Source organism: Danaus plexippus, chromosome 14, assembly GCF_018135715.1.
Source record: "Danaus plexippus chromosome 14, MEX_DaPlex, whole genome shotgun sequence".
NCBI lineage: Eukaryota > Metazoa > Arthropoda > Insecta > Lepidoptera > Nymphalidae > Danaus > Danaus plexippus.
Genome location: NC_083546.1, coordinates 8,192,225 through 8,264,313, shown reverse-complemented (window position 1 = coordinate 8,264,313; position 72,089 = coordinate 8,192,225). Strand labels below are relative to the sequence as shown.

At 32.6% G+C, this 72,089-nt stretch overlaps 2 protein-coding genes and 3 non-coding genes across 6 annotated transcripts in view; 2 read left to right on the top strand and 3 right to left on the bottom strand.

Moving 5' to 3' along the window:
- Positions 1-2,288, top strand: part of LOC116769388 (uncharacterized) — a 113,354-nt gene extending 111,066 nt beyond the window's left edge. For both annotated transcript variants that reach the window (XM_032660457.2, XM_032660456.2), the window contains 3 exons: positions 1-196; positions 333-445; positions 531-2,288. The exon at positions 1-196 is cut by the window's left edge and continues 9 nt beyond it. In XM_032660457.2, coding sequence (XP_032516348.2) covers positions 1-196; positions 333-445; positions 531-1,034 — 813 coding nt within the window. In that variant the 3' untranslated portion in view covers positions 1,035-2,288. The remainder of the gene's footprint in view (positions 197-332; positions 446-530) is intronic.
- Positions 2,289-28,249: 25,961 nt separating this feature from the next.
- On the top strand, positions 28,250-28,368 carry LOC116769876 (5S ribosomal RNA). Its single transcript, XR_009752873.1, has one exon. It is a non-coding gene; the product is annotated as a 5S ribosomal RNA (ribosomal RNA).
- Positions 28,369-29,995: 1,627 nt separating this feature from the next.
- Positions 29,996-30,102, bottom strand: LOC116769877 (U6 spliceosomal RNA). The gene has a single exon (XR_004353491.1). It is a non-coding gene; the product is annotated as a U6 spliceosomal RNA (small nuclear RNA).
- Positions 30,103-31,244: 1,142 nt separating this feature from the next.
- On the bottom strand, positions 31,245-31,363 carry LOC116769875 (5S ribosomal RNA). The gene has a single exon (XR_004353490.1). It is a non-coding gene; the product is annotated as a 5S ribosomal RNA (ribosomal RNA).
- Positions 31,364-36,783: 5,420 nt separating this feature from the next.
- Positions 36,784-39,007, bottom strand: LOC116769521 (homeobox protein Hox-C5-like). Its single transcript, XM_032660642.2, has one exon. It carries the CDS (start codon positions 37,799-37,801, stop codon positions 36,926-36,928), a length of 876 nt encoding a protein of 291 aa, XP_032516533.2. The 5' UTR covers positions 37,802-39,007; the 3' UTR covers positions 36,784-36,925.
- Between the last annotated feature and the right edge of the window lie 33,082 nt (positions 39,008-72,089).

The following is a 72,089-nucleotide window of genomic DNA, read 5'->3' as shown; positions in this document are numbered from 1 at the left end:
TCCCCTGCCCTGAGCGGCGTATCATCAGCTCGAGTGCGTGACAACCCTAGCCGCAACCAGCACGCGACTGCCTCCAACCCTGGTTCTAAAGCCAGCAAGGACTGTCGTAACCGCCGTCTCCTCCGCTCTGACCTCAGCCTCGCCTCACACGCTGAAATGGAAATAGACTACTACGACTATGAGGTCAACAATGCTGGTACGACCTTTGATTAATTATTATTCATGAATGATGATAACAAAGAAAAGATATATTTTGAAACTACTCCTAGTGATTTTCTTATTTGTTTCAATGATTCAACTGTGCTTGAGAACTGAAAATCACGTTATTTTAGGTTCCGTTCCAGGCTCTTATTTAGGAATGGATCCAGCATTCCTAGTTTGGATTCCACCTTTAGATGAAGGAGACATAATTAAGGAGATTGACGACAATATGCCTATATATGAGGTACTTTTTGGTTACAGTTTAAAGTATCTTACAAATAATATTTTCCCATTTGTTTTCAGACTTACCATATGGTTTTCTTTTGCAGGAAATTCTACCTAAGGAATTGCACCCGGATCCGGGAAGCAATACGGAATCACCAGATGAAGGACCTGCATTAAGTACTTTGAAGAGTAACTCAGACAATAGATCGAACAAATCAAACGAATCAGCAAAATCGGTCCGAAAACACGAAAGAGGCAACATCATTCACCCCTTAAACTTCAGCATAAGCGATCTGCAAAATGCACCAAAACTCGCTAAAATTAATAAAAAGAAAAAAGATGATGTTTTCATTCCAATGAGAGATCTCACTCTCACTATGTCACCGGTGAAAGTTCACAGAAGAGAAAAAAAATCTGAATACGATAATTCATCGACGCTCAAAAGAGTCAATGACTCCAGAGAAAAAGACGACACTCTGAAACGAACAACGAACTTCAATGACAACAAGTTTGCGGATGAAAATTCTGATTCATCCAACGAAATACAGTTCGCGGACGAGTCTCCAGACAGCAACAGATTGGCTGACAAATACGGAGTAAGAGCATAACGCATTAGAAACGTAATAAACACAACCCTCACCCTCGATATTAGTTTCAAAACCAATAATATAAATTCAATATCACTAATCATCTCACTCAACCACCAAACGAAAACGTTAAAACGTTATCTTAGGAGTATCTTAATATTTTCTGCGATTCTCATCACGACCTTCTCACAACTATAAATGCGTGTAACAATTAGTGTTTCAATCTAAGGACCAAAGATGTTAAAACTGTCTTCATCCATATCAAAATCATATTCATTCTATATTTGTAAAGACATTTAAAACACAAACGAAATACGAGTATATGATCTTTCTAGAAGAATGTATAATAGAATAGTCGATCAATATTAGGTACATCTCGTATCTTCATAGACGTGTCCGTTTGCACTGAAACAAAATTATCATTTCATTTCAAAATTAGAAGACTGAAGTGTTCGGGCAGTGCAATATGAGTTGCTGTATTAATTATTTATTATATATTATAAAGATAAAGTGCTAAGTTGAACGCTTAACGTCTACTTATTTAGACGCGACTTCTTAACTTGGGAGTTGTATTTCCTTGGATTCGGTTACCTTAACTCGATCTTTCCTCCTCGGATCTGTTACAGACAGTCCGATGTTGCTGTAGTTGTTACCGATGTCTCATCCCATTTCAGTGAATAGGATATAATAAATAATGCAAATCTGCTTTTAAAATATTTCTTCGTGAACCCAGAAGTTACATTGGAATTCCTATTGGAACAGCGGGCTCAAAATGCTTGTGACTTATGAGTTAAAAGCATTTTACTACAATGATTTTATTATAATAAACTAATATTCTACAAATAAATCTAACTTCCATGTTATTGATGGAACCTTTATGGCAACCCCAACATGTTCAAATCACGCCTCTCTCTGAAAGGATTCCAATCGAGCGATTAATTAACTAAAATCGATAAATTTTATAAGCAATAACTTTGTATGTATACAAAATATATGTCCGTAGATATTTATTTCACTTGTAAAACCTCAGTTTAAGTTCTAGTCATTTAAGAGTAAGTATTTAAATGTTATTATAATAGAAATATTAAAATATTTATTAACAAAAAAATCCTTATGTTATAACCTGCATTATTTCTTTGTACAATACATATTCTAGAATTAAGTAAATTATGAAGTATTTTTTTCGTTTAAAATGTATGTTAATGTTATATTTTTCTTAATTTTGATACTTTTTTTAGGTAATATTTCTTTACAGTGGACAGACATATACAATTGTATAGAGTAATATGATAATTTATGTTTTTTTAGGAGATTTTCTGAATACAATGTCAATAAAGTGTTTTTATTTTGTATTTGAAAACATCGTTTTTATTTTTCCATAAAAAATTCGTTTATTCTTTATCTAATTTTTTCATAAAAAACTAGATTTATGAAGGAGTCAAGGGGCATGTTTCGGTACAAACAGTGACCCCTCGCACTTCACAGACAGTCAGACAGTCTGATACTGTCGAGTACGTCACATCGAACGTTTCAATTAGTCTTCTTATACTGTACTCGTGGTGTAACGAGAGTTCGCTCCTTCAGAGTTCACGGTGAGCATTACACGAGCGACGGAATTATAAGGAAAGTATATTACATAAGTTTAATATGTTGAACGCTCGGTATTCACAAACTAATCTGTTTACGTGAGAGCACTGAAATTAACTTAAATTGCTATAGTTGGAAGGTTGTTTCAAATTTACATTAAAGCCTTTTACTCAGTGTATGAATTTTACTAATAAGCACACTTATAATGTAGATTTTTTTACTATCTCAGTCTCTATGAAAAAATCTCTCAACACGAAAGTGAAAGTTCGTCTTAACAACCACACCTTTGTGTATAATCTATTTAAACTACACTAATACAGTTTTAAAGCGACTCTCGTACTAAAGATGCGTAACCGAAGCGATTCGCACACAATTAATGACTAACTTCCTAATAAAAAATATAATTTGGGGTTTTTCACGAAAGGAGGAAATGTTTTTACTAGTCAAACATTATAACCTATAATCATTTACCTGTTTGTTGACAATCATTACCTATCAGGAACTGTATTTTCTTATAATACTGTATATTATTAAAATAAATTAAAGGCCGTCAGCGCCGAGTGTCCCGCCGTGACCCGCCGTGTCCCGCCGTGCCTCGCCGGACGTTATATTCGACCCTTTGCATTAATAAATGAAAATATTATTTTTTGTTATTGTTGACCTAAAATGGATTTCAAAGTTGTTGTTGGTTTTTATTGAATATTTAATTGAATTTAGTAAAAATTCATAGCCACGCATTTCAATGTTTTGATTACATTTTTTTGCATTTTTTGTGTGATCTATTAACACGTAATAAATCAGATTATTCGGGTAAAATATTCGAGTAACAAAAGGATTGATTGTGAACGTTGAGTTTGTAGTGTGTAATTAGTATGAAAGGTTCAAAACGGTCTGTGAAGGTAAACGCTAAGGAAGTGATTAACAAGGCGAACGGGAAGACACTGCTCTTAAAGAGTCTTTATATTTTGTTGACTGGCTCCTTACTACCGGTTATATAGAGGTATGTATGTATGTAGTATGTGAATATTTTTGGAATCGAGTTTTAATCTATCTATAAAGAATGTTTTATAAAATGACACGAGTCTTATCAAAGCATATAGATATTATAAATAAATATAAGGTGTTCTATAACGCTAAGTACATATTATTGAATTAATTGTCAGAGATAATGAAAACAGCTCTGGACTCAACCGCTCGCTGAGCGACACGCTTTGTTGTGTAAGTATTTGTTTCAGCCGTGATTGACTTTCCTCTAAGTTCCTACTGACATTGAACTATGAAATGAAACATTGTTCATAATTTTCTTTTTTATGGTCATAGTCATATTAGTAGCAGTTAATAAATATTTTTTGTTTGTAATATACTTTCGTATATATTTAAGTATTTTTGTTAATTGAAAGATACAATTTAGTATTGGACGCCATTCGAAGGATCTGTTGGAAATGAAAAAATAAAAATTAAGGCACATCAGTCTATAATGACTTACTTTAATAATATGACGAGAAGAGCTGTGATGGAGCGTTTAATATGTACATACACCTGACACACCAATAACCAGAAACAAACCGGAACGTCTGCGGATTACAGCCAGTATTGTAAATGTTTTGAAAGTTGTAATTGTTTTGTTTAACTAACGGATCACTTGAAAATGTGTAACGTGTTACAAACTTAGAGCACTTAAAGTCAGTAACTGGCAGTAACAGCATCGACGAACGAGAAGTAATTGGAGAGAATATGATGCTTTATAAAGTTTTAATGAATACTGTATAAGATGTTGGAGATTATTTGAGCGACTTCTAATGAAGATAAGTACTATGTAGTACTAGGTAGTAATGGGTAGTACTGGGTAGTACTAGGTAGTACTAGGTAGTACTGGGTAGTACTAGGTAGTAATGGGTAGTATTGGGTAGTACTGGGTAGTAGGGTCATCGTTAACATGTTATATGTACGCACACATTCTTTATTTGTAAACTTAACCGATGTTTGAACTCATCGAAATTTTTCGTGAAACCAAAAATACTTTTTCCATTCATTTATTATATTTTCTGTTTTTATTTGCAAAGTATGTTATAAATATTAAAAGTAAGCGCGACTCTTGATAATGTTACGGGAAAAGTTTTAAAACTAAAATACACGAATGATTCATATTAGTTTGAATGTTTGCTTTGATCCTCGATTGTAATGTGTTCAGAGATTTCAACATCCGCAGATCCGGATTCGAAAAACTAAAGGTTCAATCCGGGGAGGCGGATGTTTGCGGTTGTGGTTTTCCGTTCATTTAATAAATATTTTATTAAGAAGCACAGAAATAATAGAATTTGGAGTTAAATTCAAGAAGAATGTTTCATTTAAAACAAATTTGATAAATGATCCCAAGCTACCCACAAACACGATTACTGAAAACTGAAAAGCAAACAAGACGTCGAGTGAGATGTGATATAATGAAATCTCGTAACAAATCCGAAAAAGATAATAATTTTGTCTTTATTATTATCTTTTTTATAATAATAAAGAATATATTAATTTCCGTACATTTGGAATTAATATTTTGATGTAACTGTACATCAGTTATTATAAATCCAATCTGCATAAATTTCGTTTTGTTTTCAAGTGACCTTTTAAACAACTAGCAGGGACCTACGCCCTTTCCGCGACACTTTTTTGGTTTATTTTGTACTCAGACTCCGAACATAACGAGATATGAAGTCAGTCTAAATATCGCTTTTTACTGGTTTAGTCTATTTATGTTGTGTTTTTATCGGTATTAAAAATAAAATAGCTAACAATCAGACAAAATACTTGGACGAGTGAAGTTTACTAACACGGTAAATGCTTGGTAATGAAATTCATAATATTAACAAAACCAAAGCAAACGAAACGAGAAGAATCTTGTTAACTATGCGTTTAGCCTCTTGGTTGGTTTGAAAAGAAAACCAAACTCATTTCCAATACTCTTCGTTACTTGTTTACGGTTGCAGATTTAAACATTCATCTGCATTGATGCAGTTATCTCTATTAATGGAGATAGACAATAATTACGGATAATATTATTCGTCAGATCCCATCAATCATTACTATATACTTTAAACTTGTCTTTTTAAAGAAAATATAAATATTATTCAGTCATTCATTGAATGAGTTCCTCTGTTAAGTGTTAGTACCTGGTTTAGTGACTCTTGCACTTGAATCATCTAAACTATTTCAAATGTTATTTTAGGAACAGTGAAATCTTGAACGTTAAAGTACTTAAAGAACGTTACGAGAACTCTTATATGCACATAGCTTCTGTATAATGAAGTTCCTTAACATACGTGAGCTTTGATATTCCGACTTTCATTTAACATTCTTAGCCCGATAGTTTCAATCACTTTATTATTTGAAAACAATGTAGTACACAAAATATTTACTCCACCAAATGCTATGTTACACTCTGAGGTCATGTTTAAGTTCATGTTCAAGATATTAATTTAAAGGAAAGTTATGAAAACTTGGTTCTACAGAATAGATGTATGTACATTTACAAGATACAAAACCTTCTCTCTCTCTCTTTCTCTCTGATTTCACATCTTTGTAATTATATAAAATAAAAAAAATAAATAGAAGAAAAAAATAAATCTTTGAATAAATACAAAAACTAAACCCTCACTAGCAACATAACTACTAGACAGAAGGTGAATATAAACCTCCGAAAATGATGTTTACAAAAACAATATAACAGTGAAGAGGGAACAAAAAGTTAATGGTAAATAAGTGTGGATATACGGTACACATATGATATTTATTAAATTTTCATGGACTAATGCGTGTTGGTGAGTATCGTCATGTTTTAATTGAATATTAAACTACAGATGTATTAAGAACTATTAAGAAACACTATTGATATCTGATTAATGATTACTGTTTGTATTTAGAAGGCTAAGTGAAATACAAACAAAGGGAAGTTTGTGTGCAAATGATTAACGCTGTGTAAACAGTGATTTGATTATCATCCGAATCATATTATTAAGACATCAAATAGTCAAAATAAATCTACTCCCAATATACTGCAGAACAAATATTCCTAGCTTTAATTTAGTCTATGATAAGCCTTTTCTTTCTTGAAACATTTCTACGTCTATCTTACTATACAATTCTAATAAATTACAATTTAAATTTTTTTTGGTTCAGTTTTAAACACGTGTTCTGTTTTTATTTAGCTGAATTTACGACTATTTTTCCGACGTCTTCTGTACCACATGTTTATTTTCTATGACCAGTACAGGGTCGTCGGTAAAAAGCATGCATTAGAATACATTTTCCTGCGTATCTGATGTTAATGCATCGCTGCAGTTGAAGAGTCAAACCTTGAACCGGATTGTTATAATAATTACATAATTTGTACTGAACACAATATTTGTTGTTGGTTAGTACAAATCTTTAAAAACTGCTGGTTTACATTGTTATAGGAAACCTTTCATCTACATTCTCCTTTTACTGTAATAACTCCGTGAATAATAAAGGCAGCAACACCATTCTTTTAACCTTCTGTGACTTCTGAAGGTACTTGTAACGATATTATATCCGGTTTAACAGCTCTTTCATTATTCAATACTTATGTTTGTTCACACGCTTTCCAGTAATCAACTCCAGTCATTCAGTTGGTTCATCAGTCTCATTTCTTATTCTAGTGTCAAAACCTTTATCAATCTTTATCAACTTTTATTCATCTCATAGGTCTACAATCCCTCACACTCTTAACTCTCGCCTTCGCATTTCGGTACGGAATTTATAATCCTGGGGTGTTTTTAAAAATCAGCAAAGCTAGAATGTCTGCTATACGCTTACATTTCTTGTATGCCTCCCGTCTAGTAACTTTTTAAGGTTTCTTCTCTATTACCCACAGTCTACTATTCCCTCAATATGTCTACCCTCTATCTTTCTCTCTATCTGTCTACTCACACTCTACCATTCCCTGAATCTGTCTTCTGTTTTAAAGCCTTTTGTTTTTCTTCAGTCCTCAGTGCCGATGTTATGACATCTAAAGTAGGCTTTTTCGGTTTGATATTATCCGCATTATAAGACGTCTATTTCTATTCTTTTGAAAAAGTCTATAGCTCCAATAAATTTTAAAGACGTTTTCAAAAATATTTTTAAAATAAAACTATTTTATTTTTATTTTACTAAGAATAGCATTTTAGAAAAAAATAAAAAAAACAGTCCTTCAATAACGGATTTACATTACAATTATAATGAGAAATTTTATATTAACATTGTGGAATTTGAAATGTTTTTAAGAGTGACGAACATAGCAAAAAAGTTTAAAAGTATGGAACGAAACTTAAATACAATAATTTTTATGAAGGTAGTTTGGAAAAGATCACAACACAGCAGTAACGACACTGCGTATATTGAACATAGTGTTTTTTAATTACAGACAAACTTCCATCTGCACTAACTTATTGCACATTAACAACTCGTCAAACGTGATACTATTATTTCCAACATTTCCCGATCCTAGCTGTCGGTTATGAAAAGTTCTTTCGTCTTCTTGTGTAACGTTTATGTTTTTTTATGAAACTGTAATTTTCATAATGAAAAACATGTGTTAAGCAAGTTCCTGGCTCTTGTTAAGAAATTAAGTGGCTTTATACATTTTGCCTGTTAGTTACAAATAGTGCTTTAACTACTTTGTTTTGTATAATTTGTTATTTTAGTTAGTTTGTCTCAGCAGCTCTTCCCGAAACATCTATTAAGTAACCCCAATTAGGTTTACCAAAGCATTGTAAATAACGGAACATACTTTGCGTGGAATGCGTGAAAGGCTTTATTCGAGGCCATAGACCTGCAAGAGGTGACATCTTGATCTGTATATGGTTAACCATAGTGAGAGCTCTAATCATTGATTATACATAGAAGTCTTCACGTCAACTTGTTATCCATAACAAGTCCTAAATATTTTTCTTGGTTTGACTTTTGTAAATTTATTATATAATGATCATTAGAAATTGAAACATTTAATTTTAGCTAAAACATCATATAGGACGTCTTTTTGATATCCACAGTAAGAAACTTTGAAAGAAATCATTCCTCAAGTATATTTAGATCATTTGTTCATCATCATTCCTTTACTATTTATTCTGTTTTCATGGCCAAAGTAAAACAAATGGTTGTCATTCGAACAAAAATACAAGATATTCTATGATATTTCTATTAAAAATAATAAGAGACCCTAATAATTACTATTTTTTATTATCTATACATACAAATTAATAGAATTGGAGTGTCTGTTTGTAAAATTGAGATAACCAGTTTTTACTACATGTATATGTATACTATATGTATACGGTACATACACCAAAATAACATTTTTTACAATTTTTGTCTGTCTGTTTTTTCCGGCTAATCTCTGAAATAGCTAGACCGATTTTTAAGGGACTTTTATTGGCAGGTACCTGATGTAATAAGGAGTAACTTAGGGTACTTTTTATCAAGATCCCGAATCCCCATCCCGAAATAATAACGCGCGAGTGGGAGGCAGGGCGCATACGGAGCTTAAGTTTTTTCATTGTTTCTTATTGTTTTTCTTACCCAGACGAAGTCGCGAGTAACAGCTAGTTTTAAATAAAACACAAAAAATATAAGGAGATAGTTTCCTGATATCCTCCTGACATTGTACTTACATACTTTTAATTTTATCTCTGTTATCTGTTCATGTTTACTTAAGCTTTTAAGTGCACATCATTTCTTTTAGACTTATTTTATCAATTCCTCAGCTAAAGTAGAAATCCAAGTCATCTTGTTGGTTTGAATGACTCCAATACTAAGTTATTGATACTAAGTTACTGAGTTATTACTGTTAATTAAGTATAATTCATGTGTTTCTATTTCTTCACTAATGAAGTTAAATCCCTTTTTAAATACACTTTCTATTAATTTTCCTTAGAAGACATGTAACGAAAGAAATTCCCTACTCATATTACGGTGATAATTTCTTAAAGGGAGTTGAATGTTTGAGATGATTACAAATACGTATTATACAATACTTTTGCCTTATTGAATAAATAGGGCAAATAATTTTCTATTTTTTAAGAGACACGAACCTGAGATATATAACGACAACAATTTATATATATTTTTCATGTATTAAAGAGTTTTCAGAATTTGACATGTGGTTTATATCGCGTGATATAAACATAGATGAGCTCATAAACAAGCTCCCTAAAGCTTGCTCTGCTCTTATTAAGAACGTGAAATGTGTCCCTCCGCCGACAATTATCCTTCTCAGACAGACTCACATTTTGAAGTAGCGTCTGTACATATTTGTAAAGTCCTTATATTTTAGACTCGAAGGCCGATATTACTAATTAACAAGTTGGAACCTTGCTACCGATAAAATAAATCAAACTAAGTTTTATTTTAATGAGATCTAAGACTTTCGCGAGTTTTATTCATTTAAATAAAACTAATACATTTTCGGATATACTACCCGTAACTGTGATCGCGGTAGCTGAAAAGTAACCGAAATGTCGGGATTATGTAGTTTTAAAATAATAAAATCTGCGTAGTATATCCGAAATATATTAGTTTCATTTAAATAAGTTTTATTTTCATTGGATACTTAGAGAAATGTATATACCTAAGACGTGAAAGATAAGATATAGATAAGATAAGATAAATGTACATATATATTATATACCTAAGTCATATATAACTCATGTTATAACATCAAACAATTATATAATCAGTTCGTCTTAAACCAGAAATGTCAATAATTTTTATAAACAGATTTATATAGAAAGATGGTTACGGACAGTTAATTTATGTAATCCAGAGGGATATACAATGTGACTGTGACACAAGAATATAAATATGACATCAAGAGATTATGAAAAGTCCTGTGTTGACGCATCTGATCTGAAAAAATGCATACCAAGCCTTCCTTGTGATATCTTGCAAAAGTTTTAGAAGGAATAGCAAAAAAAATATTAATGTAATACATCCTGGTCCGAAAAGAATGCCAATGCTTGACAGTTTTAATGATCCTGTCCTCTCTACTGAACGTGGCTAGGGACCACTGCGACGAAACTGACTTTTAAACAAAAAAAAAACAATGAAATCGTTACATTCGTTGGAGGGCTAAAATACCACAGACAGGCATACACATACACACAGACATCGATGTCAAACTTATTACACCCCTGTTTTAGTTTCCGGAGTTAAAAATAAGAAAAATCAACACCGAACTCTCTGAGGAGCGTCCTTACATTGAGTAATTTCCTGTAAAATGTTTCTAGTCTGCGTCATAGTCAAAGTTTAACCCTAACAGACATGAAGGTAATGTGCTGTGTTCAATGACGTAAAGTAAGAAAAGCTGTAAGATCATCTCGATTTTCTTGTTATCCAGGGACATAAAAGATGGATGTTTGGTAAGATAAGTATATAAACATTTTATATTCAATAAGATCTAATTACATTACCAGAACACCTCTCATAATACCAGATGTCCAAGGCAAATGATGATACCACAATCTAGTAGACCGTTGTATCCTTCTTAAAGCACATATTTTAAATATTCATTTAGAAGTAACAGAATGTTAATAAAACTATACAGTGTATTTATAACTCTCAAAATAAATAGCTCTTACTCTTCGACCTTTTTTCCAAATTAAAAATTAATTAACAATTTTTTCTTCGACATTTCAAAATAAAACTAAAGGAATATTAACGAATTTGTGTCCGAAAAAAATTCTGCTTAAATTAAAATATATTGTTCTTAGCTTTTGATGTAAAGCGAATTCGATTGAAGGGACCTTTAAATAACCTCTTACTAATAATACAAATTTAGTTTTACTAATTAATATCTTAGAATATTAAACGAAACTCTTGTACAGAAATATGTGTTTTATTCTTGAGGTGTTACAAACTAATATTCAATATAATATGCAAGAAAATCGCTTAAAGTTTTATGTTGAATTATTTATTTGTCGAAGCTTTCTCTATTAAGAAACGACTAAGTTATAACAAAAGGCGTTAAACTATCGACAGTTTTGAAATCGAAAATTATTTATTAAATGAATTCACTATTTGCATTAAAAAAATATTTTTTATAAAAACCTCATTTATTATAAAACGCGAAGTGTCATCTGCACTCAACATATTAGTAATTTTTCAGTGTAACATATTAATTTAAAAGCCGTCACATACTCTAATAAGTCATTACTCATCTCACGTCATTTATAACATTCTGGAGCAGGTCACCGAGAGTGAGACTCCGAGAGCTGATTGCATCTTTAGCCACTCTTCAACGCTCATTAGAGTCCTAACACAAACTCGTTGAAAGCTAAATGGACGCTACACTGTTACATATCTTGCATTTTTATAAATCTTAACATATTTCTTAATAATATAATTCTTAATAAAATAAATTCATGTATATTTACTTACTTAATAAGCGGGAGATTTATTCAGTTAAGATCGTTGTTATCTGGTATATTATTTAATCATATCATTAAATAAACATAATATATTCTGTCATGACATTAGTAAATAAATGTTCTTTTAAAAGAAAGAAGATTTAAAGATAAAAAAGAGTAAGAAATTTAATCCGGATCCAATAAACGTGTTGAGACAGGATCGTACAAACGTAATCCTCAAAGTTTTCAACATCACAAACTACAGTTAGGAGAGTCTCAGTATCTGTGAACACGTCTCTCTAGATCCTGCGAATTAGGATGTGGTCTAAGGTTTCTGTTTATCAAACAGCCGCCATAGTAAGGTAACGCTTTGATAGGCTCGTGTATAAACGTGTAGCTTAAAGTAAGATAAAGAAGTTGAATGATCTTCATATAAACTTAATTTTATTTACACCGAGTCTGGACGCCCCTGTCTCTATTCACGGCATTTGTTAATAGAACTCTCAACGAAATCTCTTTTCTCCTTTTCTTTAATCGTCTGTTAGCTTACTCGTTGAATTACATTACAAATGAACAGTTTTAGTTACGTTGTCATTAAAGTAAGTCATTAAGAAGATGATATTATTATTTTATAGTCCCAACTTCACAAAAAGATAATATATTTATAAGATACAACATAAAGAACAAACGACGGAGCGTATCCTATGATCAAAAATACGTCTTAAAAGTTAAAATATACAAAAAAGACAAAACACGAGGAAGATCAAAGCTTGGACAGTAAAGTTTATAATTGGACAGAATTGGATGTTTAGACACAATATAATGGACAGCGGTTACACAAACTTATGACTCGGAATTCCACTGACTTGTATACAGACATAAATAATATATTATAATATCCTGTAACTTGTTTAGAATTATTTTTTTATATTACAAATTTAATAAACAGATTTACTTTATGAATAATCAATATTTTAATTATATAGTCGCTTTAATTAGTTAATTATTATGGATAGGTAGATGTTTCAAACGTCACAAGACCCTTTTAGATTCTCTTTGTAGTCTGTCTGTATTTCGGTTTGTCAAAAACAATAATCTGAATTGAAATTAACGTTAACATTTAAGAGGCTCTAATTCTGAGAACTACGGAAAAGTCAACTTCAAAATCAACGTTTGATATCGCTTGGAAGTTTACTGAAGATAGAAAAAAGGATGCTAACATTAAAAATCTATAACTATAGTTGTGACACGAGCTTCTTAACGGTCGACACATGAGGGGTGTGTCGTATCTATGGACAGCAGTATTCCAAAAGTACTGTTGGGTTTTATGTTTACAGTTACATAAACCACCGATCCTTCACTAAAATATTTCAATATGATATAATTTTCAATAAAAGCATTATATTTTATCTGTTTCTCTTTTAATTTTCCTTCACGTTGGTTTTGTGAGGCGATGGCTGGCACCCCCACCTGCACCTACTCGCGCGTCATTCTGTTTAACAGGGGCGCAGCAGGTCAAGTTGGTGTTTTTCAATAAATATATTTTTTAACAAGTATAGTCCATAAATATTACAAACATTAAAACTCAGTTTCTTCATTTCTTTTGTATAAATTAAGATGAATCTATAGAACTAAATATATAACTTTAAGTCTCGCACGAACATTTCTTTTAAATAGTTACAATTTTTCTTCATATGCAGGGTGGACCATAAAGTTGAGCGGGTTATAAAAAATCATATTATAACAACGACAAAGTTCAGGGCAAAATATAATTATAATAACGAATACAAATGGGAATTTATTTTTTTTAATTTACTGTTCGTTCTGGTTCGTTCGTTCGCCTGGCCTCGTTCCTTTTCGAAAAAATGGTATCCGAAGTTTCCATGAGCCAACATGGCCGCCCAAACTGTAACTTTAAGCGATTGCGAAGGTCTTTGATGTTTCAATTAGAGATTATCTTGAGCCCAATGAAGACAATTTTGTTCATTGACAAATCCACATAAATGTAAATGAGCTTCATTCGAGAAGAGGATATTGTTCAACCCACTACGCGCTACCGCGTTCCTGTCACTATAATATGATTTTGAAATGCGCACGCCTTTTTGGCCCTCCTTGTTTTATTTTCATGTGGTCCTTTCAGACGTGAGATTAGAAAATTTTAATATTGATCTTACTCTTAATAGAAATACGAAAAAAAAGAGTCTCTAGGAGAAACTTTTATTATTTAGAATCATACCTAATTCCTATAGTAATAGTTATTTAATCAAATACAATCAATTGTTGTTAAAACTCTGTTGTAAAACAAAATTATTTTGATTACTTTCAAAGGTGGCTGACTTTACAGTTCAAGTGTTGTGTCGTGAACGTCTCTCTCGGCGGAACTCAGATTTTGTTTGCGTTTCATTTCCTTTTTAAAATGTATTTCAAACGAAAAGATCGCACCGGAGTAACAAAACACCACAAACACAACAAATACCACATAGTAACTTCATGAACACTCTTTGTTTACCTTTATTTATTCAATGACATATACAATGAAACTATTATGGTATAAAAATATTGAGTTTCTGCTAATATTAAAGTGATACAGACGATAAAGTTCGTATAGAGTTGTTCTCTGTGGGTCTCTCTTAGTAATGTGCGGGAGTTTGACGTTGAATACCTGAGTCGATCGCGACGCCCCTAATGTTAATCCCCGCCAGCCCCTCCAGCGTGACGTATTGAGAACAGTCAAGCTTGTGATATTACCTCCACTAGTTATTGGTCTTATGCATCTTTATGCATGTGAGAACATAAATATAACATACATGAAGATATATCTTACATATAATTTAAATACGGTACAGAGTCTATGATTTTTTGTAATGTTGGTTATATAAAGGAACTATTAAGTTTATAGAGACGCTGTTACTCATATCGCCTGTAACACTATAAAGTAATTTAGAATTTACAAAAAATATTAACAATTTAACAAAATTAACATTTTACTTGTTCCATTCTCTTGAACGATCTCCAGAGCTTTTAAGTTTTACTATAAGTAGTTGTCTTTGTGAGCGTCAAGTGTTCACGGAACCTATCAACGTGTATTGAAGGCGAGCCTCTCCCGTACCGACTTGCATGTACCAATTTCTAGCCAATGGAATGTCTTTGTACAATAAGTTCCATATTAGACGTCCGTCCAACATACCTCGGCTTGTTTTGCATATAGATTATTCTATTGCATAATATCAGAATAATTACTTTTACGGTAAAAGGAACAAATAATTTTTGGTTCAAACACGACCAATCTAATTGTTAATGCACGAACAGGGTAATTTTTAAACCTTTTATATGAGACGCCGAACCTTGTAGTCAATTATTCTCTTCATAATTCTACCTATTTCTTCTTTTCTCTTGCTATAATGACGTACAGTAGTTACTTGCACCATACAATACACAGCACCCACTCGTATAATAATAATTTCAATATGAGTGACAGAGTCGTTGTACAATTAAATCGTTAATTAATCAGTATAGAGTTATATTGTAATAGTATCACTCACTGACAGCAACTTTATATCTTATTTTTAGAGTCGGTGTTTAAAGTTTAAACTTAGGTACTTTAAATGTGATTCAGAATGTTGTGATGAGAAAATACAAAACTTAAAAAAGTTAACCTCAAAATGGTCCTTATTAGAAATTCAGTTTAACTTATTTAAGATTTTTAAAAAAGGACCTAAACAAAAAGAGAAAATGAGAGATGTTTTATAGAAAAAGAAATAGATTTCTTTTAGTAAATTTACAGAGAAAGTTATTTTAATATATTAAAGTATTTCAACATCTCTGTGAACATATTGATTGATAGACATTTAGTAATATCGTCGTAAATTCTGATGAGTTGTGAAGATGCGATCAGTTTCCTAACTATCTACAGCTGTCTGAGAAGGAGCGCGGAATGCAAGGAGTTTAGATCACTTTGAGAATTGAATAGTTTGAAATTATTATAATGAAACTGCTGATAATAATATAATATATAATAACAGAATGTCTCTCTTGGTGGCGATTTAGAACGGGTGAAGAAAAGGATCAGTTGACGAACTAACTGTAAGTCATGAGTACTGTTCATTATTCTTATACACATTATAGTTCGCTAATTCATTAAAACTGATTTGTGATTTATATATTATATTATATTATATATAATATTGATTTGTCTGTGATGCTACAAGTTATCCTAAACACTCTTAAAGGCAAAGACAAATAAGTCTAAAGGGTGGGAATGTTGTTGCTTCAATAGGAGTGTATATTGTGACGATAAATAAGTAATGATAATGTTTCATCTTGTTACTTATCTTCTAACAACAACATTTTTATTCGTTACATCTAGTCTTATGTTGCAAACAGCAGACGTAATATAAAATCAGTTACCCATAAAAAATATTTATGAAATATTTCCTGATAACGGTTTGATTTCAAAAGTAATTTTTCATTTATTTGAAATGATAAATGGCTACCTTTCAAAACAAAAACAAACATTGCTCGTAGGCGCTCCAGGGCTCAAATAATTTCGCGGTCCATATTTTATTTTCTTCCATGAGCTATACTTATTGCTATAAATGTCCTTTATTCTCTGTTTTGTTAGGATGTATGAGTACTTTTTAATTCCTACATGACATAGTGTCACCTGATAGCTTCTCCCCAAATTCTCTGTCTCCTTTGCACAAGCCCCATGTGTTCTGTTTTTATTCAATCTATACATATATGTAAACAATTCCATCCAAATGGTTTCGAGAGTTTTTTGGTAAAACTTTCATCCTTTCACTGTAACGACTTGAATATTTTTCCCAAAAGCATTGTACTAGATTATTTAAAGTAATGGTCAGAGTCGTGTGTGTGTGTGTGTGTGTGTGTGTGTGTGTGTGTGTCAGGTCGGCGGAGGTCCTAGTAATATTTGTCAGTTTTTGTTATCATGTAATTAGGTCGGGTCGTGTGACAGTGAGATATTTGACAGCCAGTTGTTCGTTAGTTTTTCCCGAAACATAGGGATTTATTCAGATGTCGCTTTCGGTTTTTATATTAATACATTCACGTCATATATTCGAGTACTATACATTATGGTGAAAATATTTATATTTCCGTTAATGTACCACAACACTTTATTAAGTACCTACTACAGAATTAGTCTGAAAGGAACGTATATCGGCTTTTGTACCTAATAAAAAATGTTTTTAGAGCTATTAGGTGCAATATATAGTGGTTTAATATTTAATAAAAGCCCACTTTATATGTAAATTTACTTTTAAAACTAATACAGATTACATTAATTTCTTTATAAAACAATGTTTTCTTGACAAGACCAAAATGTCTCATTAAAAATGTTCATATATTTATATATTATACATTTTCCCGTCGGGTTACCAAACTTCAAATATAATTCTTTTATGGTGGCATTTTGAATATTATGTAACAGATTAAAAAAGATTAATTTCAGACTTCGAGATATAGGTGATTGCTAAATCAAGAGGAAATATTTGCTGACCACTGTATCACCGACCTAACAATGAGTGATATAATGACTATACCATCGACGGCGGATGGAAGTCGGAAACATGTTTTCAATAATTTATTATAACTTTCATCTACAACTCCTGACAAAGACAAAGTGTCCTCAACTTTATAATGGAAGTAAATAAAATATAAAGCTCTTTAAAGAATCCAGTGATCGATCAATTAGAACCGTCATTTATATTTGGAACGTGAATAATATAATAAGAGACGAATAAAATTATTCAAAGGACCGAATGTAGCCAACATAAAAAATATATTTAAATTTCTTTATTTCAATGATTCCGTACTTCCTTCAACAAGCGACGAGTGACTGACGAGCGTCACTTGACGAACACAGAGAGAAGTGTAAGAAAGACTTTAAGGAAATTTAAGGATCGACGCGACTTATTGAGATGGGCGGAATGGACTTCAAGAAATTATTTATAAATTGACGAAGTGTGCTCGCAGTTAATTATTGTCAACTTGAGTCAATGCTCGAGGACTTTGAATCCGACTTTCTTATATGATGAAAAGGTCACAATGATTTACATATATTTTTTGAATTCTGTACCCTTCATTAGTTTGTAGCAAAACGACTCAACCAATTTGGCGAAACTTTATTGCGATATAGGTTAGTAGGAAAATTTCCCCCGTCCCCGGCGGTTCGTCACCTTGCCACGGTGTGTTTTACCATATCGTAAAGGCCTAGGGTGATATCTCAGTCTGAGACTGGTCTGGTTGCAGCTCTGCAGTCTTTTCTGACACTTTTTTGTTTACTAGTGTGTCTCATTGGCTTTGGAGGAGTATAGCGGCTTCGATCTAAAATGTCGCCGAGATGTACATATATTTTATTCTTTATAATGGTGTTCTAAATTTCTTCTCCTTTCGATAGGCGAGAGGCTATCTGAGTGGTGAGTGAATTTTAGGGACTTGCCTTAATCAGTCAGCCTGACAGGGACAGCCAAAAGGAGACCGAACACTCCTCAGAACATATTGGTCTGCTTGTATTAATTCCCCCACTTTCCAATATAAGCGTCACCCGGATTGAGGACTTCACCTTGGCTCAACCCGTGGGTGTAGTATGGAGAAATGAAAACTAAAAACCCAAAAGGCGTAGTGGCGGTTTTGGGTGCTGTTGTAGACTCGTCCGCGGAAAAAATTGATGATGAAGTAATCATCATCATGCCAGGCAATCCGCCTCAGTTAAACATAAGCCTCGAGCCCTTTGATCTGACCGAGATCCAGCCGCATGTATCAGGTCATCGGTTCATCTTAATGGTGACCTACCCACGCCACGCTTCCCATTTTACAACTTTTGTCACTCTTAGGCCGTTGGTTTTCAAGCACATTTTAAATAAGAAATTCTATAAAATTATTTTAGCACCAAAGATGAACGAACTAAAATTAACGATGCGTAAGTTAAGAAATTTAATAGTAGCTCACTTTAAATATCTGTCACTTCAAGTAATATTTTAATTGTAAATCGTATTTTAAAATACACGCACAAAACGATAAGAGCATTTCATGTGCTGAGTGCTTCATCCCACGGTCTGTGAACTATGAAAAGTGAATTAATTAAAGATTTTCATTTAAAATTAAACGTGATACAGTCGTTCATGAACAAGTGTTTCAATGACTCTTTCAATAATTAATAATATCACATTGTTTTAAAATATGTTGTTAAAAATTTTAAAATACGTCCCTCTTCATTGTTGCGATGAATATATCCAAGGTTTATTCGTATACTAGCTCTTGCCGACGGTCACACTCGCATTATAGAATGTAAAAGTTTACTATTTTCATATTTATACAAATTCATTGATTTACAACAGTTTTTTTTCTGAGAACAGATTATAATTTCTGCGACCGAAACCTAAATATTTTACAGATATATTTTTTTTCTTTGTTGTCATAAACTCCAAGGCCTCGTTAAAGCATCAATCAAGTCACCACTCGTTCTAATGATAAAAATGACAGTTTTGTTACTTAAACAATAAGTATTTAAATACATCAATAAGAAATAGGTTGGTCGTGGATTTGTACGCGGCAGAAGTGGGAGCGAGAGGTACAACGGCTAAATCTCACTATAACCTACTAAAAAACTCGGGCCTGCCGAGAACGGACATCAGTTCATTCTTGGAACGTGCGTCGAAGGCAGCCCTAGTACGCGACGAGGATGAAGAGGGAAAAAAGCGTTTGACCTGCACGGTGAATCCATTGAATGCTAAGAGGTTTCGTCCCTTCATTTTATTTAAACATTTACAAAAAAATTTAAAGCAAGCATAATCTTAAGTACCAAGATATCTTATTTTATTTTAATCTCTTAAGATTCAAGTATTAACAATAGAAACAGAACTAAATGTCGTTATTTAAATAAATGTTAAATGTGCCTCTCCTTGAATGATCAGTCATACGACGGGCGAGTCTCAGTCTCCCTTAATAGAAATTCCACATTCTCATTTTAATATTTTTTAGTTGACTTTTTTAAATACATACTTCGTTTTTATTTACAACGTGTTCAATGCCAGTGTTTCACTTCGCTTAGTTGAAATAATAAAAGGCTTATAAGCATAATCCAAAGAAAGACGTTATAGAAATAAATTTACTTGAAAAGACGTATTCATATTTCAAATCATGAAAAAAATTTTATTCAAGAGTATGAAATTATGAAGTGGTTTCAAACAACATCTATATGTACCTAACTGTGAAAATCATGTCAGCTTAAGCTGGAGATGTGAGAATGTTACTCAAATCATAATCCGTGGGATTTAAAGACGTGTCATTATTCTCTGTTTAAAGACATAACATACTAACTTAGAGGAGAAAGAAAAACATAAAACATAATGTGCATTCCGATCACGAGTTAGTAGATTATAAAAATAACAGTAAATTTATAATAAAAATTATATGATAATTTCAAATTTGAATGGTGAACAATGAATTCCTTTGGAACAAGTTTCAAAACAAGTTAACTCAGTAACAACGAAGTTTGTCACAACTTGCTGCTTGTCAAATATTCGTTTCGCAAATTATAACACAACAATATACATCTTCATTTATATTAATTACAAGTCCTTCAACAATTCATTGTTTACGACATCATCGTAAACTTTCAATGTCAAGCATGACGTACAGACGTACATTAAACGTTGCCCAAAAATATTATACACCTAATGTGAAAGGACGGCAGTGAAGATCGCCGTACACGTATAACTACATACTTAAATTTTTTAAAAAAAGAAGATTAAACATTTAATTGCGAAAAAAAGCCAAAGAAGTCTTCTTCAAAGATAATTATTTAGAGGTCACTAACGAACTCACTAAGAATAAGTTCGTTGTAAATTTGTACGCGGTAGAAGTAACATAACAGCCAAATCTCTCTACAACCTGCTAAAAGACTTGGGCCTGCCAAGAACAAACATCAGTTCATTCTTGGAACGTGCGTCGAAGGGAGCCTTAGTAGATTCATTTCAAATTTGGTTAGGTAGAGAGAGGAGCTTGGACGGTGGAGGTGAGCGTTTAACGCGCGTTAGATAGGGACCCCTTAAACCTATACTCGGGTCGTAAGTCCCACGCACCGTTGAAGCTCCTCTCCTTGAAACGATGGTCCCGGCACCCGCTCTGTGAATCCATGGAATGCTGAGAGGTTTCGTGTCAATATTTTTTATTATTACGAGAGTTTCTAATGAGCTGATTAGTAACTAGATCACTCCGCACATGTTATAGTCTCTCAAAATTACTTTTTCTCTTGAAACCGTCTTAACAACGCGGGGTCACTCAGGTCTCGGAGATATTGAATATCTTTTTTATAATTCAAGAGGAAATTCGTTTTTTCTTTCTCATTCAAGTGACTCTTTAAGCAGTTACAGAAATGACTAAATTATACAAAAGTTCAAACGCTTCTTAAATGTTGAATTTTGATTCACAAAAAATTTCAGGAACACTTAAAACTTAACAGCTTCCTTGAATAAATATAATTATTGTATCTACTTTTTCAGTTTTACTCCGAAAATCAATGTACTATTGAGATGATTCTTAAATGATACGCTACAAAGCAGTCATTAGGTATATTGCAGCCCGACGTCTGTATTACCTTTACTTAATATATAATATTTATATCTTTGTTTATCACACAATCTCATGTTTGATGACATGTCCTTACCTCTGAGGCGATGTTATCAGCACGTAATACAACATGTTTCAACAAAACCAATAAGTGACACTACTTTTGTTTTATAAATGAAATTTGTAACAAAAGTTCTTACAAATATTTACGGACTATTATTTTATTAAGATAACCGTAATAGAGTTATTTAATTACATTTATTTTTATATAGTTTAGTATAGTTATGCCTTCTTTTAGGCGTCTCTAAGAAATAAGAATATTGTCACATAAAACATTTGAAATTAATATTGGATAAACTCTTGTATCAGATTCGTTTGGTTATTTTGATTATAGCCAACGCTTCTTTTTCATTACCTTCTAAACAAGCTTCCGTTTCTTTTTGTTGTGTCTGTCGTATCCACTGGCTCACTATATGTCTCTATACAGTTATTTATAACTAATACAGTTTGTATATATCGTCGTAGTTGCTGACTGCTGCTGACTCAATGAACGCCTTAACCTTTTATTCGGAGAGCAAGTTTACACTCATAAAACAGCACCGTGTCTGATGTGTAATTTTAGATAATATTTTCAATTCTTCATTTAAAATTATGAAAATTCACGAAGGAGAGGCATTTTACCGATGACATGAATAATGAATATGCCAGGAAAAAAACAATGTGAGAAGCTACACGTCAAGTCATTGTTCTAAAAACTTATATGTGACGTGAGTGAAGTTCAAAATGACCCGAGTTAAGAAACAAGAGTTAACAAACAGACAACAGGATGTATTGTGTCGTCACATCCTGTTGTTGTACTGTTGTAAAATGTAATATAACGTAACTCTCAGATAATGAATAAATTTATTTTTCCCTTTCATTTTAGTATTTTTTTCTGAAAATATTCAATGAAATGTCTCAAGAGACCATTTCCCTGATGAGATTTTCTCATTCTCGAATCAACATTTCGAGCTCGTCTTTTGGACGATTTTTGATTGACGTATTATTGTTAGGGATTCTCCTCCAGCACTTTTTGTTATTAAAAAACGTTTTGCAAACATAAAATTTATCAAAATTATGTAACATTATTTTTATTTGCCAATATGTTTAAATTTAAAGCTGACAAAATTACTACAAAATATCTCTTTTACATTTACCTTAACGACTTCAATGAAGGAGATATATTTTATTGAAAACAAAAATTGTCCCGTCACTTGTATTAAATGTGTGACATTAAAATTATGATCGATTAATAACAAATCAATAACTTTTCTTCAAATTTTGTTTGTAATTTCTTAATTGTGCAACCAAAACTAATCTATATTATTGTGGTAAGAAACTTTTGAAAATTACAAATATCTTCGATACACTTCATTCTTCAATATTTAAATAATGTGCCAACTTGATGCGAGTGATAATTTTGAAAACGAAAACTAAAAAAATTGACACAAAATGTGCAGGATGAGAACGGGTCTGAATACTTTCACATTTGGATAATCGACTTGCTCTCATTTCAGTCTTTTTTGACATCGAAAAAATATTAGATTCATTTACAGTTTAATAATTATAAACGACAAAAAGAGACAGAAACCAAACACACATATGTACATATTGAAATATAGTATGTACATATATCGTGGACGTAAAGGCTTCCTCGGACTCGTTACATGTTTCCCTCTCATTGAAAGTTCCGCCTATTAAAACGAAAATTCCTCGGCCACACCGCACTCCCAGAGCAATCTACAGAGACCTCGGTAACATCTAGTCTAGAGCGAGCACTGAGCATTACCTCGACCAGTCTGTGTGTGTCTAAAAGGCAATATAATACTTGTTACAAGCAATCAAATGCGACAAAAATAATTATTACTCAAAATATACAAGAACATGAGTCATGAAACAACGCTAAACAAATAACTATTTGGTAATTTTTATACTACGCCTAAAAGTAATTATGACTATTAAGACATATATGTTTTGTGTGACACAATTTATGTTGGAAATCAAATAATAACCTCATTAAGTTTAAAAAAATACTGGCGCAGTCACGGGGACAGTTTAGTGAAATGATATTAATTTTAACAATGAAATAAATACTGATACAAAAACTTCCTAATGAAGGAATATTAAATAATTGCAAACATTATAAAGCTACTGTCATTTTATTCTGAAGTTAAGAAAAATTCTTTAATGGTTTAGAAGCAGAGTCGGAATTTATGTTAAATACTTTTCCTCAACACAAAGCAAATTAAAACGATGTCCTTTATTGAGAAATTGTATGTTTATGTCCAATAAATGTTAGAATCCATTCTGATCGCGTCTCGCTCTGAACTAAGGTTTATAAAGAAACTCGTCTCACCCAACAAGTTTAACTTCACGGACACTTAATTCCCAAACATCTCAAAGCTTTAATTAACTGAATAAATCTCTTAATCCGAGCAAAAACTGCTGAACTACAATGTGGCGTCCATCCAGCGTGACCCCTGACCTCATTAAGAAACTATTTAACGAATGTCTCGAGTTGAATTGACACAAGCTCATCGTTAAGAGACATAGTTTATATAATATATAAGTGGATGAAACGAATCTTTTTGAATTTATAAAGTTACATTATTCATTAACAAAACGCTCGCCTTCAAACGGATGATGGAGTTTTTTTCCGGATACATTCATTCCTGACGCTATGCCTTTGTTTTCATTTGGTAACAAACCTGGGTATTATAAAATGAATTAGATTTCAACGTGCAGTTATAATAAAGATTATTTTTCATCAAAAAATGTATAATACGGAAAACAAATTCCGAGTCCCATCATAATTGGTCTTTAACTAACAAACGTTCTCTCTTGTTTATACTTATAATATTCATCTGTCATCACTAAAGTCGTATAATTGATTTAAATGTGTTCAATATATTTCAATATTCAGTATTAATGAAAGACGCAATAGTTAGGAACTTCAATTAAATATTCACAAACGAAATAAAATAAATAAATTGGCAAAAAAAGATAAATGTACGTTGACCGAAACGAAAATAATAAGAAAACTACAGGAAATCCGAATAAAAACATCAAAATAGAAAGTTAAGTATTTACTTTAAAAGAAGTGAGGTAAACCATCGCAGCTACTGTTAGTCAAGGACACAAAAACAACTTCATGTTTAATCAAACTACCATCGAAATGTAAGTTCTGAAACATGATGTTTAAAGAGTATCAACTGTTTTTATATGAACACGATGCGAGTGAACGGGATTGATCTTGTTGCTCATATAATAAATGCAATCATTCAGGTGAGAGACGCGTGTTTAAAACCGGCCACAGGGATTATTAACATCACTCAACACAGTATAAACACAAAAATAGTATAGGCTACTTTCACAGAAATGATATGATTAAAATATGCCAAGCACTAGACTTTAACCCGTTCTCCAGGGCCCGGTTTAATACGACATTTTTTGTTCATGATTGTTTGATATTAAATAATAGTTAAGTAAAATTTAATTGAATCATTTTGTGTTACCTCAGATCGTTATAGTTCCGTCCTTTCTTTGTCGTCACGTCGTTAGAACTTTGTCGAGGAAACTGCCGCGGTAAGCGACTAATTACTGATATTAGATCGAAGCTCAGATCTATTTGTTCGGTCTAGACGGGAAATTAACTCGTAATTTTTATGCATTACATACATATAGCACCAATTCAACTAAACGTAGATAATATTATCACGCATTGAAGACTAAAGCTTTGTCTTTTTAGCAACACTAAAGTATAATATTTAAGTACTTTGTTTAAAACATTAATCAAGTCTCGATTAATCACTTCACGTGCCGTCTCGTCATATTTTTCATTCTTCATTAATAAAATGTCCTTATTTCAGTAGATACTTGCTCGTAGTTTGACTTGCCAGTTGCCAGTCTCTAAAAACTCCAAATTATGTGGAAGCCGTCGTCCGTATTTTTTATTTAGTATCTATTATGGAACAGTGTATACCCTCGATGCTAAATAATAAAAAAGCTTTCTGGAGTTCTCAATATTTTTATTTGATCACGCTTTAGTGACCTGAGTCGTAAGAAACCTTTTTACTGATGAGATTCCCTCGTTCACAATGACGTCAGAGTCTCTCTAAAGATCTTAACAAAACATGCATCATATGCTTACATGATCCACTTTATCTGATTGTAATAAATTAAATAGCAATTTTTTATTATCATTTTGACTTTCGTGACGACACATTCATCTAGGTCTTAGTGCGGTTAAGTAGAATATATTGAAAACTAAATAAAACTGTGTAGATAAAGCTTAGAGTGAACATTTTATAACATCGCCTCATTTTTTTTAGTCCAATATCTTTTTCTTCATCTATCGCATGTCGTATTACATCCCGCCAGGGATTAGTTTTGCAGTGGAAAGGAAGGCCAATACGACGGCGCAATTTTATTCTTACTAATTAGTTGACGTTAGGTACGTTAAAGTACTTTAAGTTATTTGCGTATTTCTATAAGTTGTCTGTTGTATTGTGTTTGATTGTGTAGACTGTAGATAGTGTGTGTACTCAGCACGCGGACTGCAATCAGCATGCATGTCTTGTATACTATTGATGTTCTATCATCATGAGCATGTTTCTCGAGCTCCTAGTTGTCTCCTAATATATTATATCATTGATTTTTTTCAACTATGTACATAACCATTCGCCAAACAAAAAGCTCATATAAAAAGTCTCGGGTAACTTCAGCCAGGCGCCGCCTGCTCAGTCTCTAACTTTTCGATGGTAATAACCTAATGTCTTAATAGTAAGTGCAGCGTATAACTTTCAGCTTCATTTAAATCTGTACTAATGACTTACCTCGGGTACTTTTCTTAATGTTATGTGAATTTAACGGTTTAAAGTCTCGTATGTTTCCACTTTCCAGAGCGGAACTAGTTACACTAAGTTAAATACTTATGATTATAATAAGTTTTGATGCAACACCTCCAGTGGCTCGGTGTTAAGTAACAAGTGTGTTATTCTGCGGATAACATCTGTAATAATCCGTACACGAGTCGTTATTTCAGGTTAGTCGTATTTATGTCTGCCTGTTACTTGTTAGATATTAAAGGTAGTTTTAACTGTCTCACTCCCACGATACAGAAAATGTGTAAATAAATATTTTTCGCATTTACTTCAAGGTTTATTACATCACGTTATTGTCCGATTTCGAATTGTTTGCAGTAACCGTGACCAGGCGCAGGCTAGACGGAAGAAAATCTGAAAATCTAATTTCTGAAGTGTTTACGAAAGTTTAAAATATTATAGAAAATTAAATATTATTGAAAATGTCCTGAAACAGACGCTCAGGTCATTCATATAGGCGAAGGAAATGAGCATCTCACTGTATGTGAGGTTCCTGTGATATATTACTGTTAATAATCTGAATGAACATCTTAATATAAGAATATTCTTCAGCGAAATGTATTTGGTTCCATTATTACATTGTATCATTACGACCTGCATATTAAACCTTTATATAAAAGTTACTCTTGAGTTGTGTGAGCGGCGCTGGCGAAGCAGACACGCACAATGTTACATATTTGATAAATCAGTTATTACACGATTCAATTGTCAGAGCAAGTTTGTTCAAATCCAACACGGTGTAACATCCAGTGACGCGTCCGCGCGTTACGACGCGTGAAACAACTTACAAGTTCACAGTTTAATTCTCAAACGGAAGGCTAGTAGCTGTATCATGTGACACATACATATACAGTCTTTATTATGTTAGATAATATTACTTAAATTTTAATGATATAAAGTATATCTTATCCGATTATTAGCGAAATAAATACAAAATGACTCATAAGTAAATGAAAAATAATTATTGGAGCAGAAACTTATTAAATGTTAAATTCAAATAAGATCATAAGTTTGGAATATGTCTAATTTGGGAGTTCGGAGATTTATTTGTCCTCTAATATCTCATATGCGTCAACTGACAAGTCACTGACAAGTCCGTGACGGCCTCACTTCATCTCACACGCTGCAGGTGACTAGAGTTAGAGTGAAGAATAAATGTAATTTATTTCATTTTTATTCTATTTCCCTTATCGGTACTACTCATAGAATAGAAATTTTGGGACTGAAATATTGAGGACAGCGACATCTATGAAATATTCATCGAAGTTACTAAAGCTACTCTTTTGTAATAATACCCATAAAAGTCTATAGATGGCAGGACGACATCTAATGTGTATACCCAAACAAAAATACAAGTTCCTATAAAGCAACTGTCCAGAATTATATAAATATTATGGTTTAAAGTGGTTTTTTAATATTTTTTATAGTATATTTTTTGTTATCGGTTTAAGATTTTATAGACTCACATGTAACTGATCAAATATATATTAAGATCTTGTCATATTTAATATTTTTTGTTACATATTATATTATTATTAAATAATAATCAAACACCAAAGGATGCTAATTCTAAATAGAGAAAACCACTTTAAAAGTTCATATAATTAAAATATGTATACTATTAACTATATTTTGTAGATAAATTAGATTTGACTGATCGTTTTATGTGAAACTCAAAATTTCCAAATAGAATTGAAAAAATATCTAAACCAAAAATATTTACACGTAATTAAGATAACCAATCGCCAACGTCCATACCACGTTGAATACACCGGTTCTCGTCCGATCACCGAAGTTAAGCAACGTCGGGCGCGGTCAGTACTTGGATGGGTGACCGCCTGGGAACACCGCGTGATGTTGGCTTTTTGATGATATTCTTTTAATATTCAGTTTTCCTTTATTTTTTTAAATATTTATTATTCAGTTTAACTTCTAGCGACGCACTGTAACTAAACTTAAACTATTGCAATTAGGCAATCCTTCAACAATTCAGCGACTATATTTTCATCGTTAAAAGCTTTGCATCTTGGTAAATATTTTGTTTGTTATAGAACTTCCTTAAGTTCGCTGCATATCTTTATTTTCAAATAAAGAATTACTTATTTCCAAGTGCGAATATTATTTTATTTATGTTTTAGCAAATCTCATTTTAGGAGTCATTAGATAATGAATCACTTCCTTTTTTCAATTCTGAGCAAGAGCCAAGAGGTTTATAATAAAATGATAGTGAAAATAAACTTTATTTTCATTTCAGTTAACGGACACAGGAAGCGGAAGACTTGTTTTATGTGATGGACGGATGGAAATAATGAATTCTGCAAAAGGTTACTGAATCTTTTGACTACGGATGGGTTGGAACATCCTGGTAGCAGGCTGTATCGTCCGACTTAACACGGCTTGCAACAAATACTACCTAATACCTATATCGAATATTCGGCGAGTCCTGAGTCCTGTCCGAATAGCCGAATACTATACAAACGAATTTTAACGCCATACATGTACAGAAGTGATTTTTTTAACTCTTTCGTCTAATGTACTCACCTAAAAAAGTTTAAAAGATGAAAAGAACTTCCTAAAAATGCAGAAACATTAATCTATCTGCACCATAACTTCTCCCTTCTAAATTTTGGTTATGAAAATATTTTAAATGCAAAGAATAAATTCTTTTTTTTATTATATAACAGGCGAGAAACGAACAAACGGCCTACCAGATGGGAGGCCGTCACCGTCAACCATGGACATCCTCAACACAGGGGATGTTACCGGTTGCGGATACGTTGCCGGCCTCGGTCGTTGAGGTAGTAGGAAAGGGTGGGAACAGGGAAAGGCAAACGGCTCTCTCACTCATCGGACGAAACGCAGCCATTAAAGAACACGTTACGCCGATTGTCTGTAAGAGGGTGGTACTTCCCCGGTCGAGCCAACCCATGTTCGAGCTGTTGTTACTTGACATTGTAAAACTTGTAAACTTCTTAACTTTTCTATTATAAAAGATCAAAGAAGAAGAGAGAAGATGTACCCGTTTCATGTATCAATGACTACTTGAATGCTCATATGAAATATGAAAAGACTAGTGGGTATATGTACATTATAGGTAATGAATCAACTATTTCTTAACTTACCAATTGTCTCCCTGCTACAAAATATATTACTTAAGTATTCTATTACTTAATAAATAGCATTTAGATATTCGGTATTCACTATTCTCCTGAATATAACAGATTCAGCCGAATACCGAATAGTAACCGCATAGTCCATACAAATTACAAACCGTACTATGCATATATGCCGTACGATAATATATTAATGTTATTCTATACTAATGCTCTCAACAGCTACAATAACCTAATTATAATATGATATACAATTTATACAACTTTATATTCGTGAACTACTTGTATAATATTGTGAAATAAATGTTTCTTCCCTTCACTGTTACTTGATACATCTCCTCCGCTGTCAGTGTAGTTTCTTAATATTAATTGTCCAAAAAAATGTGGAACGCTTCACGATTTTGCGTGTCATCCTTGCGCAGGGGCCATGCTAATCTTCTCTGTATCGTTCCAATTTTAGTATATGTACTGCCGAAGCGAGTACATCAGTGAGAGTTCAAAAATGATATATATAGTCGCTAGAGTATAAAATACTATCAGCGTGATTTAGAATTAAAGGAACAAAAAATAAAATATAGCTTATAGTTTGAAATTAATTTGTATATAATTATATAAGAAAACATTGATTTAGCATTTTGATATCTACAACTAAACTTTTAATTTTAAATACTTCAATAAAAACAGTGTTTTCAGTAATAATTGTTGACATGACTTGCATGGCGCCATCTAGTTTACAAAGTAATAGTTATAAACAAACCAATAGTTGTACCTTTATTTCTAATATGTTATCAGCGAATACAATTTTCTCTAAATTCGTTAGTTTTTAGTAGTCGTAAATTATAATTAAAGTTTAGTAAAAACTTTTACTAGAAATTTAAACATTGACTGCACTTCCAATGTTTAAGCGACATCTAGCGGATTCTTGTGATACTATGATACCGCGGTCACAGCCAATGAACACATTTAATTTTAAATAACGTTGGAGTAGAAAATATACAGATGGCACTGTTGAGAAAAATATTTTTTATATTCATACTTACAAGTTGCGGATTATAAGTTATACGTTATTGTTAACAACAATACAAATACATCAAGTCACAATACAAATATATATTTCAAATAACACACAGTTAATTGTATCACCTCCCACTGTGTATATTTAGTGTAAGAATAACTTGTGAAACTAAACGCCGTGTGTATAAATAATAATATCCATTAAAATGGTTCGTTGTTTTCTTTTAATGAACTGATGAAGAATAAAACATATGAGCTTTTAATAGTCATATTATATTAATATTGGGAAACTGATAAAATAATAATATTCTATTATAATAGTTAACTATTAGTACTAAAATAAAAGCAGTGAAATGATATTCGCACTTGGAAATAAGTAATTCTTTATTTGAAAATAAAGATATGCAGCGAACTTAAGGAAGTTCTATAACAAACAAAATATTTACCAAGATGCAAAGCTTTTAACGATAAAACTATAGTCGCTGAATTGTTGAAGGATTACTTAATTGTAATAGTTTAAGTTTAGTTACAGTGCGTCGCTAGAAGTTAAACTGAATAATAAATATTTTAAAAAATAAAGGAAAACTGAATATTAAAAGAATATCATCAAAAAGCCAACATCACGCGGTGTTCCCAGGCGGTCACCCATCCAAGTACTGACCGCGCCCGACGTTGCTTAACTTCGGTGATCGGACGAGAACCGGTGTATTCAACGTGGTATGGACGTTGGCATTTATGTAATCTATTTTATATATCATATTAAAAACTTTTAATTAACATAACAACTTACGTAAGATTCGGAAGACAAACATTAAAAAATATGATTGTCATATAATTCTATAACTTTTAATAAGAAATCAAACTCGTCTTTGCACGGATGAAGGCCATACCTATTATAAAAAAAAGAAATCAAACTTGTGTTTAACTAACTATCATCTAAAAGAACACCAATCACGTATTTAGACAAAACTAATATACTTACAGAATAAGAACACCTTAAACGACTTACATTAAATTAAAAAAAAACACAAGTCTTATAACTTACAACAACTACTCTCCCGCGCAGAAATTAACAAGCAAATTTCTTATGTCACCAATGCGAGCATCGATGTCACTTTGGTGGCGTTCCGGAGTTTTTAAGGTTGGCTTTAAATTACGTGTGTTCCCTAAAAGTATATTAATTTTTCCCTGTACCCAATTATGAAGCCCACAAGACAACTTCACTGTCAAAATTCAAAAACAGGTAAGACATTACAATTACCTGACAAGTACTGTACAGGTAACACATAAGACATATATCTTTTTTGATATTTATATTGTATCTTTAACTCGATAAAAATATATTCTATAACAGCTATAAAGGCAGTGAATATTAAGAAATGAAAAAACTCCATGGAAAAGAAACTCACAAAGAAATATATCAATAGATATTTCATGAGAGCTATGATTTATAACAATCGTGTCGTAGAAAAAATGGAACGAAATCAGTGAAGCCTTAGCGCCTCGATATAATTTTTGTTTCTCATGTTTCTGACGGCCGCGTCCTGTGCCTGATGCGGACCTAATCAAATACACTACAATTATGTTTATATTAGGGATGTTGTAACACGGCACGCGCACTATATTGATATCATAATTAAAGGGCACGAGCCGCCCTCGTAGATTATTGTCTATATTTATATTATCAAAACAAACACTAACAATAACTAACACTCATTATATATTAAATATATTCTGTTGCTGACATCGAAACTATAAAGATTATTGTTCCAAAAAAAAAAAAACTAGATGGTCGTAATAAGAAAAAAATAACGTTTACAATATCTTAAAACGTTTTTAGAATAAAATTAAGTGAACATGCAGTTAGAAACATGTTTTTGTCATGTGATATAACCGAAATTTAAAAGCTTCAGACCATGCTCGTGTATTTGTAAGTCTATTTAAAGCTTGTAATATTTTCAAGTTTTGAAAAATGTACTTGCATCGGCAATTAATGTGTGTAGCTCCTAACATTGTAACACTAAAGATGAACATGGATGGTCTCGCGCCAACACGCGCATCAAACGATTTTAACATAATTGAATATAAAATGATTTATTTTCTTAAATTTTAATTCGTTTTGACGTAAAGTTGTGAAACAAGTGCCTGTTTAATACCAAATGCATGTGATTCTGTTCAAGAGAATCCTGTCTTATATTCGTATAATAAAGTACACAGTATGTACTATTTGACTTTTTTATTTATTTCGCTAACATTACCTCGTCGGCCTTTGGACGAATACAAAAAAAATCTTTTATATTTTTTATTAAAGACTTACCCTATTTGCTCTAAATTCTGATGATAAAGATTATATAATTATCGCCATGATTATGTTTTTGAAGATTTAGTGACGTAGTTTAAAGATATAACATCCGATATAATAAGAGTAAAACTTTCTCATTACATTAAAAACGTCCCTCCCTCACCGTCGAGGGCCGAGGGCCGGTTTAAGTTTGTTTTTATCGATATCCATGATATGATGCACTATTTAATCGACAATTTCACAGCAGCAGGTGTAATAACTCAACCGTTCAGAATGGCGCGGGCGGTACATTTTATTAACTTTCACACATTTTTAATGGAATTCATATATAATAATAGATTCCGGGAACAATTGAACTTTTATTCATACATTAATTATCCGCTTACATAATACAGGATAACTTTTTGTAATTTTCGAGAGTAAATTATATATATATATTTAGTTATTTGTCTGAAAGTCTGTGTAACGAGATAATAAATCTTAATAAGTACATACCTATATAGAGCAAAGAATGTACGTGTACTCATGTGACAGTATCCTCGGGGTTGGTAAATATTTAAAGTCTCTGTCAGGACATCAAATTTAATTTGTGAGGTCCGCAAATGTTTTATCTGAGGTCCGGCCGCGGCTGAATAATGTAGTAAGGTGCTCCTTTTATTTGATACCTCTATATACGTAAATACACGGGACACTCTTAAAATGTATTTATTATATTTGTATTAAACTCATTGTATTTCTAAAACTCTTCAGTTATACAGATATAGAATTATAAATAATTAATTGTTTATCTGTGCCTTACATTATGTAGGAAGTAGACTAAATATTTACAGAATGATTAACAAGTTGAATAAAAAAAATTTAGAATTTTGTAATTTTTTTTTATTGACATCGGCTGAATACATTAAAACAGTTTTTATTATACTGTGGCAGATGTTTTTTGAAAGTCCATCGGACAACACGTAAACAATTTAACACAACATTAAGTCTATCGTGACATTGGAAATTGACTTTAATACTGATATGAAAACTGAATAGGTGTAGTATTATTTATTGGAAATTAAACTCTATGAATGTATTATTCAATAGAAACGTTTGTTTTTTGTTATTTGTAACAGACGCCAACCGTTTGACACCAACGATGACCTCACTAAATATTCTCTAAATTCCAATTTTAAAACAAAAACATTAAAGCGACATCTTGTTTGTTTACTTTATAACAACTAAACTAAAATACAGTTAGAAACTAATTTAAATTTCAATTTATCAAGGATCAAACCCGATCGATTCGTTCCGCAAGCAAATGATATTGCATTGTACAGGGAATCTCATCCGAATGGACGCCATCTTTGTTAACATTATACCAAACAAATTTCTACTTTGTGATTGTCGTAGTAAGATACATATTTGTTAGTTTGCAAAAGATATTAAAAAAGAGCTGATACTAAATCCAATAAAGAAAATTAACCTTTAATAAAAGTGCTGTAAGTACTATAATTGATTGTATTAAACGATATTATAAATGACATACGTTTTGAAACCCGTGACCTATTAGCAGTGACAAAACATACGGTTGTCAGCGTGATATAGGATTTATTATGGGACATTGTTGTATTGTTTGTGACTCTTATTACAATTTCATAAGGACTACTATTACTGACATGTTGACCCTCTGTGTAGTTAATTGTTCGGTGACGTTGTGTATCAAATAATTAGAAGAAGCGTAACAAGGGCTTTGGTACTTTTATTTGTTGTTACAATGGCCCGTTTATTACTTTTATACATAATATGATTTAATTTTATTCAATTCGGTCGCATCTTTTCAGCCCTAACTATCATTTAGTCGGCACTTAAAATATATTTGCATTTTAATGTTTTAGGCTTGACATTTTTTCTAGCATAAAATAAATAAATTCGAATATTCCTATTAAATCGAAAGACGGTATATCGGTTCGTCAGCGTCAAAATTATTATTCGTCGATAAATTAATGGGAATAAAATTAATGGTGCAAATTATGAACAAATAAACTTTTCCCACCCCACTCGATAACTGACCGTGAAACTAATACAAATAAATCAAATCATCAACGAGAACACACTCCGCGCCAGTTCGAACGTAAAGAACGCACTTATGAAAAACAAATTCTAAATGATTTCCAAATTCAAATAGATACCAATGAAGTGCCGCGTGGCCTTCTATGGCTTTACCAGGTTTATGTTTACGATTATACAACAGATTGCTACCGAAGATTGAACCTTAATTCGTTTTAATAAGGAACAAATAAGATAGAACCAACTGAAAAAACAATTTTATTAAGCCACTGTCGTGGGTAGAGATCGGGAATTATACAAATTTATATTATCGCATTGTAATACGTGAATCATTTAAAAATGTATCTTACGCCCTTGTATTAAGATGCTGATACGATTTGACCAGTGTCGAGTGTGTTGGTTGATGTTTCGGGTGCAGTCGTCCGCGCGTCCCGCCATAGATAATAAATGCTTTCGACAAATAATTACGTTATTTGATTTTAAGATGGATGACGGTCGTTTGGCAAATATGGTCTCGTGGGATATTGTGGGGTTCAGACTTCAGATACATAGGAATATACATATAAAGAAAATATAATTGGACGATCGGATTATTGTTGTGTGGCGTCTTATGACGTTGTGGGTAATTAAATCACTTGTCTTAATAATTAAATAGAGTGAACATTATTATATTTTTATGAGACTTTTTCCGAATAAATTGATTAAGTGAGTTGCTTCAAATAAGACGAAGTTTGTGTAAACACCTTAAAAAAATACCAATAAGATTCTTTTGAGAGTTATTGACTATAATAATATATATACATATATTAGAATAATAATAATTAAATTATTATTTTCTTCAGAACGCATTATATAGCAACTTATTTGTCTTTTACATTATTTTTTTGTACTTATTTTTATATCTTCAAAGTTTACTCGATGTGATCGGAGAATGCGTTCGGAAACGTCTCATCCAGGAGACTCCTGTTATAATAATGATGTTACTGATTAATATAACATGGTGTTTGTTCCTTGAGGATTTGAAAACGTTTTAATACAAATATTTTAAGATCCCTCTTTTCATATATACCAAGTTGTTGTCTAACTGTCTTTATCTCATTTTAATTCTATATTGTAATGTAACCTATTTTAATTTCGCTAATAGACACTAAAATAGATGAGTTCCAACTTTACGCCTACCACATGTTTCAACCGCCACATTACATACGAAGCGTTAATAGTTTTTCATTTATAAATCTTATCACATTACAGTCTTGAAGTAGATTTAAGTTTATAGGATGGTAGACGGAAAACTGTTCGTAGGGAGTGTAACGGTGAACACGAATGGTAAGTAAACTGAATCGAAATATTTGTTCAACTTTTATTATTATATGAAATTATTATGTATTTAATAAAAATAGCTCAGTTGTATTAAATTTGTTTGTATTGTTTGTAATAAGTATTATAAAGGTTTTTGTTCCTAATTTTTTAATACAGTAACTACGTCGTCCCGATCCGGTCATAATACTAGGGAATATACGTTCTGTTATATTTTGAGATGTTTGTTATTCCTGTGAGTTTATTAAAACAGATTTTCTCTTATAAAGTATAAATAATTCAATAGAGTTGTAAAATGTTCAAAATACATTTCAAACGGACCCGGGCGGACAGATGTTTGTTTTTTAATTAATATAAACCGGGTTTAAATTTGAAGAATTTAATAATGTGTGCAGTATTGAATCGTCGCCGGTCCCCGGTGCTCGAGGGAGGTGATGACATTCTACGGGACCCTCGCATAGCGCATACCATAGAAACAAGATGTCCAATCATAAAAGTTTATTTGTACAACGAGCGGTAGATTTGTAAGAAAATATATTTGTATCGCATAAATTATTATTTACATATACTATGTTACACTAACAGGACGGGCGTAGTCCGTCTCCATGTTGAAGCGGTGTCCTCGTCAGGAGTACCTGGACAGGTTCTGTGCTTCACACGTGTCGTAGTCGGTGACCACGTCTATCTGTCCCTGCTCGTCGTCGCAGGAGGTGGAGCTCTTGGAGCAGGTTCCCTTGCTGCAGCAGCATCTCTTTCCTCTCCCCTCGTTAGCGAGCGGGGTCTCTTCTTTCTTGAGCTTGACGCGTCGGTTCTGGAACCATATCTTCACTTGTTTCTCTGACAGCTTCAGCCTGGAGGCGATCTCTATCCTCCTCAGTCTCGATAGGTACATGTTCATGGAGAACTCTCTCTCCAGCTCGAGGAGTTGTGTCCCCGTGAAAGCTGTTCTAATGCGTTTGCTCGAATCTTCTTTTAAGGGAAGCCGTTTTAGTTCTTTAGAGTATCCGGGTAGGAGTTCTTCGGGATGTCCGAGGGGCGGGCTCGGGGAGCCGTTCCGACTGTCGCTAGATAAAGACGGTGACCTCTGACCCTGGCTCTTGGATGGTGAAGTCGCGGTCGATTTGTAAGGATGGTGCAAGTACGGTGACACAGATTTCTTAGCTCTATTCACTAAACCAACCGTCTCCTGATCTTCGGTTTTGAAACCTTCGAAGGGGCGAGACTCGTGAGCGGGTCCAAAGAAGTCCGCCTGTCTTGGCAGCTGATGTAACATCGGGTAGCGGAAGTTCAATTGTTCCAGGAACGGTCGGAACAGGTCTGGCGCTCGCTGCTGCTGGAGGCCGAGAGACAGCAGGTTGATACTGCCTGGGTAAGGGTACGGGAGGAACTTCGGTCTCGTGTCCAAGTTGCCCAGGTTGTAGGTGAGATGGTCGCTCTTCATTTCTGTGTTGTTGTCTTTGGTGTCACTGATCAAGGCGTCCACTAGGAATGATCTCGACATGGTGCTCGTTCCCGGCCGGGGCTCGCCTCACGACTGATGACTGTCGACGAGATCTCCTCCACTAACAATTACAAAAACTACCCCCACTAAGCACCCCATTGTAAACAAACACAATGGCACTCACTCGACGCGTTTTGGCAATTATTTGGCCCGGCCCACCCTTTTGTCGGCGGCCCGTCGGCCCCAATGGTAGTTGAAAAAAAAATAGTATTTTTATGAATGGGTCGTTTTAGTAGCTATGAATAATATTGTATGGGGAGCTAACATCCCTTATATCTGTCTCATTAAATTCAATTTGGTTACTGTTTTAGATGCTTTTTAATTTTTCCCTATTGTTATTATAATCAAATGGATGCTGCGAGTGCAACGATCTTTAAGTCATTTTAGAGAAAAATTACTTCACTATTTTTTTTTTAATTTTTTCATTGTTTTTACAAAGTAATATAACAAACTATTCTTTATAATTTAATATAATGATAGTGAGTACATAAATATTTATTTTGATAGTTATGCTTTAATCACTTAGAAGACGAACTAAAGTCCGTGGAACTGTATTTATTATTCTGATAACGCGTATGTTATCTTTATGATGGACGGAGAAAGTACCAAAAGCATCGAATCCATCTACTCGAGTGTCCATTAATTAGATATGAATGCTTCATAATGCGGACCGTATGTGATGCGTTTCGATGCTCGTGGGGTGGTAGCTGTTCTACCGGCACAGCCAGTGGGTCTCAGAGCTCCCCCGGGCCCCGCCCCGAACACGACCGGTATGAAGTATTAAAGGGATCAAATTGTGAATCAATGCGTGTTATTATCATGTCAGAATTAATTTAAAAGCAACTCGCACGCTGACGGCTATATGATGCTAATGTCGCGTCTCTGGTGAACGGCTGGACGGCTTTCTTTGAGACTTATAACTTCATTTATACTCCGATCGTATTGTGGATGTGTGAACAGCTTACATTATTAACATATTGTTATAATATCGATCGGAATCATTATAAGTTAACATTGAACTCGCAGTACGTCTGTTTGATGATATCTTTGTTAACCGAAATCCAAATGGCCAATAGAAAAACGTTGCCAAAACTCTTTATGCTACACCCTCAATCATGTTTAATATTAAACAATGTACAAAAAGAGAATCCTTTCTTGCAGAACTATGTTTTCATTGTTGAACAAATATAAAAGACAAACATGATCGGCAACAATCTGAGATGGAGTGTAAAAAAACATTACGTTTACGATAATATTACTAATAATAGTCAGATATTCCCTGAGCTGGTTCATGATAAAGGGTTGGAATACACCCGGGTCTTGTGAGGGTGTAATTATTTGGATAATTGCCACAGACATGGAGCCGGGGAGCAGAGCAAGTCGGGAATCATCCGGGAATGATTTGATTATATCGATCTATCGATAATTATATCGATCTATTGTGTGTATGTTTTGATGCTTACTATATTTAGTAACTGTAATATTTTGTTATGTGTCCTGAGTAGTGAGTCGTGTTTCAGTCGCATGTCTGGTTTCCTCTGTCATGAGAAGACTCTCTGATGATGACGTGCAGATTGTGTTGGAATATAAATGTACAGTGATAAATGTATAAAATTTATTTAACAATGAAGATCATTTTGAATGCGTCGCTACCCTTTACATAGTATTCACTACGACGCGAACAGTTAACTGTATATATTTTATTCGTAGTTACGCGGTACATTTGAGTTTCATTTGTTTCAATATTTTATTCCAAACATAATGAACAACAATCTATTAATATTATATTTGTTTTATATTACTTTGTCAAACACAAAGGAAGTCTAGAGACGTGAAAGATCTCATTCCGAGCGAGTCGAAACTAATATTTTTCGAATGGTCAGCTCGAGTGTTCTCTGTATGGCTGCCTGTGTTATGGTCAGAACGGAAATGCTTTTAAAAGTTATTTAATGACCACCTGTGATCTTTTTGTTCTGCGGCTGTTCTTCTCGGTACACGTCTCTACGTCTCCCAGCAGGTCGCCTCGCGCCACACTGTCTACCATTCACTTGTTCGTCCAGGGACCGTCAATGAATATTCGACTTTTGTATTTCTGTTTCATTCATGACTCGAACTTATAATTTGTCTCTGAATGCCCTCGAGTCTTTTATTGATACCATTGTTAGTTGTTCCATAGATACTGTCGTCGTGAGTTTAATTTCATTAAGAGTTATCCTTACATCTCATATGTGATCGTTAAATTTCTTCGTTAATGTCCTTTTAGTGGCTGTGGAATAACGAGTCATTGGTAACGGTCTAAAAACTAAAAGTCACGTTTCAAATTGACATGCAGCTGATGGATGGATGGTGAACTTAAAAAAATTAATTCATTTTATTAACAAAAAAAAAAAAACTATTAGAATTAAATTATGTGTATGTAATAAGATGATCATCGTAAATGATCTCTAAGGATTTCTTTCTCCCTCCAGTTAGTCTAATGTCAATTCTTTCTTTTCTCATATAAATATCATCTTTTAAACCAGTACAATACCATTCCATATATGGCATAAGTTTACTTCACATTATTTTTAAGTGAAGACAATGTTTTCAACGAGTTCCTTGACCTGTTTTATTTTCATTTAGTTTGACAGCGTGTATATAATTTTAATGGTTTCCTCTGAGCGAGCAACAGTGAGCGATGTTAATAAAAATAGTTTCAATATAAATGCAATGTTGTATAAAGATCAATTACTGCCGCCCTCACGTCACAACGGGGAATGGAACCCGCTACCAGAGCACGTGTTCCTCTAAGGGGACCATCGTGTTATACCGTGGAAGACATTACACACATCATAATATTTTAATTAAAACATCCGTATTGTTTTGGATATTTTTTTAATATTAAATATGACATTGAAGGAAAACGTTTGTCCACGTTGTCATACCAAACTAACGTAAACCTGCCTTGCATGACAACAGCGATTGAGTATAAACAGACAGACTCTGAACGTTTGAATTGTAACTAACTCTAGATATACTTTCTTAGATATTGCTAACAATAAATTTTTCATTCGTCTCATTTTATTCAACACAATTTATCCCTAAATATTGATACGCGTAAGACGGTTTTCTTCTAAGCTAAATTAAAATTTTGCTAAATGTTAGTAATTTTAATTTCTACATTATGGTACCTATATATTTTCTATGAATTTAATAAATCCCTCACAAATGAAAAAAATTGTTCTCGTTCCGTCGGATGCTGCGTTCTATGGGATGATTTTCTTCATATAACGAAACTAAAATTAATGGCTACTACGCGTTTGTATTATTTTACTTATAACTACACAACCACACTATCATCTCGTCTGTCTGTGAACACGGTTGCTGTAAAGAAACCGAAATTTCGGAATGTTGTAAATATAATAAAAAACACGCGTAATATCTGAAAATCTAGTTTCTCATTGTGTTAATTGAAATAATCGGATACGTTTCATGTTAAATGAACTTAATATTATTATAAATGTATTACATATTGTTACGTCAGCGACGCTTCCACGACATTCAGAGGATTATCAGAGAAACGATCAATTTGCTCGTCAAATTCATTAACAGATTGAGATTTCTTGTAGAATTAAAATATCGGTCGGATGAACTCGAATTAATTGTATAGGCTACAACAAGAATCTGTTTTATTAAATAAAATGATAATGTTAATAAATTAATTTTAAAATATATTCAATTTTAAATGTAAGTATGACGAATGATCATAAAATTAAGCATTTTAATTAATACAAAATTAAAGAAGGAATCGCCTTTACAAGCAGATTTATTAGAGTAGAGGTGTATATAACGTAATGACTGGGACATATCACATTTAAACAGAAAAAATACGGCTTTAATTTTATAAAGTTACTTAGCTTAAAATTTTTCTTTTAGCCCATTATAAAATGAAACATAACAATAATCACCATGTATTAGAAGTGAGGTCATATAACGTTGGCGTGCTATTTTTATATGATTCTCGTCCGTTCCCACGAATAAAATACCTCGCTGAACGCTGTACCGGCACTCTGTCAGGTGAAGTGGCTTTTAACAGTTTGACAAACTATAGAGAGGCCTGTGGACTGCGCTCTGTGGTCCAAGTACGAGCGATATTACGGTTTGTGAGAGCCGATTCCATGTTACTGCAGGAACGCGTTGATTGTGTTGTTAAATAATGTACAGTGTCACCAACACTCGAGCCGTACACAATATATAAATAAATATACCGATTAAGAAACGAGTTTTGTCACTACAGTGATGTTTTGAATCTGTTCTTTCGTAACTTGCGCCGAGTCCCGTCCCTTGTACAATTTGAACCGCAAAACGTCATTCCATTGTATATAAAAATGTGGCATTATACTCTTTATTTGATTGTTAATTCATTGTTGTAACTATGAGCAGAGACGGTTGTTAGACTCGAGACGTTTCAAGAAACTACTACAGTAAAGGGCTTCATTACACGAGGAGTTAGCTGGAGTGCTCTCTTCATTAAATTAGAATGAACTGTTTTATAAACAGCCCTTATTGTGGTTTGACAAATTTTATTAAACCGGAAGTCAGGAAGTTGTGGAAATGTATGACGTCATTACATTGAGGAAAAATTTTAAATAGAGCGTCTATAAGATTTAAATATTTGATACGACCTTTTGTTAGAATTATACTCGTATCTTGTATTATGTTTGGTGTACCCGGGATACTCACATGATACAGCAAAACGAAAAAAATTAGTTAACTTTACTACACAAAAGGAGATAGGAATATAGAATGTAATAAAGACGTATTATTTATAGTAGGAGAAGAATCGTCTCGTGTAAAGGATTGAACGACAGATAAACCGCAGAGGAACCAAACATAGAAAAGATGATCAAATAAAGATAAAAAAGAAAGGAAACGAACGACGGATAAGGAATGCGAGTGTCAGCCCTCGGCGATAGTGTTACATGAAGAAATACTGACGATATAGCGACATTTATATATTAAAGCTCCAAAGATTATTGTAAAGAATTGATGTAAATATAAACCAATATAAACGATGATAACGGTCTAACTGTTCGTGTTGACGAAAACTAAATAAATCGCACTAAGTACAGGAAATGTAGTGATCGGCGAAGGCATAAGCAGTGGTACTATATATTTACGAAGAAGTGGAACAAACAAACATGTAATGTTTAAAAGTTAACTGAGCGAGTTAAGTTTAACTCAGCGATGTTATTATAACAACAAGTCTATTGTGTTAGGTTGACACATTAGTTACAGCGAACACGTGGCCGCGAGACGAAAGGTTCAGACGGGACGGAGAAATGTTCATTACAACGAAACATACATACATGTACAAAATAAATTGGAAAATTAATATTATAACATTTGTCTCGGACTCGTCTCAAAAATAATACGACGGAGTTTTCTATCGAAATAATGTTATTTGAGTTTTGAGAACCAGCACCTTTTATACTACCTACGAGCCAGTGACGCGTGTTTTCGTATAAGAATAATTTAATATATACAACTACACAGATAGAGTCGCGATTAATAACTAGTATATGATAATATAACATACTACAACAGTCTGCTGTTGATGTTTTTAAATATTAGTGAACTATTTAACTTATTTTGTTGATAGAGCCAGAGATTTAACAGACATATGTAAAGAAAATTAAGTAAATTTTTTATAACCGACATTTTATATTAAAAAACTCAGAATACCATACTTATATTCAAATAAAATACGTTGCCCTATTAGTTTCTGTTCGTATTAAATAAGCTCCCTTTACAGGCTAAGTCCTACCCGTTGAAGCGTGTTGTTTTATTAAAGTGTGGTGTGATGTGTCTCGGTCGAGTCTGCCCGCAGCTTTGTTCCGCCGGCGATCACAAACAACGAACATAATGAAAGCCAATTTAAAATATCATCGAACAAAATGAACCTTTTATCGACATAATGGAAATTTAAAGTGATAGCATTAAACGGTAATGGAATTGATACCGCTCTGATGTGACGTCACTTCCGGACGGATGTGCGCCGCGGACACATTATACACATATTACATGGGAAATGTTTTATAATGCATAGTGCATACATAAATGTTACTTTTATAAAACAGGAATTTAATGAAACAAATAAGAAAAATAAAGGTATTTTTTTTTCTCATTTATCTGTGTTAATATAATACCGTATAATTTACAGGAATGTATGTCCTTAGTTTTAAATTTAAACGGAAAGTTTGACAGTTTAAGTTAAGTAGTTATAATGATCGGAGTTTTAATATGACGCACAGTTAAAGTTATAATAGTTAGAGCGGTTAAATTTGATTTATTGAAGAAATATGTTACTTGAGACGAGAGATACTGGGTGGGTGATATTAGTTTCAATATTAATATTATAAATGATCGAAATATTGTACTTTATAGTTATTGATTAAAAAAAATATAGACGCTTTGATAACCTCCTCCTTTTTTTGAAGTCAGTTAAAAATTTTGTGTAACTTATTTTAATTACATATGTAGGTATTATTATATATAAGTATATAGGTAGCTATATCGAGAAAGTCTTTTAAAAGTCGATTAACAGTAATAAACACACCAACTGGTAAGGTTTTTTTTTCTCTTTAAGAAATATCTTAAGACTAAATTTTTACATTTACGATCGAGAAAACTCTCTCAAGATCTGACACACTTAACACGCTGTAATGACTCGTAAGAAATATATCAAAGTGAAGTTTAGTATCAATGACGGAACAAATGTACATACACACGGCTTGTAGAAGTATTGTTGGCATATAAAAGGCATTCAGCGGATGAGAGTCAATGGAAATCATTTGCACGTTATGAATTGTATCGACTACAACAATACTACAATACTACAGGAGAAATATTACTGAGCCATTATACGAGGCCTTCACACAGTTAGTCGCGCTGCTTCACTCTTCATTCATAAACTTCGTTACACTTTATTATACTATTAAAATAGAGACAGAGGACAATGAGCTTTAAGGTACAAGGAAAAGATGAGATTATAAGATACACGGATTATGAGGTACGTGTGAATGTTGCGGTGCGTAAGATAATTTTAACGGTGTATTAGAGAACGGTATGCGGTCATTAATACTGGATACTATGTAAAACCGTCCAGGTGACGTCAGCAATGACGGTCACGGACGGTCCTCATACGAAGAGAAAACTCGGTTCCATCGGTACAATAGTAAGCAATATCATACAATAATGTGAAGCGAGCGCCGCCCACTCTAATTGATTGCACAACAGTCCCGAGACGCGTTCGAAGACAAATTCGAAGATGCCATTCTTATAACAAAACAAACTTTGTATAGCGAGCAAATTATAATAACTGTATAATTTTGAACTTTATTCGTCCAACTTAAATGCTATATAACAGTTTTTCGACTGTAACGTTTTGTTAAGCTCTGAGTTATGCGATCTCATTGTTGTCAAATTTCAAGGTATTTTTGGTTCAAATATGTTTATAATGCATTATGTTGAAGAACCGTCTCCGTGCCTCCGCCTGAATGTAGACCTCGAAGTCAGCCGGGACTTTGAATCATTTAGGCACGGTGATTGAACATGCACGGAGTCATGTTTTTTGATTTTCATTTTACACCCGGACCCATCTAACAAGGCAGATGGAGCTGATGATGTTTCATTCATATATTCAATGAAATAAATACCTCATTAATTTCATACATTTTCATAAAAATATTACTTTAGTTCTACGTGACACCAGCTTCATGCTTCATCTACATGACTCGCGTGTTAAAGGTTCAAATAGCTCCCCTGTTTATTTCAAAGCTAAGTGATGTCTGAGTAAGGGAATCTTATTAAATAAAACACATGAATACATACGCTTTTCTTCACATACTACAGACTGCCGTAATGTCAGTGAATCTCCCGCTAAGTGCCGCCAGCATCTGTCCCTCCGCGTCATTGATTCCCGACACGCTTTACACTCGTTATATGTTTTTATTACATTTCTATATAAATTACACGCCAAATAAAACACACGGACACGCCCACTTACAATAAATTATAGTTTTTTTGTGTATTTCGGGAAACATGCGGTTGTTTAGGGGTGGCTCCTTATGAGTATTACTTTATGTTACCTTCTTGTGTTATCATAATGGACAGATATATTAAATAAATTTACTTGCTAGTAACAGTTTATATAACGTCATATTTATTACGTGTTTTTCACATCCATCACATCAACGTGTACGATGTTTTTTTCGTCTCACGACATGAAAAGCGTTTCCCGTTCCTCATTCAGTAACCTTCGTTTATACTATACTGTGATAACGTTTACAAATTAAAACTGTGATCATTAAATCTTGGATTAAGAATACGGGTCAGGTATACGATTGTTAAGATTTTATTATTGTTTTGATGTTAACAGGAGCGGGAAGATAATATGAGAGACGTATTTATATCTTATATGTTAGAGGCGTTAAGCGTGTGTTGTATAGTTACTAATAAATATACTCTTACATCTTCTTCGGGTCATGTCACTCTACATATTCGTTATATTTTCTCCTCCTAATTCCGTTGTTTGTGTTCAATATAAAATCCGATTTAAATAACATCCTCCGTAACGTTGAAACAAAAATAACCTGAGGCTCAGCGACACGTGACCTCTGAACTCATTTAATTAGTCGAGCGCAGCCTCCGGATACAGCGTGCGAGTATTTACTGGTATTAACTTACAGATCGTATAGAGGAGAGGAAAACCAGTTACATGTGAAGTTAACCTTTTGTTAAACCACGAGTTACACAAACAATAAACCGCTCGTTGAACTGAACAGCTCTCAGTGTCGGAATCGAACCTGCAGCCTTTCACATTGGGACACTTAACATGTTATCCAATTATAACAACCTCAGTCACAATGACTATTAATTATTTGTATTATTGTACCCTCTGTGTGTTTGTAAGGATCTCATTATACTGTAAGTGCTCGCATATGTGTATATCGCCTCATACACGAGACTAACAGACCAGCTGAAGTCAACCTTACTCGTAATAACATAAAGTCTACAGTTACAGGATTTGTATTCAACTTAATATCATTTCTACGTCATTGGAGGGTAACCCTACAATAATGACGACATTCGAATATAGACTCTTTTATTCTAAGGTAAGGTACAATTTAATATGGCACTACTTCTTTTAATATTTTTAAACTCTCGCCTTAAAACCGTCACCCTTAAATATTTGGCAACACGTAGCATGTAATTGCGATAACAAATGACATTCGATTATAGTCTTTATCTTACATTATTAAGGTTCTCCGGTGTTTTTCGCGTGTCCTATGAGTATGGTGGTAGCGATAGCGGCACGAATGAAGCCAGTTGGTATGTTTTGAATGAAACGTTTAATTTGTTTCATTTAATTTTATTGCATTATGAATGTTTGTACTCCGCCTGCTACGTCATCGCGGACATTAAACGGTGACGTCACGCTCGCATCTAGCGACGTCATCCGCAGCGTGTTAATGAAAATAATATGATAAATATATAGTCAAAGTTAGATTTGAATAACGAAATGAATCTACAGAGAAATGTTAGCGACATGTTTTATATTTATATCAATTCTATCAAACTTTTTTTTTAAACTAAAAGCAGCCTCAGTGATGTAAGTATTGTATCAGCTATCGGCCTGTCAGGCTCCCGGTAAAATCAGATGATCGTTTCCGAGATACGCCGTAAAGACGGACGGACGGACGGATAGAACTTATAAAACAATAATTTGTTATATGTATGTATCGTGTATATGTTAAACAAGAAACGTTGATTTTGAATATTACAAACAGACAAAATGTTTAATGATAAATAAAATAAAATTTAATGTCAAAACAGACAATATAATATATATATATATATATTGAAATAGCATCATTTATAAGATCTTAGGTTCAAGTGACGTGTCTTCCTCAGCCGCGGGACATGATCCCGTGTCTTAGCTTCGAGCTGTCTTTTGAAACTCCTCACTCGTTGAACCTTTCATTACTTCCAGTTTATATTACAAGTCATTTAACCTTCCTTTTCCTTATAAATGTTGTATTCAAGATAATAATGGTAAGTTTTCCATACATTTCATACATTCATGAATACTAAACGTGTGATATATTTTTATGAAAACATTCCTCAAACTACACCCTTTGGAATATAGAAACTCAGCATTGCCTCTACACCAAACAAACGTTAAGACATGCCTGGCTTTAACCGCCGACGAGAAACGAGAGGTTTTATAAGGTTGACGCCGATGTGTGTATGTGTGTTTGTCTGTGGCATCCTAGCTCTCAAACGGTTTACCAGATTTTGACGCCGTTTTCTCATTTGAAAGCCAGCTTCCTTGCAGTGGTTCCTAGCTATGACATCAGCTTTTTTCCTTAATGATGTTAGGTAATTTAGGCCTAGGATATCTCCAGTAAGTGCGTCGTTCATGTTAGTATATTCGTTAGATCACAATTAATGAGCAAGTGGTTCTTTTTAATTTAGTTATGTTATTCTATTAAATTAACTAGTTAATGAAATGTTGTTGAGTTTAGAATATTACTGTCGATTTCAAAGATGGTATCGATCATTAAAATGTAAATATTTCCAGTACCCTGAAGTAAATGTATACAGCATCCGTTTTATTTGGTTACACGTTTTGTTTGTAATTGATTCTCGTTTGAAACGAGATGAATCTCTTGTCTCACGATCACATAACATCCGAGACATTTATATGTAAATCATTACACAGATTTAAAATATTTTATATCAATGAATATTATTTTTATGATTATATATTTATATTATTATGTACTCTGCTTTACTACTCTCTCTCTCAGCTAATACTCTCTACTACTATATATAATACAGCCTTCGGCGACCTCTACCATATAAATAACAACTGTAATGTAAATACGTTTTTACTTAACAAAGAAACTTTTTGTTAGAATATAATCGTATGTATAGAGCTTATGATTCATATAACAATGAAACCTAATATTAGACACACCACAACATTATTATGATTACTCTAAATAATATTGAATATTTAAATATGAATAGTCCTATTAATTATTGTAGCACAAAGCCTCACGTGTGTGACGTATCTCGTTTCATTATAATGTCGTTAATCGTCTTACTGTTGTTCGTCTTAATTCGCGAATCCGTTAAACTCCTTAACGCTAACGAGACTTAACGAGCTCCTGCGACGCTTGTGTCGATCCTGCCGCCGCCTCAAGTCACATTCACTGATACTATCACGATCACTTTATTCATTAATTTGAAGCGATCTGATTTCATGCAAACGACAAGCAAGAGTTCAGACAAACACACTTTAAACATATCAAGGAGAGTAATTTATAACTTCTTGTTAAAAACAGGGAAATCATAGAAAATTTATTTAATATTCATATAAATTGTTTACTATATAACGTAGTATATATTGGATTACAAAGAAACACACACGCACATGAAATGTTGTCAAAACATTACTCACAGAGTATTGTTTATATATTTTATGTTTTTCGAAATCTTTTCCTTAGTTATCCATCTTTCCGAAGTTATTTCTACTTTCTGACACCAGTAAACTCATCACAAGCTCACATACCGTAATCAATAGTATTTCTACATGAGGTATGGGAAACGAAAAACGATAAGTATGTAGTGTGACGATGATAACGAGGACTAAAAACACTGCTTGGTTTCAGCCATGTTATCTCCATGTGATGTATGTGAGCTTTTATAAGAGAGAAATATTGCCAGTATGATCTCAGGATCATTTGATACTTATACACGTTCAATACTTGCACCTCGCACGTATCTCTTATAATTGACGTTTTTGTTTTTAAACCTGTCATGTAACCTTGACTCTACATACAGAAGCTGACATCATATATGATGTAGAGTATATTTGTATCATTCGTCTTCGTAAACCTTTTCCCTCCTTCATCCCAGTGCTCCACTAAACGACTGAGGCCTACCGTGTTCCACATACTAATGTTATATATTATATATATTTTTTACAAAGTTCCGCCATTAACAGTAATGTATGTGTTACGTGCTGTCTTCATCTCTCAACCTCAGAGCATCTTAGCGCGTCATTCTGATGTTTTCTGAATTTTTTTGGGACGTTTCTCGAATATTACTTTAGTGTACCTACTTATTCCGGTTTATATAATAAGTCCTCGTACCAAAAGCGTACCTTAATATATTTGTGATTTATCGTAGCAGATATTTTTATGTACATCGTCATTTATATCGTTTGCTATAGGAATAAACACCGTAACTTGACCTAGAATCTAACTTCAATGGATGTTTTTTGTGTTTTTTTAATATATATAATGTAAAAATATCTATACAATTGTAAATATAAGTAAAACGACGGAGAATACGTGGGAACACAAATGTTATATTTAATAAATAGGGTATCATGAGCGTGTGTGGGCGGGGTTTCAGTTCAAACATCCATATTTCGGCCAGGTGTGTGACACGAGTCTGAGCAAAAAGGTTACATCGTTTTAGAAACTCTTTTGTTGTATCGGTTTGATTAGTGTCAACGGTCGGAGTCATTCAGCCGTTTGAGTGTCCTCACAATGTTGTTGTTGCATTTTAAACGCGAAGCCTGAATGTTATAATAAATAATTCTATTTTGAACTAGCCTATACCCGCAACTTTATCCGCCTCAACAAGCAGCAAAAGATTTTATGAAATATGTTATAGCAATATGTTTTTTAGATGAGAATTAAGCTTGGAAAAAATTAACCTTAAATTATTTTATTGAGATCTATTCATAATTTCCATCTTTCATTCATTCCAACAAAACACGACTTCAAGCGTCACAGATACTGTGTGTTATTTATTTGATACGAATTACCAATCAATTTAATTGTCAATCAATTTAAAGTTTTCGACGAATGATTAAGATTATAATGTTTTTGTTTGATAAATTTATCGTTAAGTGAATCACATGTTTGTTATAGAGTTTAGTAAAGGTCGCTAAACTTTCCGTCGATTCAATACATTAGAGCATTAGACCAAGCGAAGACATTTCTAAATTAAATGATAACTCTTAAACCAATAGTTTCGAGTCTCCTTCGTTTGTGGAGCGATGTTTGTGATCAAACACACTTCAGAAGAACAACTTGACGTCTCTTAATAAAATTGTTTCGTCTCTCGTAGGACTAAAGTTATATATACAGATATATATACACATATATACCGCAAAATGTTCACTTTTGTCAACCCGACGTCTAATTAATGCTCGCCACAAACAAATGTTTAAGGTTCAGAACAAGGGATTCATATTTGGATATCTCACGTGTGTTATTGGCTACGACACAATTAAAACATGTTACGTAATTTCCATTATAGAGATATAACTAAAATATAAACTCAATAAATTCGTGTGTAAATAAATTACATTTGTATGTAAGTGAGTTTAACGACGCCCGTGACTTTATCCACTAAACTATACACATATAACTGTATCATTATAAATTAATAATAAATAAAAGATCAATTAAATTTCATTTATTACATTTAATAAAACTTAATGTTGCCATTCATAAAATAAATTAACGGTAATAAGAAAGTTATTACACGAGACACGTTGCATTAAGTCGCTTCAGTTTGTAATGGCTTCGTATATTTTATAGTATTGGAATCGAATCGTCGCCGCTCCCCACAGAATTTTAAATGACAAAAAACCGTATTGAGACGGCGACCACTTTGTAACTGTAATCCTGAACACCTCCGACAGTAGTTTAAAGTTACCGTCTCGACTTACCTCATACTGACTTTATTACACTTTAACCGACGCTATATGAGATTTTTATCGTGTAATTATAGCTTCTTTTGTGACACGAATGCCTACAGCCGGGGGTTCCGTCCCTCTATAGCTTTATTATAACCTCCATATTATTACCTACATTACTGTGTCACTTACTATTGACTTTATTCATAGTACACATTTAATACTATACAATTGTATAATAATTACGTCGATTGTACTTAATTTAATATAGATTATTTCCTACTCTCGAATGACGCGGAGGGACACTTTAATTCTACGACCCTTAGAGAATATTAATCGTTAATATTTTGTTAAGAATAACATTTCAAATAAACACTTATGAAATAAAAGATGTTTTTAGTATTGTCAACTGGTTAGGTGTCAATGGATGTGTGTCCGTGTCGTCGGCTCGCATGCATCTGTACCGCTCCATGGGAGTGTCCGCACCATGGGTTCAGAGACCACGCCCTGTTCTTATGACATGAATGATTTTAAATCAACAACAACACAAAGACATCCACAATTCGTCGGCTGAACCACAGGAGTCTGAATGGAATGTAAATCTGTTGCAGAGGAAATGTGAGGAGTTAAATATATTATAATAACGTGACCTCAGACATTACTGTTCAATGTATGTACGTATACACGGATACATTTAAATGTTGTGTTTAGACCCGTCTATTCTCTCGATCTCAGAACATTTTGTACCAGATGTAGACGAAACGTTCGTATGAGATCAGATTAATATCAACTAAATAATTTTATTACAATCGTTAAAATATTTATTATCTGTATTACGCGTGCAAATCTTTATTATGCAGGTATGTTTTATTACATAGTTATGTCATTAAAGAAAAAAATTAAAAGTAACTCATGACTTTTTTATATGCTTATTTTTAAATGCTCCTTCGTTTTACAATAATTCCTACCCTATAAAACCTCCATAGGAACACATTTTGAGAACTCGTCTAGAGTCGGAGGGAAATATCTAATGCTTTTTAACAATATTTGGGTCGGTGTATAATTCCGCTTCCGACATGTGTGTGTGTGTGTGTGTGTGTGTGTGTGTGTGAGTGATGATAATATATATTTTTTTATATTAAAACAGAACTTCACAATATGTGTCTTTTTATTATTTTTTTATTCTACTAGGACGAACAACGACATTAATTGACCTCGTAATTTCAATACATTTTTATTCCAACAAAGGAACAAAGTGACGTAATTAGTTTGTTTGTATCAATATGTTAATATCAAACGTCATCGCTTTATGTTAATGAAGTGGTTTAATGCCCGTACCTTGATTTATAAGTCTCGTAAATAACAATCACGCCGTTTTATAGGAGAGACAAACAGCGCGACGGCGGCCGCAATTAAAACACAGATCGCATGTAGGGTTGTGTTTACAATATTAACAGAGGTATCTTCAAAAAGGTTATAAATTACACCGAGTGTGACTCAAGTAATGTAAAGTGAACTTTACTATGATATATTTAGGGTCGATGGTCGAGTGCAGGAGGTGTAGTGAGCCGGTCTACCGTGTCAAAGTATTATTCAAATGAGTTTTGTGTATTACAACGACAATTACCTACATTATATGTTTTTTTTGTAACATTTAAAATTTCATTGAGTTGTAACTTTAGGTATCTGATACTGGAAACATATATATGTGGCTTCTCAGTCAGTTGTAACGAAAACCGCAGCGATTTCATGATTTTAAGCCAAAGACTTGACGTGTGTCAGCGATGAGTTTGATGATCATAACCTTCACGATAAGTATACCTTAAACTACTGCATCATGGTGAGTGAGGAGGAGAGGAGTGGATAGGTAAAGAGAGAAATAACAAGATTCTCTAAAGAAACACGCGGGTATCATTATGTCTGCGATATTTAACTTATATCTTAAATGAAATATATCTGATTCTTGTTACACCGTCTGTGAAAGATTTTGTTGGAAATTAAATTAAAAATATATCACATGATACGTCATTAGTAGTAGCTATATATTACGTTGAACAATCCACAAATACCTTTCATTATAAATCTTCTTTGATGTGAATTCGTCTGAACGTAGTTTTGAACAAATAATTTCGGCGAATCCCAAAGAGGCGAAGAGGCGGCGATCTCGATCGATCACTATCAAAGTATTCGCGCGGAGATCGAGGACCGTTCTGCAGACGCGAAACAATACTGAAGGGTTGCCGGTAACCTTTGTAACCATCAGGTAACAGCAAGGGTTAAGTACGAGGATTCAGCGAATGTCATGTTTAACAAACATACAACAGATGAAAGGAATCGTGCGGGATTTACGGCAAGATTGCTCCGAAAAAAATCTGCTGCGATGATAATCATTGGGTGAAATAACTTTGAATGATTCCTATAAATCGTACATTGCCCTATAAAACCTTTAACATACCGAATAAGTTGGAGCTGGTTTGACAACATAATATACTATGAATGTTTGTTTTGAAATTTAAGTTCAATTGTATTAGGGAGATGTGACAGAGAACACGTTCACCGGCGGACAAATTTACTGACAGCACACCGCTAGACAGTTTTTCTATTCATTTTTATAGAATGACAGAAAAATCCAATTTAGTTGAAAACACGAAAAGCACACTCGCTGTTGACGTTGACGTGTTTCCGGAATTAATGGGATTTCCCGGGATTAAAAGATTACTGAATCCCGGAGTTGGAACTCAACATGGAGATTATGTACGCGTCGGATGTTAGAGCACACACAATGACGCAGTTTAAAGAATATTAATACAGCAATACAATTATATTTAAATCGTGTTCATTAAAATACAAGGTTATAATAATTTTATAATTTTTTTTATTGGTATTTTATTTGAGATTTATGTTTTATATTTAAACAGATTTATTATTGTTTACCGACACCTAATACAAAGTTATGCTCTTGTTTTTGGAAACCAGTTGACAGCTGGCAACTATCGATGGATTTTGTTACGACCCAATCTTGAGTTATCTTACTCCCTAACATATGAAGATTAAACTTAATAAATTCTATATTCCGGTGAGTGTAACAATGAAAAAAGTATTTTAAATAAGTGAACGGTTGATTATATTAAAACAACTGAAGCAGACTGCCAACCCTGAACCTGTTCCTCAAACAACAGTATTATCACCAAACAGTATTAAAATCAGATTATCGTCACAAAGACTTTCGCTCGATTGTGTCCGCTGGGCCCGCTGGGTCCGCTGGGCCTACCGAGTCCGCCGGGTCCGCCGGGGCCGCCCGCGCCTGCTTGTCTGTCTGAGGCACCTTCATTCATCTCTACGTTCATTCATTATTTTTTGCGAGTTCTTTAAATCTGTTTAAAACCTATTGTCGACTCCTGTCCGAAGTGTTTGTGGTGGATGTTCGTAATGTACACTCCCCGGCAGGTAGACACTCGCCGCCGTGAATGAAAGTAGTATCTTTTTTTCATTAAACTGACCTTAGTTACAAATTCTGTTTCATTGATGTTCATTGAATGCGAATTCCTTCTATATGGACGCCCTTCTTCTCCGCGTCGTTCGCTTCATTGTGTTTAGAGTGTGTCACAATCTCTCTTGATATATTGTTATTGATAAACGCTACTCTTTAAACATTCACAATACGCTCTAATATATTACATTAGGCATTATTACACGTGTCATATCATCATCGTGTATAAACCTAATTTTATTATTGACAAGTGAAACCGTGGTAGGTTCGATTTGATTTTTAACTGTGATATAAAATACACGTTTGTTTGAAGCACTCAGCGCAAATTATGCCTCGTCACATGACAAACTGTTAACGCTCCGTGTGTAGTGTGACGATTCAAACTTGTGGTAGGTATAATGAAGTCTCTTAGTTTCTTGGGCGAGCTATGCGCCGGATGAAACAGTCAGTTTTGATGAGATTTGTATGTAATTCGTATTCTTTTATATATCATATGTAAGTTAGATTGAAATTAGTAGAGTTTTAAGTTCAAAACAACGTAAGATATTGCATTATATGTATATCTTAAATTTTATATAAATTATAACCCATCTTTGCTTAAGATGATATTATTTAGGAAGCATCGTCATAAAGTCTTCTGAAGCCTCTGTCCACTTATGTATTAATGTTATATATTGTATGTGTTTGTCGAAGGCAGCCTGCTCCTTATTAAACCCGGTGTTGTTGACCCTCTACATTATAACAGAATGTTACAGAGTTTCCGAAAGTAAACTCTAAAATAAATCTCTTCTTATATGAAAATTAAATTCATCATTATCGTAAAAATTCTCATTATTTTGTATGACATTCCTTTCATTTCTCTGCTTTAATTTTGTATTTCATTTTGACTGTGATAGTTACTTTCCTCGTTGTTTTATTATCTTCCGTGAAGAGCATTCTTGATCATTGAAATATTTTCTTTAGTTTTACGTGACTACCATACAAACAAACAAACAAACTCTCAATATTATAGTAACGTTATGTACAATGATTGGAGGATTATCAACTAATTGTATAAACTACAATAATTTTGGTGATACTTATTAAAAATAAAATTGAAAAAATTTCAAATAATCTTATTCAATGACGTTTTGTTGATAATATATTTCAGTATTTTCCTTCTGTTTCATTTAAATCATGACAATGTAATTTATACCAAAAGTATAGACCCCTATAAGCGGTGCCCGTTACTTATAACAGCCTGCGTCCCGCTACGTCTCTCTGAGACTGCCTTAACGAGAAATGAGATCATTAATACTATGTTTAATAAAGTCTTTATTTTCTGTAATTTGTCTCAGGGCTGGCGAAAGTGGCGCCATCTTTTATGTTTAATTATAAACTGAAAGATTTATAGACGTTGTTACCAAGATTCCCTCCCTAAAGAGAATTTTAACAGTCTAACCTATTTTACAATGTTGACTATTCAGGTGTTTATCGATTCATTGTAAATAGTAACACTGAGAGGAGAAAAGAATTATTTATCGATTTCGTAGGCAGATAAACTAATTTAAATTAAAGAGATTATATTTAAGCGCGTTTGTAAGAAAAATAATTTCGTTAAAGCATTAACAATTAACTGTGGAAATTGATAAAGTTTACAGACAGATACGCTACTGATAAGGAACATAGTGTGTCTGTATTATGTCGCATCATTATATGGAAACAGATTGTAATGAGAAGAGCATATCATAGTTTCATTTTTATTCTTTATAATACTCTGTGAGGTCGTTGTCACTACACCGTATACATCACAGACAGACGACCGCTCTCAACTTTGCTTATTGAAATTTATAGAAAGTTTAAGAAAAAATGATGTCAGTTGTAGTATTTGTAGGATTCTGGAAGCGATCTGTGAACATCTGTGTTCCTATAAACATTTTAAACATAGCGAGGTGTGTTGTTTGCATGACGCCTGATCCGCTCGATGTCGCTTGTAAGCTTGACGAGGATATACGAGTATGTATGATTTTTATCATAAAATTTGTCTTCAACATAAATATCGTGACGTGGGATCGAAATGGTTGAGTACTCACTAGTTATTATGGATGTTATTATTCTCAAATGAATTGTAATAAGGTGAAGATGTCTTCAGTGCGCTTATCCCAAATTAGCTTCGTCACACTAAATACGGAGCGTTAAGAGTTTGTCATTAATAAATTCTATAACATTATAGTATTAAAGTACGTTTTTTGAATGAGAAAGCTTGTTTCCGAAAAACATAGTTTTACTAAAATACTACATTAAATATTAGAGGTAAATATTTGTTATTGCTCTATATTTTACAAGCTTCTGCTGCGGCGTGTCTCAGGTTAAGTATCGAGCTGTAAATTGTAAAAATTTAAGACATGGAAGGTGGGGTCTGTCTTTAATTTTGAACACTGTAGACGGAAAATGAATTGTAGTCGTTTTGTAGCTATAGATGATGTCTAATCATAAAGACAGACACATACACACTAACTTCATTATTTTATATAGTTTGTAAAAATAAATAAATTTTTATACTAAACCGAATCTCCTCAGGGCTTGGATAATTCTTTGTTGTAACATAGAAGTTATAAAAAATATGTTGCACTTTTTGCAAACGCAGAGTCGAAGGGATTCGCAACAAACAAACAAACATCCGTTCTCTAAAGTATTCATAATATTGTTTAATGTTCTCACACAGGCGGAGTAAGGATTAATATTTAGTTCACCAGCGACCAGGAAGCCACGAACCTAGCGGATACACGAGCGGTAGCGTGTACACTTACAGTAGAAGCGTTTTTCATCTCTCATACAATAAACTACGTTAATACTATAAATTCCAAGATTTTGGACAGAGAAACAGTTAACGCTTCATAAGTAGTGTGCCGGTGCAAAACTTGTGATAAGCATACTGATGAAATGATTCCTGAGACTTTCGCGAGAATTCATTTAAATAAAACTTCTTTATTATATTAATAATCGTTTACTTTGCAGCAAACGTGTTCACGGGCAGATGAGACGAAAATTTTCAACCGAAACCACTGGACTTATTAATATATTCACATTGATGAAGTATTTTAATAATTACATTAATGATTAACAAAAATAATTCTCGATAGACATGCGAGTGAGTATTCTCCCGTTCCGTGGCCGAACGTTCTTATGACCGTAATATATTAAGTGGAACATTTCAATGGAGGCCGAGTTTGGTTTTGTGATGAAATATCCTTTGAATTATTAAAAGAGTTTTATAAAACTTTAATACTGAAATATGGACGAACAAACAGGATTACGACGTATTTTATAGTTGTTAATGTTGTACGCGGCTATACAACGCTAGACACTACTATTGATAACGTATTTGACTTACATTTAATATATTTTATCGTGTAAATATATATTTTTTTATAATTCAGCGCCAAATATAAAATGTTACTGTTTTTTTTACTCCTTATTAAGCCCTTTTGGTGTATTTTTTTATCGCATATAAACATGTACAAATTTTAAAATGCGTCATTTTGTCGTCATTTAAATGAGAGATATTATTTCTCCAACCATATTTTAGTGTACTTATATTTGCTTGTATAAATATCCAAAAGTGGAAGTGTTATAAACATTTTATAGAAAAAATAATAGCAAAGCAACATTAGAGAGCAGAAGTTTGTTTTAAAGTATATTAATGAGGTAGCGATTATTACCGTTTTTAGTTCCTATATCACATTTGTCAACAAATAAAATTAATTTATTATTTATTATTTATGTGTAACATTAACTTAGCCATGACACTCTAATAGATTTGAATATTTATATTACAAAGCTCTTTCTTGTGAAGAAGAGATTGTTGGTGTAAATTTTGTGTGGAATAAGCAGTTCTCCTAAAAGCTAGACGAACTGCTCCCTGGGGATCTTCGTAACACCTAATTTGATACACGAATAGGTATGAGTTTCTCCAAAACGTGACGAGAGTGAGAATGAAACGACCTTAAAATATAAATATTGGTTCCGTATGTTGAAATAAATTGCAACGCCTCAGCTTTATGTATTACTTAACATATAGTGTTTGTAAATACATACATACATTGTAGAAAATATACAAACAATGCCTGAGGAAACTGTGTACTTTTTTAATTATTATGAATGATATTTAAAACTATTACGAAAATAAATAAAAATGAACTAGGCTAATAAAATTATTTCATATAAGTTCTATCTATTATTATTCCGTGTAGAACTCTAGAAGCTTATAAGAGGGTCAAAAGGTCGGTTGAAATCATCAGCCGGCTCTGACTGGTTGTTTGTTAACCGGCGCGGCGGCTTCAACGTTCCTAGCAACCTCGAATAATTCACTTATTTTACTCTCAATAAATTTTTGTTTGCAATAAACAACATTCACAAAAAATATATATATTTATTTTTGATTTTCTTCATTTACATATTAAATTTTAAATACCTTAAAGAAGAGAAACGACTATAACTGAACTGTAAGAGATGTTTTTATCGTAACGTACATATGTAAAAATATTACTTTGTTAAACAAACAATAAATGAGCTAAAACCGTTTCCATAATAATAATAATCGTGACGGAGCACGTCATCGTTGCTCCACGAGACGAGTGATGATCGAGTAATGATTGACGCTTCCATTATTATATAATTACGTCATTATAGGATGATTATATTGACGCATGCCACGGGACGGTTTTGAGGATAATTCGGGGATTTTGGGGAAACGGACGCCCTTCGGTTTTTAATAAATCTATTGTAATAGGGATTAAGTTCACGTTACAATGGAAACGAAAAAGCTAAAAGTAACAACAATCCCGACGTGTTATTAGTAAGATATGTTTAGGGTTCAGAAGATAATTATAAGGGAGAGATCACAGTAAAAATAATAATATATATGACGGAAACATCAAGACTTCTGTAGAATCTAATAAAACACGCAATCACTATAAGAAGAAACACATTATAAAATTAATGAGACATCATACAAAATTCAATTGTTTCATATCAATGACTTATGACACACAGACGACATGATGAAAGAGGAAATATAGATGCAGTATCTAGTATAAAAACACGAAGCATTTAATTTGATAAATACAGTGACATACACTATAACATAAAATGAATTGTTGTTGGACATTAGAATGTTTTATTATTGTGGGTCAGATAAGAACATTGGTAAGAATGATTAGACTTAATATATAATATCATAGTTACACTGATAAAAGGATTTTATATATTATATATACATAATGAAAAAGTCAAGGAACTTATTTTTTTTATAATTAATATACTCTATTTTCTTCGTATTAAAATCTTCGTATCTATTTTATCCGAGGGTCGGAATACATTTTTTAGTTTACTTCGAATCTAATAAGACTATTTTGTTATAAGAAGATTGAAATTAACATAAAGTAGTACATAAACAAAACTATACTCGCAGTTTAATGAATTCTTATTGGAGGAGTCCAATACTCAACTCATTACTTTGAATGCTGTTTAATTGTGACCTATAGAAATGTAGTTTGGCTTTAAATTAAATCTATTGTGAAAAGTTTTTGATAAGTCGTTTGAATTCCGATTCCTATATTGTAGGTTTTTAATATTACTCTTTTTGTTTTTTATATATATTTAGGTGAGAGTTTTCTTATTATAATAGAGTCTGTAGGTTGATAGGAAAGTAAACTGAATATTCTACTAAGGTACTACAGTTTCTAATAAGGATAAAATGATTGCATATTATTATGAAAAAAAATACATTACTAAATTTTATGTTGAATTTTCAGATTTAGTCTGAAATAATCAAAAAGCATTTTGAAAATCATATACATTCCAATTCTATACGTTTTATACTGTATTTCTTAATGTATTTCATAATTTGCTCTTTTAAATAGTCCAGATAGTGAATGTCCAGTTCAGACAAAATAGAATGGTATAGCTGACTCAGGTACATCTGTTCCAAGGAAAAAACCACGGAGTCTTTTTAACAATTACAATGTTCATCTGAACTGACATAGATGAAGAAACCGGAAATGACTCTTGTGTTAAGGTATAACATATAAATAACGCTCTAATCTCACGGAAGTACTATCCTTATTGCCGTTCAGGCTCACAGAGACCATAAAGCATCAATGAATATAAAGATTTCCAAGAAATCGAACATCAACTTGAAGACATTCAGATTTCATCGAAATATTATAACTTGGCTGTATTTATTGGCAATAGAGAATTTTCTTTCTTTAATTGATAATTTTATTTACAAATATGATATATTTGTATTCAAAATAATAATGTCTAGCAGCTTATTGCAACAGTTGGAGTGAAAAAATTATAAACTGAATGAATGTGTGACCAGTGTCGTGATTATTTTACCGTGCAGTGGTTTTTTCGTTACTCTCCAAGGGTTTCAACGAAATACTTATTAAGTATTGTGTATAGTATAGTAAGTCATGTATAAAATATTTGTATAGTGAAATATAATTTGTCAACAGAAACTTTTTGAAGGAAGCTTATTATTTTTTTAGAAACACGTCTTTAATATGTAGTAATATAATTTATAAAATTAAAACCTCGTAATGGTTGAGTTGATGAGAAAAGTTAACACAAAGTTTAATGATGAACTCAATCTTTTACTGCTGTTGTGGTTTACTTAACAAATACGTTGTGGTATACTCTACAAATAACACACACGAACCAGCCATCCCCTCCAAGTCATATTGTAGAGAAGTCTCGGGGGCTGTTTTAACAATCCTCAATCAGTTCAACACACGATTCACATAAACCATTTACAAAACCAACTGAAAGAGATGATAAAGAGATATTTACATGTAATACTCATATGAAATTAAATTAAAATATTTACTTTACAACCTTCAGGTATCAGGACTTTTATTTAAATCATCTATTTCCAGGTTATATATATAAAATATAAGTAAGAAAAGATTTATATTTAAAAAGATACCTTATTCAGACATTATTGGATGGAATAGTTAACGAATTGTTTTATAACTATTTTAAAGTAATACTGAGTTATTGATATACATATTTTTAAATACACTAAGTATAAATTATAATTGACTGACGTTGTTAAATACATGTGTGATGTCGGATAATATTTATTTCTGTTTTTTTATGTCAAAGGTGACAAACGAGCAGACGGCCTACTTGATTAGCAGTAGTCGCCGTTGACCATGGACATCTGAAACACAAGAGATGTTGCAGATGCGTTGCCAACCTTGTTTGTTGAGGAAGAGGTAGCGGAATAAGGAAATGGCAAATAAAGGTGGGTACAGGGAAAGCTCAACCGGATCTCGCACTCATCGGACGAAACGCAACCATTAAAGGCTATGTCACTCCGATGTAAGAGGGTGATATGCCCCCTTTGACCCAGCCTATGTTCGAGCTGTAATGGCTGACCACAGCTAGGGTCCACCAAATTTCTGCCTTATAAATAAATCTGTGTCCCTTATAAACGCAATAGTATCTACAAATAAAATTTGTGTAAACAATTGATTGAATCGTCTCACCTAATTCAAGGACACCGTACCTGTCTTTATTAAACGAGTAAACAACAGGCCAACTCTCTGAGATAGAATTTCAATATACAATAAATGAACGATACATGATCTGTGAACGTCACAGCGGAAATTGCTTTTCCTTTTACAGATTTCCTTTAATTTAAAATAGGCATTCCATATTCTATTATATAAAACATTTTTTTGTTCAAACACACACATTGTTAAGGAATTTGGGAGAAGTTTTTATTTCTATTGTCAGCGAAATATCAGTGTAATATTTTTGGTGCGAAAAGTTGTAAAGGTCTGTTGTCTCTTGTTTGGTTTATTTGAGCTTCAATATAAACATCGTTTGTCTGAGCCTCAGGGCGTCGTCTGTGTGGACATGAAATACAACTACAGATATATGAAAACGATTCAAGAGTTATCTTTTAAAAGACAAATATTACAAATTTGAAATTTCGTCATTTAATTATATTGTAAACTTTAATACAATATAAGTTACTTATCTTATCAGTTAAGTTAGTGCGTGTTTACCGTGTTAAGAGAGAGTCCGTCAGTGATCCGTCGATTAGTATCATCTAAATGACACTATTATAATTTAGCTCGACAGTGAAAGCTAAGACTAAGCACATATTGATTTAAATTATAGATTTGAATTTATTTTGTATATTAATATCTTATATTGTAATGTTTCGGTATGATTTCATTAACAAACCACTTGAATTTATATATTTTTTATATTTATTATAAATTGTGTCTGAATTGAAAACATAAAAACGATTATTTCCAGTCAGCAAATATCTCAGCTACATTACACTGTATAAATTATTATAATTAACGATTAATAAAATACAGTTGATAGGCTGATGATGATGATGATGAGGAAAATCCAGTTGAGAAATATAAAAATCGAATTATTAAAATGCTGAATTGCTATTCTAATGTCCACACACAACAAGACGCAATAACAAAACGTGTAATGACATTTGTTTTAAAAATAAATATTGAGGTGAAAAGACGGCGTAATGAACTCCTTCAATGAGTTGAGTTCGGTCAAAGAGTTCCGGAGCTCAGGTTACATTAACCTTCACATGCATAGAACAAACTATGAAATGTAGTTAGTTAAAATATTTACATCAAGGTTTTTATTTCTAAGATGAATTCGATTAAGTGGTTTCAAATTAATTTATCAAAAACTTAAGTGGTATCTTGTGTAGAGTATGTTTTTTTTATTTACAGATATTTTATAAAATAAACAAATGATTTTCTCTGAGCATACTAAGTTATATATATTTAACAGCACTAATAAAGAAATTGAATTAATTAAAGTGACTACTACTACTACTATTTTCGCCATGTGTGGTCTACTGCTGGACATAGACCTCCCTCGTCGACTTCCAAGCGGTTCGGTCGGAAGCAGCCTACACCTACCGTGAACTCGCGTCCTTGACGAAGTCGTCCATCTCGTTCGTGGACGTCCGGCGCTGCGCTTTCTGATCCGAAATTGACAATTATAAATAATTGATCAATGTAAAAATGTGCCAAAAAGTCGTAGAAATAAAGATTTTATTAGGTAAAATAATTTAAATGTCGAGTATATTTTTAAATAATAGTTGAAAGGTTAAGTGTCATTCAATAACCTTCAAAATGAAATTCAGGGAACATGAAGCAGCCTCAGATGTTTAAATGAAAAACATAATATTTACATTGAAAGGTATAAAGGAAGTGTCTTTCGTGGTGTACGCGACATGTCTGTCTGTTTACATTGAATATTACGGTACAATAAACAAAAGGTAATTCAGTTTGTGAATATTAGGTTAAAAAAATCTACTTAAGTTCGTTTATTCTCTCACGTTAATTACTTTGGTAATGTTATTGCGATAAAAAAATATTATTTATTTAAAGAAGTGTGGTGGGGTTTTACGAAATTGCGATGGAAGTGACATTTTATTAAACTGAGTAAAAAGTTTAAGGGTTATTATTTTATTTATGATAAGAACATAGCGTTTCTAATTTTATCTTAATATTAAAAAAAATAAAAAAAAATGCAGTGGAAAACGATACATTTTAATTTCAATCAAGTTCTACTGAGCTCCTTTCTTGACCCCTACTCCACGACCCGGCTGTATTGCAACATGCAATAGATGGAAAATGTTTACATCTAAAATACAAAAGTTAACATGAACTAATAATAACGCAGTAATTAACTTTTGTAGACCTCTATAAAGACAGAATAAGTTGCTACGATGTAGCTTGTAGAGAGTAAGTTGCTACGATGCTGCTACGAAATCACTACATAAGTGCTACGTGTCCGCTACGCCATAACTTATTTAGATTAGTTTCCTGTCTCAACTTCAATATATTTTTACTTCACATCCAAAAATACATCCAAGATATTTTAAATAACTTCTTGAAAAAATTACAACTATTTATTTCAGTGACTTTAAATGAAATTACTAAGTTATAGAACGAATATTATTGAATGTAACTTTACCTTCAGACCAATCTCAACCAGTTAAAGAAAATTAATTTTGATTTTGCAAATAAATTAAATTTTATACATCCGAATATAATAATTAAAAAAATATACTTTATTCGGCTAAATATAATAAAAGCACCCGACTACCGAATACTAACCGAATATTCGTTACAAACCATACTGTATATATAAAGGATATGAATTTGGTGGGAATTTCAATTTTATTTTAAAGTAAAAACAAACTCAATTTATTTTTAATCAATAACGCGTTCATCGATCATCATCATCAACAACATCAATGACGATATATTTGATAACTTAGAAAAACCTTGAAGCTTTACCGAATCTAGCATAAGTTACATTAGAGGTACGAAGCAAGTGTCATTATGAAAGTTTCCTCAACCACACTAATGATATCTAGGACTTCCTCGAGTATTCATATAAATGAAACTAATGTTTTCGGATACTACGCGTTTTTTATTATTTTAACTACATACTTTCCACTTTTCGGTTCCTTTGCAGCGATCATGATCAGAAGCAGACGAGATGAACATCCACCGAAATGGCTGAACTGATTTTAATGATTTGTTTCATTGTAGTCTCATCTTCTAAACAGAGAGTCGACACAAACATTAAGAAGATTCCGAAAAATATTACGTACAGTTAAAGTAACAACTTTAATAATAAAATATATGAAGCTTTGATGTTTTAATAAATTGTTATATGTCCTTCACGTGCAAAGAAAGAATTACGAGGACGCACGAACAGTGTTAATAAAAAATAAATCAGTTTAAGTGGATTATAAAAACGTGCTTGGAACATTCCAGTTAGAAATATGTAACAGTTGTACTGGGATAAACGACTCTTGAGAACCTACGAAGAGTCGTTGAAGTGTCCAGGCGATGGAACAGTCAAAGGAATTGTAAATTCCTTCGAGTCATTGTACATCGTCACTCTTAATATACAAAAGACAATGACTCACCTTCAACTAAACAATGGCTCTATTTATTACAGTTAGTTCCTATGAGACTTGGAATCTCGTATCATTTTAATGAGAAAGGTTAGTATATAAATAGGAAAAAAATTGTTTAGAAAAATATTATATATTAGATATGTAGTTTCACGAAACATATAAAAATAGAAACATGAATTATAAAACTTAATAAGTTTTTGATGAGTTTAACCAACAAAGTTAAATATTCCCAAACTCCCTGAAAGTTACTTAATCCGAAAACCTGAAGTTCACAGTTTAGAAAACTTTAGAGGAGTGAACTTTATATTATGGGTATTATGTTAAGATTAGTTTCTATTTAATTCATAAGTACGAGTACAGAGAAGCTATGAAACATGCTTGTCAACACTTATATGATTTTTTCTAAATTTCTTTCACATATTTTGTTTTTAATTTATTAAAACTATAACAGTATGTAACATGACATACCACAGAGACCTTCAATTGCATTTTCTATTATTTCCCCTCTTAGTTCGGTGTGTGGTGAACCAAAATAAAATTAATAAAAAGCCATGCATACATTCCGGTTTTATGACAAACTACAGCGCTTCTGAAAGCGTGTTTTATGTAGTCATTTATTCATAGAGCCACTAACTGTATGAGAGTTTATAGATAGAGTCAATTCAAATCAGAATTCCTGTAATTGGAAACGAAATCGATATCGACTACCTATAAAAAGCGGCGGACTACGAACTGTTCCGATTTGAATTAGATATGAGGGATGGTTTTGATCAAAAACTATGATATTTATAGCCAGAGCTTTATAAGAGATATTAAACCAAAGCAGAGAATCAAAACTGAAAATATAAATATTCAAAGAAGTACAATATTCCTCTTGCTCACAGCAAACGAAAAAACAGTTTACTTGCATTTGTGTTCCCTTCCAATTATAATTTATTGTTTTCGAAACTAGTATGTATAGTCAGTCACCGAGATAGTGCGCTCAGTACCAACGATTTTACTTCGCCTTACCAACGGGTGGCAGCCGAGCAACAAAGTCAGTCAACTTTCGATTGTTAAATGAAAATCTTGCCTAGATTGACTCAGCTGGCGATTTTTACGTTCTGATAATTATTGTTTCATAAAAATTATAAATTAATCATCTCGCTCGGAGAATGAATTAATGACATGGTGTTTTAAGGACCGGTAGCGCGCTAGTGACATACGTGCTATGGCAGACTCTTGGCTACCGTGAGGTTCTAGAATTTAGCGGGCCATACGCTTTGTTGGCATCCGGTGCTATAAAATGGAACAGATCAATAAAGATCTAGAGTAACAATATATATGTATAAATGTTTTAATTTACCATTTAAATCATATATATGTACCTACATATATGTATATTCTTCTGTACACTTCTGTACACTTGTGTACAGAGTATAAAAGAGTTTCATACTGCGCCTTTTTGGAATAACTACGTGTGTGTTTGTGGTTTGCAAACGTTAGGTACTGGTCATACAAATATTATAATTTTTCTATCGCATAAATTTGAAAATATTTTACAAGTTCTATTTTGGTATTATTAACTTGAGTGTTATTGGTCATTCTCTACTATATAAAATTGCTATAATATTATTGTAAGAAATATGTTTAAAACAATATATGTATAAAATTCAATTCCTTAAGAAATATATAACACAGATCCAATGTTTAATTCTGTAGATAGATCTGAATGCATTCTCTCCTCAACGTTCACTCACAATGACATCAACTTAGCCGAGTTATTAGAACTGTGTGGGACTTAGAGCGCTCTGAGATGTAAGTATGACTTGATATTAATTAACTGTGATAGCATTGTTAACGTTACGATACAGTTAGTTAGTTGCTAATACAGGTAGTAAAGATTTAAAGTAAAATTTATAATTTATTGTCTGTATTACGATCAAACTATTTATATATGCTAATAACAAAAATAGTAACAATTAAATTTATTTGAAGCATTAAATATTTGGAGACAACAACAACAACAAACAATAAAATATTTGGAGATGATTTTGATGAATAAAATTAATTAATTGGAGGTAAAATTTCATAAGAAAAACACAAACTAAAAGTTACTTTTGATATAGTCGGTTCAGTTTGTTTAAATAATACGAGTACAATAACATACGCAATGTTTCTGTTGATTACGTGTCAATATAGAAAACTATTTAATGTCCCAAATAAAATAGAAAAAACCTGCAATACAGGAATCCTGAACTTTGAATTTTAAATAAAAACTGTAGTTGTATAGGTGTTGTTAACCCGGAGGATCCGCGCTGGCAGAGCCGACTGAGAGGTGGCAATTGTTTTTGTTAGTTACGAAACACTTGGTCACAACGTTAACTTTCAGAGATTAAAGGACCGAATGTTGTAGAGAGCTGTAGGGTCATATATTTCTGTTTATAATTTCAAATTTAAATTTTATATAATAAACTAGTTACTTTTTAAAGCCATATGTATTAAGTGGTGCGATAAACATATTTAGTTTTTTAAGTCAAGAACAAACTGAACAAAGAAAAAGATTTTTCTTTATTTTTTTTTCTTTATTCTAGCAAATTGAAATCTTAACCTTTTTATGGAGTACGCTTGTTATTATATTTATATAATAACAAGCCACAAACGAGCGATCAGTAGGTTATGTGAGAGAGGGCACTAAAATCAATCGTCAAGCCTTCGTTTCTTAATAAAAAATATAAAAAAACTAAATAATTTATTATATTTGTAAGGACTAAACACATTTTACTGATACATTTTGTCTTCTTAATATTCTTTTAACTATGATTCTATCATTAAAGCGGCTTCGGATTGGACTATAAAGATGAATACGAATGAAAAACAATATAAAATCCCAGAAGATATTTGTGCGTCGGCTTCCAGACCAGACATGTTTTTATATTCGCGAATCCTAAAACGCGTTGTGATAATAGAGCCTACGGTTCCTTGGGAAATCAACATCTCCAAAGACCATGCCATCAAGGTCAATAAATATTACAAGCTCACAAACGATATTACTAGAAATAGGTTCGTCGTTGATTTATACGCGGTAGAAGTGGGAGCGAGAGGCTAAATCTCTCTACAACCTACTAAAAGACTTGGGCCTGTCTAGGACTCACATAAATTCATTCTTGGAACGTACTTCGAAGGCAGACCTGGTAGGTTTTTTCAAATTTGGTTAGGTAGAGACAGGAGCTTGGACAGTGGATGCGAGCGTTTAACACGCATTAGATAGGGGCCCCTTCACCTGGGTCGCAAGTCCCAGGCACTGTTCAAGCTCTTTTCCCTGCAACGCGATAGACCCGGCACCCGCACGGTGAATGCGAAGAGGTTTCGTCTCTAAAATGAATAAATAAAATCAATTCTATGACATTACAATAAGATATGTTCTACGATGGTGATATTATTACAAAATGAAGGAGTTCTTGTCGTGCAAACTTCGGAAAACTTTTAGTTTTCTTCTAAATTTATTTTATGTTAAGTAATATTATATTCAATAAACTCTATATTTCCATGTTCTTATCGAAAGTACTCTTAAATATGTTTACCAGACACAAACTCCACGTGGGAAGTAAAGTATTAAAATGAAACAAGAAATTGTAATGTTCAGTGGGCGGCGAGAAGATTCCAAAACAATCTTTGTTTGTTTGTCTAAATAAATAACGAGATAATTGTTTTGTTAAATAAACATTAAATGATGTTGTTTATATAAAATGTAAACTTTAAGCATTATTAATAAGATAATTTCTACAACCAACTAACTAAGCAGCAACATGCCTGAGCTGCTATTTCTCTTAGTGGATCATTGTAACCATTTTGAGGTAAGTGATAGCACCGAACATCCTATGTGATCTTCTGTCTTTTCTTACTTAATCTTATCTTCTTGTCTCTTATAGTCACCACAGTTTAACACATGGTCATCGTAAAAAATGTAAATATTCTTGAAAGGTTGGTTTCAAATGAAATACTCTAGAAAATTAAATTACATTATTTTTAGAATAAGCCTACATACAGTTTTATTAGCAACGGAGTTCAATATTCTGAAGAATCAACATAGTTTTTATAAAGTTAGCTTCAGAAAATGTTTACATTGCAGATAAATTATATGTTAATATGTTTACATGACAGAAGACAACGACATGATGAGAATTTAAACCTGCAACTTTCTGAATATTACATTTATAATTTGAGCCTTAATTCTGTACACTAAAGTTTCTTTTAATTTTTACATTTATTAACAAAATTTAAATAAGAACTTCGTAGTAAGAAGTAGGCAGGAAATGAGGAAAAAAAATTACGGTAAGCTGGAAACGTCTTCAGATGTAGAAAAAATGTCAAAGGCTCAATGAAGATATTTTGTTGTGTTTTATATATGGTCCAATGCATGTTATAGATAATGAATTAGTTAAAGAAAAATGACATTTGAATGTAAGGGTACGTGTGTTCACAGTGACCTTAAGTCTTGTAAAGACGTTTGATTGTAACTAGAGACGTTACTAAAATAATCTGGGTAAGAACTATCAGAATGTTTTCTATAACTTGAAATAACCTTTACATATAATATAAGTAACTTAAATTATCTAACATTATTATATAACTATTGAGATTTAACGATTATATAACACTTTCTGTTGCGTTAATTCTTAGAAAATAAAATTAATAATGTTGATAAAGTGTCATGTTAATGTAAAATGTTAGTACACCTTCTCTAAGTAAGTTAATCAAGATATTCTATTAATTCTATTAAGTCTATGTTATTCGCCAACCGTCCCCAGGCGCCGACAGCGTGAGGTCGCGAGGGGAGAACTATTCTGAAACTTTGATTACACACTTAACATTACAGTCACTAGGTCGTGTAAAATTAAGTCGTGTACCGTATGAAGTCATTAACATTTAAAGCTCTCATACTGTTATATTAGTTTTGTAAGCAAATTGAAATGAGAGGGTGTAATAAGTGTCTATAAGGTAATAGGCACGAACATTAAAATATAAACGACTCCGCAAACATTTATTTTGTTTATTGATTTCGGTAATTGGAAAACTTCACCAGGAACGCCGTTACTGGAAAACTTTGTGATCCAGATGAAGATTGGAAAATGGTTTCGAAGGGTTGAGACGATATCGAGAAGTACGTTTAAACTTTGGATTGCAAGGCCTCGGAACTGTTTATTGATTTTATGATTAAAGAATGAAAAATATTATATCTACAACTATAAAGGATGCTTTATATTCCTCGTTAATATTTTGCGTCCATTCTTTTTATTCGTGTCATAAGAATATTAATGTTTTCAGTAATATTGCTTGTATCCATAAGAATTTGTTTTTAACGAATGTCGTTGATTATAAATAAAGATAATTTTTATTAAATTATTTTTTCTACGAATATTTATTAATAAGCCAATATTCTTTTTTCATTTCGATGTCATATTATTAACAATTACTTTAATTTTCAGTATAAGTATATTCATCTTTGTTATAATATTACTGTCATTCATTCATTCCAGATTTAATTAAAAACGTATTTGGTTCGTACATGGTTTTATTTATTTTATTCCAACAAAAAAATATTTCTGCGAAAGGTCTATTTTCATGAATGAATGTTACAAAGCTAACTTTGCTTCCCGAATGTTAATTTTCATTACTTATCTCCTACCGCTTTATACTTAGTACAAATAACCGCAACACGTCACTTCCCACGGTATATTTCCTGGAAAACTTTATTAATGCGGAAACATTTTCCTATTATTGTTTTCTTAAATTATATTATAGGGTTAAAATAACTGGGAGGTAATATTTTTAACTGTAAAACTCATGTAACTAAAAGTTATGTGAGTGTTATAAATAGTCAGTATTTAAATAATATTTATTTTAGAAAGATACGAATTGTAAGAGAATATCTTCTCTCAAGTTTGATAAATTTAGAAACCGTTGTACTACACCGTGACTTAAAAGTAGTTTAGAGAATGTTAATTAAAATATCAAGCTAACTGCTTGGTCACTATGTGACTAAAGTAAATGTATTTAATTATCTTTTTAAACC

Excerpts from the sequence above, each read along its gene's own strand:
- LOC116769521 (XM_032660642.2), bottom strand. The coding sequence starts at position 37,801 with ATGTCGAGATCATTCCTAGTGGACGCCTTGATCAGTGACACCAAAGAC.